This window comes from Glandiceps talaboti, chromosome 8, assembly GCF_964340395.1.
Source record: "Glandiceps talaboti chromosome 8, keGlaTala1.1, whole genome shotgun sequence".
Classification (NCBI taxonomy): Eukaryota; Metazoa; Hemichordata; class Enteropneusta; family Spengelidae; genus Glandiceps; species Glandiceps talaboti.
The window spans coordinates 3,370,964-3,443,052 of NC_135556.1; the positions used below are offsets into that span (position 1 = coordinate 3,370,964).

The window sequence follows — 72,089 nt, forward strand, 5'->3', positions numbered from 1 at the left end:
ATTTTTGGAGTAAGTGCAGCCAAGCTTAACATGCTGAATGAGAAGCCCAGAAATATGTCATGGTTAGACCAATAAAAGCAGAGAAAACACCCACCACCACACCCCCCCACCCCAAATCCCCACACCCTATCCCAACTACACAAACATTCACTCTCTCTACCATATTCCCTACTGACATAAACCCAGCTATCATATCATGCATCAATCAACTATATACCTATCTATGCCTATATACCAGTACCTACTGTATTTGTAGATATACCTCCAATCTAAACCTATCTATGGTTATATATCAATACCAACTGTATTTGTACATATACCTCCAATCTAAACCTATCTATGGCTATATATCAATACCTACTGTATTTGTACATATACCTCCAATCTAAACCTATCTATGACTATATATCAATCCCTACTGTATTTGTACATATACCTCCAATCTAAACCTATCTATGGCTATATATCAATCCCTACTGTATTTGTACATATACCTCCAATCTAAACCTATCTATGCCTATATACCAGTACCTCCTGCATTTGTACATATACCTCCAATCTAAACCTATCTATGGCTATATATCATTACCTCCTGCATTTGTACATATACCTCCAATCTAAACCTATCTGTGGCTATATATCAATACCTACTGTATTTGTACATATACCTCCAATCTAAACCTATCTATGGCTATATATCAATCCTTACTGTATTTGTACATCATATACCTCCAATCTAAACCTATCTATGGCTATATATCAATCCCTACTGTATTTGTACATATACCTCCAATCTAAACCTATCTATGCCATGGCTATATATCAATCCCTACTGTATTTGTACATCATATACCTCCAATCTAAACCTATCTATGGTTATATATCAATACCAACTGTATTTGTACATATACCTCCAATCTAAACCTATCTATGGCTATATATCAATACCTACTGTATTTGTACATATACCTCCAATCTAAACCTATCTATGACTATATATCAATCCCTACTGTATTTGTACATATACCTCCAATCTAAACCTATCTATGGCTATATATCAATCCCTACTGTATTTGTACATATACCTCCAATCTAAACCTATCTATGCCTATATACCAGTACCTCCTGCATTTGTACATATACCTCCAATCTAAACCTATCTATGGCTATATATCATTACCTCCTGCATTTGTACATATACCTCCAATCTAAACCTATCTGTGGCTATATATCAATACCTACTGTATAGTACTACATATCTATGCCTACTGTATAAATTTACTACCTACAAGCTAAACCTTTCTAAGCCATGGTAGCATTTACAACTGTTTACCAAATCTTATGTAAATATGCATTATCATGAGTCTCTATGCATGACTTTTTTGAGCTATACAATTTATACAATTACCTACACAATTCATTCACTAACTCATTCTCTCAAATATCAAACTAAATATACTAATCACTCCACAAGCTAACAAACTCACTCTAACTAGCTAAGCAACTACAGTCTTCCTTGAAGACATAGTACACACTCCAATACTTTATTTCTGTCTGATTTTCTTTAGTTATAATGTTTATAATATCTATACAACACTTTTCCTTTGTCTGTAAAGTGATTTAAATATCTGTGATGTCAGATATGAAAGTAAAGTGATAACTGACCCTGAAGATCAATGTCAAGGTCAAAGGCCAATATCTGAAAAGAAAGTATACACCTCACTATAAAGGAGTACACAGTTCAATGGAGACTATAACTTATCCAGTTAATCAAGATTTATTACCACAAATATGATTGCCATTCAGTGAAAGTGGTATGAATACCAAAATAATAACGCTTATTACTTGTAAACACGAGTCAAAAGAATGTGTCACAAATAGCTTGATTTTCAAAACTAACAAAAAAGGTTTAAGTCCTTCAATAACCCTGGATGTCAAAGTCAAGGTCATTATCTCAAAAGATTATTTACACCTAACAATATAGAGCTAGGCACTTGAATGGAATCTTAAGATACTAGAAATTTTAAGTTATGCAGAAAATTATTATTGTTCACCACGATCGAACATGACTACCATTCAATTAAAAGTTATGTGAGAACCAAATATGCAAAAAATAGCTTGATTGTGATAACTGACCAAGAATTTCAATGTCAAGGTCAAAGGTCACTTTCTTACAAGGTGTTTGCAAGTGATTATATGGGGTTATACCCTTGAATGTGTCTATTCATTGAGGTCTGACTCATGATGATTTTCCCCTATTAGCCGTTCAAGTGTTACAAATCCAACTTGGTGAGCCAGCAGATTACTGATAATGGGCCAATAAAACTGATAACAACTGATATAAAAGTAAGCTTATAAATTAGCTTTGCCTGATATGATTTACTCCTTGGTGTTTTGTAAGGGTGCATTATCAAATTTGTAAATATTTGTATATATATTCCTACACTTCTTAGTGATAAGTAAGTCTAAAAACATGCTCGAACACATCTGATCTGGATAGCTGATTCCAACCTAACTTAGGACAAATTGTCCTACCTTGGCAAAAATGGTTGAAGGGTGGACATATTTGTCATTAAAATACATGTTTCCCTACTGACTTTTTAAGCTTAATAGATAGTGGCATCATTTGAGTGTTTGCAACTGTGTTATCCATGATGAACTTTCAATGAAACATTAAACTTGAGCTTGAAAGGTATGTCAGATTCGAAATATCCAGTATTTATGTTTATCTTTGAATGATGAATAGACCAGTTTTGACCAAAACATACAGGCACAACTGTCTGATATTGTCGTCTACTGGTAATTGTCTACATAATAATGACCTTAGGCAGTAACATCATTTGTCTTAAATATTCAGAATACGAATAAAGATATATGTTGGAAATGTGTCTATGAGATGAAAACTTGTGAAGTTAGTTAGTTAATTAGATAGTTATTTCATTAGCAAGTTAGCTGGTTGGTTAGTTTGTTATAAGGTATATAACAAGCCTTCATCCCAACACACTCCAAACATTTCTCCTTATTCCTGCTGTGATGTTTTGCTGAAAAATATGTCATTATTGGGATGAGCTACATGTAAAGTGGTGTACATATTTGTACTATAGAATCTGAAAATTGTGGCAGGTTTGGTCAAAATGCATTCATACATACACACAAACAATTTGGGTAACATTGAGTAAAGGCCAAATGTCAAGGTCCCATACAGATTTTTCATCATGGGTGTACATGTACACATTCAAATGAGATTTCTATCCAATAAGCTTCAAGCATTAGCAGTAAAACATTATTTCTCTGACAAATATGGCCACTCAAATGGTCATTATTGTGAAGGTAACAAAGCAAAATATTGTGCATATATTGAATTCCATACCAGTGTTGTCATTTTTACCAGGTTTGATTGAAAATGACCTGTGCACGTCATTTGTGTACCCATTATTCTAACATTTTTTTAATAATTGACATTGAACATAAAGGTCAAGGTCAAAGTCTTATTGGAAAGCAGTAATGAAACAGCATGGGTATAACCCCTCAAATGTGGTCTCCCAATGGAACAGAGTAATTATTTTATTAATATGACTATCATTGTCATATTATTGTACAGGTCATGAAATGTGATGTTGAATTGTAGAACATCTCTTCCAGATTTCAATTAAAGTGATCTGCATATGCGGACAACAGTATCTGATTGTGTTGTTTTTTTTGTTTTGTTTTTTGTTCTTGAATTATTATTGAACAAATGGTGGATGTTCACAACAAATATGGCCACCATTTAGTGATACACATAAGCAGCAACAAAATATATGACATGAGTACATGTATGAAATATTGATCACACCTAAATACCACAAAGCATCAAGGCAATATCAGACAGCTTGATTTTCACAATTGACTCTGGCTGAAATTATAAGGTCAAGATCTTTAAAGAGAGCTTAAATCCTGATAACATGGAGTATATATTTGAATAGAGTCACTTATAATGCATAGGTTTTTTGAGTCATAGAATCACCTACCCAAGGTGTTTGCAAGTGATTATATGGGGTTAAACACTTGAATGAGTCTATTCCTTGAGGTTTGAGTTATGTAGCATATTACATTGATTTGTTACGTACTCCAGATATGGCCATGATTTAGTCAATAAAGATAAGAACACTTAAAAAGTAATCGTTGTGTATATTTCCTTCTATATTGTGAACATGATTTCAAGAAATTAGCAACAAATAAAGATGTGTCTCTGATTTTAATAATTGACGTTGAAGGTCAAGGTCAAAGGTCAATGTTGCAAAAGAAATGTTGTATCTCATAATAGGGGGGGGGGGTAGACACTTGAATGGAGTGTCATTTATTACTAACAGTTTTTGAGTTAAGTCATCTTTGTTCCTAGGATTGAAAGAAATTGGATATTGCATGAGTGACAAATGGTACATTACGGATGACGGACAGGGCCCATTCAAATAGTTCCTTTGGGAAACTAAGTAATACACTATATAAATATACTATAAACTGTTGTGGGAACACAAACACACACACACACACATACACACACACACACACACACACACACACACACACACACATCCACATACACACACACACACATCTACGACCCCAACCCCTATACCCCCATACCCCACCCCCACACCCCAACATTTTCTCTACTTCTAATGGCATAGCTGTGACGTATCCCTGGACTTTTCATCTAGCATGAAAGCTTGGCGTCCAACTCCAAAAAGGAATTCATTCAGAGTCTTGCACAAATAGTATCCAATTAAGGGTCACATACATCTGTGTGTTGTATAATGCATCCTAAGTTGTGCTCAAGTTGTCAAGGGGGAACACTGGTACCCCTAAGCTGATGAATATCAGAGAGCAGAACTATTTTCTTCTTAGCCTTAATCATGCAAATATCATAAACATTGGGGCAGAGAGGCTAGATGAAGAATGCTCAATTAAGGTTGTTCACCCAAACCAACCATTTAAATTTTCATCAGCAGATTTGCTCCAACAATGATTCCGGATGACGTCAAATATTACATCAAAAGTCGATGTCAGATTTCTGTAAATTGCAAACAGCTCACTTTAAAATATGACATGTGTAATCTTTCCTGATTGAAACAACACAGGACTTTGCTGATAAAGTTTGTGATCCTGCACTATGGCCAGATGGCATACAAATTCATAAATTATATTGACAATTTCCATGACACTACAGTTTACATCCTACAACTGTAGCACAATATAATCATCATTAGACTCGGTCAAAACACTTTGTGACACTTATTCAACAACATTGGTTGACCAAGGCAGAACTCTCACTACTTTCTAGGATTCACAGGGACTCCAACATTTGTGGAATTTCTGTCATCGATGACAGTTCTGGTTTCACGCAGGATGCCCATATGGTGGTGTTGCTATCATGTGGTGTCATTGGGACACAATGTCACCATAAAGTATCGAGTTGACACTAGGCTATTTGGTGTAGAAATCATCACGTCTTCAGCAAAACTGTTTATTATATGTGTTTATCTTCCAACTTGTTCAAATGACAATTATGACAGTTATTTGTCTTATCTAGCAAAAATCAAAAACATTGTTGATGATTTAGAAACTGCAAATGTTGTTATTATTGGAGATTTCAACTTCAAGTTTGGTACATTATTCGGCAATGAGCTTGACATCTTTTATCATGAAAATAATTTGGATATTTCTGATGTCGAAAAGCTTGACAAAGGTGTTGATAATTTCACTTACATCAGTGAAGCACATGGTAATTGTACATGTTGGTTAGACCATATTGTAAGTACCCATGCAGTACACAATGCCATTTCTGATGTTCACATTCTTTACCATTTTATTTCTTCTGATCATTTTCCTCTTTGGGTTAAAATAGAAACAAGTGGTTTGGTTCAAGCTGAACCTATTCAGCACAATATGTGCAACACCAATTGAACCTCTATTGGAGTAAAGCTTTGCCACATAATTTGTGCACCTATAAGAATCTAACTGGCCATCTATTTCACAATCTTGAAATGCCCAGTGAACGTTTTGTGTGTCATGACCCGAATTGTAAGAATGGTGACCACCTGTATGGCTTACAGACATTTTACACGAATATCATTACATGTCTTAAATCAGCTGCCAACAATCGTATTCTATTTTCAATGTTCAATGAATCTGGTTTCAATGTTGTTCCCGGATGGAATGAGCATATGTGTAACTTTCACAATGCTGCTTGGGATGCTTTAAAAATATGGGTGGTAAATGGCAGACCTAAATCAGGCCAATTGTTTGATCTCATGTGGAAAACCCAATCATGCTAAATCTAAATACGCCCTAAGACCATCGTGTAAAAGAGATGAGGGTAAAACTAGGCTTGAGGCCAATGCAAATAATTTGACACTTGGGGGTTTATGAAAGTTTTGAAATTAAGTGCATATTACGATGGGTGGCCATTCCACTCTTCCAACCAGTGTGGATTGTAGTAGTGGTCATGGTAATATTGCTAAAATGTGGAAAAAGCATTATGAGAGTCTACTTAATTCTGTCAAAAACAGTTACATGTTAAGGCATTTGTTTTGTCCTTGTTTGACAGAGTTGATTTTCATGATGCAATTGTGGTTTATACTGCCAATGAGATTAAAGAGTGTGTAAACAAGCAAATTTGAAAAAAGGAAAAACATGTGGTAATGATGGCATCGCCTCAGAGCACCTGAATTATGCTGGCTCTATTCTTACTGTTATTTTTAGCATGTGTTTTACTAGCTTTTTCATCCATGGTTACTTACCAGAGAGTTTTATGCATGCAGTTATTTGTCCCACAGTGAACGAGTCTAAGGACCTTACATCAGTGGATAATTATAGGCCTATTGCATGCAGTAATTGGTAACGGCCATTTCAAAATTTTTTGAATTGTGTATTTTATCATGTATTGTAACTTGAATTGAAACCAGTGATTTGTAATTTTGATTTAACCCTTTTGACACCGCTCGACTGTAATATCCATGAGATTATGCTAACATAAGCTATTTACAACAGGTTAATGTAACTCATACTTTAAAGACATTGCTGTGGGGCCAGCTATCAGATGTGAGAAAGCTGGGGAGCCATCCACCCATTCTGTTATAGTTGACTGTCGACAGTCGTTTGTGCCTTTTTTGCTACATTTTATCTGAATCTAAAGTTGTTGCCTCGCTCCGATCCAGAGCAATACTATAACCACGTACTGATCAGCCAGAGGCACGAGTGACTGTCATCCGTGAAAGACAAGTCAAAGGACCTTTCATCAGCAGATAATTATAGGCCTATCGCACTGGTAACGGCCATTTTGAAATTGTTAGAATTGTGTATTTTATCACGTATTGTAACTTTAATTGAAACCAGCAATCTACAATTTGGATTTAAAAGTAATCACTCTACAGATATGTGTATTTTTGTACTCAAAGAAAGTATGGATTTTACAAGAGACACCTGTATATTTGTGTTTCATAGATGCTACAAAGGCATTTGATGGGATAAATCATTCAACATTATTGAGAAAATTGATTCATAGGGGCATTCCATCATTTATAGTTCTCATTTGACATTATTGGTATAGCAAACAATTATTTTTTGTATGTTGGGCTTCCGCAGTGTCAAACCCCTTCAATGTTAGTAATGGTGTGCGACAAGGTAGCATTATTTCACCTAAGCTTTTTGCTGTAGCAGTATATGCCGATGATCTTAGTATGAAGCTTCAGTTGGCATGCGCTGGATGTTGCTTAGTAAACACTGTCATAAACCACTTATTCTATGCAGATGATCTAGTTTTGATTTGTCCTTCAGCGAAAGCATTGCATAAATTGCTATTAGGTATTTAGGCATTAGGGAAATGACCACCATATTCTTTCATGTTATCAAAACAGAATGTATGGCTATTTTCCCAAGGTCTTGGAAACCGTGTAGAATTCCCTGCGTATTGTTATATGGCAATACCCCTTTGTTGTGTGCGTGAGCCAATTTGATTGTACCTAACTTTTTCAAAATACAATTTTTCACATGATGGAAAAAATGAACAACTCTCATAACATCTACAATGGCAATTTGACAACTACCTAAAGAAATTTTCACTTAATTATACCAGAAATACATTGTTGAATGCAGGTAATCTGTCATTGGAATGATAGGAGCATCAGAAGTGCAGCAAAGTCTGTTTGATCTCCCAAAGTTTGCAGGAGCAACTGTTGTGTTATGATTGGATTAATGAGCCATTAATCACTTTCAATCAAATCTAATGTTCATGGTATTACATTTGCAATATACACTATCAATTGGTGGTTACTATGGGTGTGGGCTTGTTGCTAGGCATCATATTTGCATACATTTTTAAATTCATTTGCCTATTAATCCATGACTTTGTTATCTTTGTATTATATGTGACCATTTGGCTGTTGCTATGGACATGGTCTTGTTGCTAGGGATGTTTACATACATATGTTTTGAATGTTTCTTCACTTGCCTACCAGATCATGTTATTTTAGCAAAATATAGTCTGGTATTTGGTTGTTGCTAGGGTGTGGTTATTCGTGTCAAAATGTTGAACAAAATGTGCACAATAATTACCCTTCCAGAAACATCTCACCAAATTTCAGTCTGATTGATCAAGTACTTTTTGAGATACACATTTATGTTTTTGACCAAAAGACAGATTTTTAGCCCTTATTTGTATATTAATGATGAAATCATCTTGTTATGAACAAATCTTAATCTACACATCCATAAGAACAGACCAAACTGCATGATAAGCTTTTTGACCAAAATGACATTTTTTTACTCAAATCTTATTCCAATTCTGTGGAATTAGCTTCCTTTTAACATTCATTTGGATATTAATATTGAATCTTTTAATGTAATCTTAAAACTAATCTTTTTTTTAAAGTAATAATAACAAGTGTGATTTTCTTGGAACAAAGATTATGCCATTTATCATTTTGGGGACATCAAGGGTGTTCACATATGTAAAAAACCTTGCCACGGCCTGGTCCCAGTAAACAAATTAATCAGGTGTTAACTTTTGGTCTGCGTTCAGATTGCATATTTGTCGTCATCGAGTCTAGGACAAAAACAGCCCCCTCAGTCACATCAACGCTACTATTGTTAAATATGGCTGACTTCGATAATTGTTTACTTTCCAACTGATTATAACATTACACATTCATGGGACGCTTAGACAATAGTAAAAAGGTCAACATATACTGTAGGTCAACATGAGAGGGCGTCATCTGGGACAAGGTCTGCATTCACACGGAAGTTTTTGCTCTGGGACAAGACCAGACCAGGCCCGGCCAGGCCAGGGCCTGAACCACCTTCTCGTCTGGGACCAAATCTTGTCCGGGCCAGGCCCTGGCTAAACCGTTCACACCTGTTTTTTTGTCCCAGACCAGGACCTGGCCATGGCCTGGCCCTACACAAAATTCGTAGTCTGAACAGGCTATCATAATTTTATGTAATCACCGTTGTTTTAGCTCTGTTTACTTTGTATTGTTTATTTTATCTTTCTAACTAACTTTGTTGTCATGTTATCCATTTTCTACCTTTTTGAGTATTAAAAAGAGCACTGAGACACACACACGGTAGTACACTTTCTTTTAAAGAAATGAATTATCATTTTTATGTTATACATGCATCCGAATGTTGCTGTTGGTGGGGGTTGTGTTACTTGGCATATTTTCATACTTTTTTGCAAAAGTTTATTCATTTGTGTACCCATTCCTGTTGTTACATTTGCTATATACAACACAATTTGGCTGCTGCTATGGGTGTGTTTTGCTCCTAGGTAGACATGTTTAATGTTTTTCTTGACCACTATCCTAACTAGAGACTGAAATCAACATCCCAACCAAATATCAAAATAATGTTGTCTGTGGTTTTTGACTTTAAGTCTCTCAAAGATGGGCAGACAGATAGACAAATAAGACACTTTTGCTTCCAATCAAGGATAATTTTGTATAAGCTATACAAGATTTCAGCCTCTTAAAGAATCATTTCCTGTTACAAGTTGACAATGGACAATGCTCTACAAAATCCATGTGAAAAGATGATGACCATTAATTACAATATGACAAATACTCCACTATTTACAAAGATGAAGACAAGTACAAGTGGGAATTAACGCTATACTGCACGCTGCCTGCATTTTCCATGTGTATACTCTTCATTGTCATCAAAAGAGTATCACACTACTATACCTTTTGATGAAGTGGTCACAATATTTTGTGTGATCATCAGTTTTATGTTCAATTTTACCCTGAAAACACATTTAGTTAGTAGTTTGACATCATAAATATTGAATTTCTAGTAACTGTCAAATGCATGTATTTTCCAACATGGTAGATAATGACATCACAAACTATCGCAAGTTTTAGGAATCCTCAATGGTAAAGTATGGTTAAGTCTCAAGTTTAGAATATACATTCAAGTGAAATAGTACAAATCAAAAGTGTTTGTTGAGTCTTTTACAGTGGCCCACTGTAGATAGGTTAGCAGGATGGATGAAATTGTTTGACACTTTACAGATGAATCACAGTGGGTTGAAATTAGCCATATTTATTTATAAATAGTTGTTTTTGTTTACATGTTTCCTTGGCAAAAAATAGTTTTTTTGGTAGCCCATTTTTGCTCTTTATAGTATCTCTTTCCTACAAGGTGTCATTCAATGAAGTGATGATTTGAAAATCTTGTGTTTATTTTCTAAATCAACTTTAACTTGTTCTTTTGTTGATTTTAATGAACCACCATTACTCTCAGACAACTATAATTCTCTGATTTTAACTGTACTGACTGACTACCTTATTAATTAGTCCGGCAGTTTTTGACTAAGTTTTTCTCACACACACACACACACACACACATACACACACACACACACACACACACATAGCAATGCCTATAGCACTGCTGAACCTTAAATTAATTTTTGTAAAGAAAGAACGTAAACAATAAACAATAAACAAAAACAACTATTGGTAAATTAATATGGCCAATTTCAACCCACTGTGGATATTGAATACCATCCTAATAACAATGACCATAGTGACGTAAGCCAAATAACGCCAAGGTAGGTGTACTGCTTTCAATTGAGCTTCATAAAGGGCTAATTTTCAATCAGTGTCAGGTCAGTGTCTTGAGTCAGACACTTCCCAATTTGTGTCAAACCAACATTCCTTAATATACAACTATTTCAAAAATAAAGTGACCAATTTCTTTCCTGTATATTGATAATACTGTAGTCCAACATTAGGAGATAAAAATCCGAAACACTCTGTAAAATAGTAGTTTCATATGTACCCTATGAGCTGACGTGTTAGCATAAACACATCAGTGCATTTGCTTCAATGCTAATGAAAGTGAGCTAAGAAAATATCACACAAATTTGAATTAGGCATAGCAACAATACAAATGTTGTAAAAATAACTGAGTACAGAGAGAAAGACATGCAGACACACATGCAGCCCGACTGGCTGGCAGACACATACATATACCTGAAGTCATGCTTCTTTGTCTTTTCTTTAATTTCCTCTGACAACTTCCGAGTCCCTTCTTATCCAGCTGTGATTTTGGTCTTACAATCTCATCTTGGAATTCTTGAAGTAAAGCATCCTTTGGATCCTCGTTAATCTTTGGTTTATTCTTCGTGTTTTTGGTACTATAATCAGCATTATATCTATAGAAACAGACGATAAATGATAGCTTGTTGAATTGATATATTTGCATTCAAGATAAATCTAATGATGGGTATTAAGGACTCTAACACTTCACAGGATTTATTAAAAAGCTAGCTAAGAGATAGGATCACTTAGTGTATCATGGCATTGGCAAGTTAATTGTGTGAGTGTGTTACCCAATCAAAGTTATCAAACCTACATCCCTTTAATTCCACTTGAAGTGCTGTAAACAGTTAACGTCTACTGGTACATTTTATGCAATTATACTGAAGTGTTGTCTAGTCCCTATACAGTATTGTTACGATTTATACCTCCACTCACATAGTCTAGTTCCTAAAGTGTATCATTACCATTTACATATCCACTCACAGTATAGTCACAGTCGCTACTCTAGAAGTACTGAGATTCATGAGATGCAATTTAAAATTCATCCACAACCACCCACAGTCACGGTGTCATTAACATCATGTCGTTGTTAATCAATCACCAAATTCAAACCAATATACCACAGTCCCTCATAAAGATAGTGTTTATTGGGGCAGCAATGTAATATCTAACTATGGTATATTTGTCAGCTCAGCAGGCTACTTAGGGGGCCATATGTCATTTAAAAACTGACACACGGCAAACATAATTCCTTCATTTAGAGGGGGAGGGGTAAGGGTTCATTTTATTTTGTGTGCATCGAAATCACTATAAGGATTTACACTTCAAAAATGGAATCAAAAGAGGCAATGCTATTTTTCTTGTCTTGAAAAAATGACAGTCAGAACTTTGTCAGCATTGTATAGAGATGCATAGAAAATATCCACATGGCCAAGTATTCCACCTAGCCAGGGAGTGATGTACAATAAATGAATGACAAAAACAACCACTTGATGGCTGCGAAAACATGGTTTTATTATTCACCAACACCTATAAAGCAGAAGTTCTTGAATTCAAAAGACTTTTTCTCTGTTTGTTGGGTCACATCACAACTATAATTGATGGTATGTGACGAATGCACATGTCAACCAATTTCTTGTGACTGGGAAGATAAGGTTACAGCCCAAGCAAGGCCCTACACTTAATGTAGACATCACCTCATTTACTTGTACCTGCAACTCTCAGTTTTTGAAACCACCGACATAGCTTTACGTTTTAGGATTACCTAATGCCAAATTCTAGATGGGTTAGCTGTTTAGACATGAAGAAATTCATCATACACAAATATATTACAATACTGCACTCCAGTACTATGTAGGTAATGACATGTGATCTTGTCACCGAAAGTCAACAAAGTGGGTAGTGATAAGCTGATCATTCGATCGTAGTGGCAACTTCACGATAATTGATTTGAATTGACTATGTGGAGAGGATGTTGCCAAAATCCACCTACGCGAAGGTTCTAAGTTTGGGGTATAACGTGAAACTAATATTAAATGTAAATCTAGAAATTACCGATGAGATGTCACATGTTTGACATGACCTCTAAACTTGGACTAGATTGTCGTAGATAGCAGGTATTGCGAATGTTTATTTCAGCATTCACAACAAGTTGATCATTCGACTGATGTTGACTCAATCCTATTCTATTAACCTGAAAATCAAAAAGTTTGATTGCCAGAAATAATTATTCAGCAATAGTTTAGTAATTCCAAACAGATTTGTAGAAGTTTTTGAGTGATAGTTGAAACATGCATGACTGTGAAAGCCGTGGCCATCGTCAACGTGTTTACCACTGTGATAGTGCAACAGTCAAAATCAATGTGTATAAATTACGGATATGTCTGAATAAAAAGGAATTGACAGAAACAACTTGAAGGCTAAAGAGCATGAGAACTGGTAAATACAATTACCAGTTGAAGCTATGTTTAGCAGAGACAGCAAATGTTTTATAATTTGAATTGCAATTAGAGTTTGTTGTGTTTATCGATATCATGGTATATGACATAAACATACATGTACTATATGATATATACTATGTAGAACAGGTCATTCATTTTCCCATTTCGCATTAGGACATTTCGTTTTTAGAGGGGGGGGGGGGTTACTAAAACAAAGAAATTACGTTTCTTTACCAGATGTAAACTGAATGTCTTCCGTAAGGGCAAAGTTTTGAGATTGTCGTTCCTACAGACAATTGTTGGAATACAACAGAACAAATGTAATAAGTTATTTTTTCTCATTGATTGCTATTTGCCCATTGCAGTTAGTGATCTCCTGGCCAACCACAACATGTACTGTGACATTTGTTGAGAATGTAAAAAAAAAATAAGCGCATCGTCGTACCACTTTAGACAACATTTCCTGATGAGAAACTATTTTTTTCCTTTTTAGTGGCCTACAAAAATATGCCAATAAATTATTAAAACTAAAAGCTACATCAATAATATTTTCAGGACAAGTGTGCTTTGGTATTGAAAATGCATGTATCAAATTATATTGGATTTGAAGTGTGCATTCTTGAGATATAGCCTAATTACTGAAAACCATTAATTATGTAATCTCTCGTTAATATTCTTGGGATGTTTACCGAAACCTAATCAGTTCTTGTCACTACCCTACAAAACACATGCAATAAATGTCGTTTGAATTGAGCCAGTCGTGTTTTACAAAATGGTGATAAAGTCACACCACTTTAGACATTGCCTGACGAGAAACTATTTTTTTTCTTTTTTGTGACCAATCGAAAATATGCCAATAACTTATTAAAACTAAAAGCTACATTAGTAATATTTTCAGGACCGGTGTGCTTTGGTATCACAAATGTGTGTACCAAGTTATAATGGTATTGCAAATGCATGTATCAAATTATATTGGATTTGAAGTGTGCATTCTTGAGATATAGCCTAATTACTGAAAACCATTAATTATGTAATTTCTCGTTAATATTCTTGGGATGTTTACCAAAACTTAATCAGTTCATGTCACTACCCTACAAAACACATGCAATAAATGTCGTTTGAATTGAGCCAGTCGTGTTTTACAAAATGGTGATAAAATCGCACCACTTTAGACATTGCCTGACGAGAAACTATTTTTTTTCTTTTTTGTGACCAATCGAAAATATGCCAGTAACTTATTAAAATAAAAGCTACATTAATAATATTTTCAGGACAGGTGTGCTTTGGTATCGCAAATGTGTGTACCAAGTTATAATGAATTTGAAGTGTGCATTCTTGAGATATAGCCTAATTGCTGAAAATCATTAATTACGTAAAGTGCTCATTAATATTCTTGGGATGTTTACCAAAACCTAATCAAGTCTTGCCATTACCCTACAGAATACGTCTTCACTATTTCGTCTGAATTGAGCAAACTGTTACGGTGAAAACAATGACACAGATCCTTTAATGTCCATGACGATCGTGTGTACAATGTACCGAAAATATGCCACTATCTTATTAAAACTAAAAGCTACATTAGTAATATTTTCAGGACAGGTGCGCTTTGGTATCGCAAATGTGTGTACCAAGTTATAATGAATTTGATGCGTGCCATTACCCTATGGAATACGTCTTGAAAATTTTCGTTTCATTTGAGCAAGCCGTTATGGAGAAAGCGATGACACAGACAGACAGACACACATACATACAGACACACAGACATCCACCCATAAATATATCTCTTTCTTACGGAAGAAAAAATGACAGCCTCTTATACACTGTTTACATCACTACAGCAGCTGGGGTTCACTGATTGGATGAAGAAGCTTTTGTGATGATTAAGAGACTTTGGCCTTACATGATTTAGTTAAAGACCACATTAGCTTCCAGACTAACTTGAAGTGTACCTCTCTCTCCTCATGCCAGGTGAGAAGCCAACTGATTAATCTTAGAAAACTATCACATACCTCAATGTTGTCAGAGATTCATCATAGTTGTAGCTAGCAGGACCAATATTAGCTACCATCACTTTCTTGGCATTACCACCTAAAGAATCTTGCAAAAGTCTGGTCAATTTGGAATCACGATATGGAATGAGTGTACTCTTGCCATCAACTGGAGCAGAGGTAACATTATCCAACGCTGCCAAAGACAAATTAATTTGCGTTGCTTCTTTCGAACATTCTCCCTGAAAATTAAGATACAATAACCAATGAAAGAATGGGTACACACAACATATCACTGCTTGTGTCATTTGGGATATAAGATGTGAATCAATTATTTTATTTCAATGTATCAATGGTGTAAGGGAAGCTTGGACTAAAAAACTAAGACTTTAAAAGTTTCCCCTTGTCACACTGAGCAGGAAAAATAACTAATAATAGCCACTCCACCAGTAGAGCTCAACAACAGCTTTTACACCGGGCTTGAAGCATCAGATTAGCTGTGTGTGAACACTGCACTTACCCCCCCCCCCCCCCCCCACCAACCATTCCTTCAATAAAATGTACATTATAAAATGTTGACTGGACAAAGGTCATCCCAATATCTTAGATGTTATCAATATTAACAATAAAACAAGATGATGTACAAAATAATAGCAAATGTACACCCACCTCTTGTTTAAATGGTAGTAATTGGAAATTGTTATCAGTATCTGCATTAAATAACTCAACAGCCATATCACCATGCCAGTACCCTCTGTAAAAAAACACATATCAATTTATTAGACATCACTATACATGTGACAGCGGCCTCCAAGTCAATTCTATATAATATGTTTTTCTTTACCATAACAGACCTACCTGGTATACTGAATGGTCAACATTTAGTTAAAGATATACAGAAATGGAAAAAGTTCTGAAACAAGCAAACTTTCAAAATATATATCGGCTAATTGCTATACGATGTATAAACTGTCCTCCCTGGAATTAAAGTATTACATTTTTTATATATCAATACCAATATATTCACTGATAATTGTTAAAATAATTACAATATTATATAAAGCCAAAAATTTATATAACGGCTGAAATCCATAGTGGCAGTGATCAGAGCCATTTAAAATACAAAAAATACCGCCAATGGTGTTGTAGCACAACTGTCAATTTTTAAAAAAAAATGTTTATCCATATGCAAGTCAATGCTAACAATAGGTGTTCATTTGCTGAATGTCTATCCAGTTGCCTATCCAACCATGTTGCTATCTTTGCAATATACGTGATCATTTGGCTCTTGCTATGGGTGTGGTCATGTTGCTAGATATATTTGCATACATTTTTGAATGTTTTTGTTCACTTGTGTATGCATTCCTGATATTATCATTGCAATATAAGTCATCATTTGGCTTTTGCTATATATGGGCGTGGTCTTGTTGCTAGGCATATTTGCATACATTTTTTGAATGTGTATCAATTTGTATATCTTGATAAGAAGTTGATTTTAGCCATAATTGGTACTGTAAAAGGTTGGAACTGTCATCACATTGGGGATGTTGATTTTATGGTGCAGACCCCAAAATTAATTTGATTGAATCATTGGACTGTATTTTCATGTACAGTGACACAAATATGTTTACCAACAGGTGGGTGATCCAATACTTTTCAGGGTGTATGAAGAACCTATTATGCTGATTGAGAGACTTTGGCCTTACATGATTTAGTTAGAGACCACATTAGCTTCCAGACTAACTTGAAGTGTACCTCTCTCTCCTCATGCCAGGTGAGAAGCCAACTGATTAATCTTAGAAAACTATCACATACCTCAATGTTGTCAGAGATTCATCATAGTTGTAGCTAGCAGGACCAATATTAGCTACCATCACTTTCTTGGCATTACCACCTAAAGAATCTTGCAGAAGTCTGGTCAATTTGGAATCAAGATATGGTATATGTGTATTCTTGCCATCAACTAGAGCAGAGGTAACGTTATCCAACGCTGCCAAAGACAAATTAACTTTTGTTGCTTCTTTTGAATGTTCTTCCTGAAAATTAAGATACAATAACCAATGAAAGAATGGGTACACACAACTTATCACTGCTTGTGTCATTTGGGATATAAGATGTGAATCAATTATTTTATTTCAATGTATCAATGGTGTAAGGGAGGCTTGGACTAAAAAACTAAAACGATTGTAGATAATTCTACTTTAAACATGTTTTGTTATAGTTATAATTTGCAGGTATTTACAAGGATTCATTTAAACACAAAATTGTTGAGCATGTATCTCTGAAAAGATAGCAAGACTTAGTCATTAGGAAAAGCACAAAACTCTTTATATATAAAGTTGTTTATTCACTGGACAAACCATTGACAGCTTATTATCAGTATCCAACTGTGATAAGGTCCTAAAATTTTCAAGTACTTTACTGTACACTTCCACAAGTGAAGTACATTGTAAACTTGGAAACCAATACTACTAATCTATCAACATGCAATATCTATGTAAACATTATTGTTGTTTAATTTGTTAAATTGGCTGTAAAAAGGAAGACAAATTTAAAGTGAAAACACAGTACTTACCTCTCTACATTCTAATGTAAGGAATACAGCATGAGAATGAGAACGGTGCTCATTCATGTTAGTTGCACTGAAAAAAATGAACATTCATTTCATATTATTATATTGTCTTTAGATCTCTTTTAACCATAATGGCTAATGCAAAAATTGTTGGATTACAATTACTTTGTGTTATCAGTGGAGCTACAGGGATTTACAGGTACTAAACACGATTATGCTCTTGGTGCAGGACTAACTTTTAATGTAGCTCTGCCTGCCAGACAACTGTTTTTAGCACAACTGAACTAATAAAGTTCAGAAATGCTGTAGGAAATTGGCAAAGTGTCTGTCTGTCTGTCTGTCTGTCTGTCTGTCTGTCTGGATCAATCATTCTTTCAATCAATCAATCAATCATTGAACCAAATGACAAATCAATCAATAAATCGATTGATCAATCAATCGATAAATCTCGATTGATTGATCGCTCGCTGATCCCTGGTGTACAACATGTGAAGACCGGCTATTTGGTGGAATGTGGGTAAAACTATGGGACCAAATTTTTCCCTCAAATTAGGGGATGATCTTCAGAAGTGCTATAGGCATGGCAAAGTGTCTGTTTGTCTGTGTGTGTGTGTGTGTGTGTGTGTGTGTGTGTGTGTGTGTGTGTGTGTAACAGATTTCTTCTTTTTAACTTAATTAATTATTATTTTAAAAAACTTGTTGTTTATCTATTTTTTTATGTTGAATGGTGTTTAGTGTGGTGGTCTTATGTGTGGTTTATGTTCTAGGGGATTTTGCATAGATATCCAATAGGTTTCCATTGACAATTATGCAGGGATTCTTATATTACTCTAATAGATTCTTAATGGCATCCTAAGGGTTTCCAAAAGGGAATCCTATTGGATTTGTATGACTTCTAATAGGAATCCTATTGGATTTGTATGGAATTCCCATAGGAATCCTATTGGATTTGTAAGGAATTCCCATAGGAATCCTATTGGATTTGTATGGAATTCTCGTAGGAATCCTATTGGATTTGTAAGGAATTCCCATAGGAATCCTATTGGATTTGTATGGAATTCCCATAGGAATCCTATTGGATTTGTATGGAATTCTCATAGGAATCCTATTGGATTTGTAAGGAATTCCCATAGGAATCCTATTGGATTTGTATGGAATTCCCATAGGAATCCTGTTGGATTTGTATGGAATTCCCATAGGAATCCTATTGGATTTGTATGGAATTCCCATAGAAATCCTATTGGATTTGTAAGGAATTCCCATAGGAATCCTATTGGATTTGTATGGATTTCCTGTAGGAATCCTATTGGATTTGTATGGAATTCCCATAGGAATCCTATTGGATTTGTATGGATTTCCTGTAGGAATCCTATTGGATTTGTATGGAATTCCCATAGGAATCCTATTGGATTTGTATGGATTTCCTGTAGGAATCCTATTGGATTTGTATGGATTTCCTGTAGGAATCCTATTGGATTTGTATGGAATTCTCATAGGAATCCTATTGGATTTGTATGGATTTCCTGTAGGAATCCTATTGGATTTGTATGGAATTCTCATAGGAATCCTATTGGATTTGTATGGATTTCCTGTAGGAATCCTATTGGATTTGTATGGATTTCCTGTAGGAATCCTATTGGATTTGTATGGAATTCCCATAGGAATCCTATTGAAATTCCCATAGAAATCCTTTAGGATTTAGGATCCTTTGATTAGGATTTAGAATCCTCTAGGATTGTAAGGGAATTCCTATAGGAATCCTATTGGATTTGTATGGAATTCTCATAGGAATCCTATTGGATTTGTATGGATTTCCTGTAGGAATCCTATTGGATTTGTATGGATTTCCTGTAGGAATCCTATTGGATTTGTATGGAATTCCCATAGGAATCCTATTGAAATTCCCATAGAAATCCTTTAGGATTTAGGATCCTTTGATTAGGATTTAGAATCCTCTAGGATTGTAAGGGAATTCCTATAGGAATCCTATTGGATTTATAAGTGATTCCTATAGGAATCCAATAGAAAAGGATTAAAAACACCCTGGGAATCCCATAGAAATTCCTATAGGAATCCTATAGGATTTATTCATATATGATTCCTATAGGACCTTTTCGTGTGTGTGGGTGTGTGTGTGTGGGTGTGTGTGTGTGTGTGTGTGTAAACAAGTTAAAGTCAAAAACTGCTCAACTTATTGCCACAATATTTGGTGGGTGCATTATCTTGGGTATCAATTTCTCAAGGTAATGCACTCACCAAATATTATATGGCAATTTGACTTAAAGTTGTTTACACACACATCCACACAGACAGACAGACACTTACTGAAGCCTATAGCACTAGTGAACTTCATCTGTTCAGCAGTATTTGACTTTAAGTTGTTTACACACATCCACACTGACAGACAGACAGACAATTATTATTAGCCATGCCTCTTGCACTACTGAACCTTATCAGTTCAGTTGTGCTAAACACATACTAATAAACATGTTACAGTAAACTGAACTTATGAACTTAACTTGTAGTATGATTGGTATGTAAACGTAATTTATGCACATGTTTATTATGTACCACAATCCATAGCGCATCTTTACTTGTGCTTCCTTTGTTAAGGAATAAAAGGAGCTACTCATTAAATATACTATCGCCTCGATTCACATATTTTATCCTTGTACTTATACAAGATGGCAACAGGTTATGGGCCCAGATCATTACTATTATTTGACAACTAACAAAAACTACTTCATTAGTTTTTCTAGCCAACACAATGCGAAACAACAAAGACCAAGTTCATGCTTGTAATTCAATGAGAATAACAAGAAGCTTGCTTACCCAACAGCTCTGTTCTGATTACCTACATTCATCACATGTTCAATTTCTGTCACACTTTTTGTATCAAATGAGATGAGATCCTGTAAATAAATGAAAAAAAAACAGTGAGAACAAATAACATTACATAAATCCATCAAATATTAAGTTTGTGATTTTTCAATTAATTTAAGTCTTTTTAAAAAGAATAATGTAATAATACATATAAATATGACTTTATAGCTACATATACTTTGGTTTTACAGCTTTGAACGCCATGATAATAGCAATGTTAAATCTACACTAGCTGAAACAGGAAATGTTTCTTTAAAGATGTTTTGCCGGAAGTAATGACTTTCATACTCGTGACATACACTTTCAACAATATTGAACAAACTATGGGTAACGTAGATGTATACATTTATTATAGTAAAATGACTCCCATCAAACTGATGTTTGGGTCTGTACCTTAAAATCAATCAACAAACATAATCCTGATATCAAACAATAATGTCCCACTTGCAGTTAGTGCAGTTTGCAAGTTGAAAAGTTAAACTATATTACTCACCATAACATAAACACCAACATCTGGTCGATTTATCAATTCTAACCGTTCTTCCTGGACTTTGGAAAGCAAATCACTGATCTTCTCCTGATAGATCTCCAAGTATGATGCTCTCACTAAATACTGTCGATTTTCTGAACGGGATATGTATGTACATATGTAGTCAAAGGAATCTGGAATCAAATCTTGGAGGTCTGGATCACTCCATACACCTGAAACATGATAGCATACATGTAGTTTACAATTACCATTGCTCAGATAATTTTGAGCATTTTGTATTCGCTCTCAATATTATATTAGACAATTAACTATTTTGACAAATACAAGTTAAACTTGAGGAGTTTAACACATAAATTTATTCAATCATTCTGATTAATAGAGTTACCTCTTTACAATTAGTTATTTATTAATAAAAACTGATTGAAGCAAAAACTCACAAAACTAAGTTAAGTACTAGGAATTGGAGCATTACATAGTATACAGACTTTACATAAATGTACATGTACATAGTATTTGCTTTGTGTGAAGAACGTACTACTGTACACTGTACAGCAAGCATTCGTTACTAGGAAAGACACAAGTCAAAACCATTATTGTTTGACGACTGTGCTAGATTACAAATTTTAGTGTGTGATAAGATGCTTTTGATGTCGGATAGTGTAAACAAGTTGCAAGTTCTCAATAATGTGCATTGCAAGATAATGGAAGTCATTAGAAACGCCACTCTACCATGAGCACCGTACAAACATTTCACAAAAATAATTTTAGTCTGCATCTATCTTAACTGAAAGTTCAATTTCCACTGTCGTACAAGTTTAAGTCAAAATATTAGCATATGGATTGATATTCTCCTGAAAGGTCCTGACATTAGCAAAGACGTCCCCATCATCTAATTCAACAACTAATTCTTATGTTTATTAACTTACCTTCCATAGTAAACATCTTGCCCGTACCAATTTGTCCGTATGAAGATATTGTACCGTTAAAGTCCTCTAGTACAGAGCCAACTAGATCACGGAATCTCTCGTCGTACAATCCTCTTTGTATAAAGCTGAAAAATTCATTAAAATAGAGAAATGATTCAGGTATGTACATGTATAACTATCAAATTAAAATGGTGGTACATGTAGCTAAGGGCAAGTTTGTGCATATAATCAACAGTGGTAAAACTAGTTCTGATTAGTGGCTGGCCTCAGTTCAGCAGCTAGTGTGCGGTACCGTCACCGACTATTTTTGTTTTGTAAAAAAAATCTGAACATGCTGAAGCTAACTACAGTTAGACATGTCTTACAGTACAATTTTTTTTTTGGCATGAAGTTCACTACTGTGCTGTGTCCATATGAACCTGTGTTTGGCAGCATGCATGATGCAGTGATTCTCTAGGTAGACACAACGATGGCAACAAATAAACTTGCCTTCTTTATTAGTTAAAACATGATTTTCAAAGCATTTTACATTTGTACATGTTTTCTGTTGTTTCACGTTGACCATGGACACACGTGGGAAAATCTGATAATTGATCGGGAAACTCAGAACTTTTACCGGTTTACTGGCCTTTAAAAACACTGATTATGTTCATGTGGTATATTTGGTACTTAATGCTGTAGGTCACCACAGCTGATAGGTGATGATTCTTTTCTTTACCATGGGGAAGAAGTCACAATGGAAATTGTTGACACCATAAGAGATGAGATGCAACTAACCATTGGTGAATTTTACTATAATTCTATTTTCTGTAAATCATTCATTTATTGTACTGGTATTTTCAGAACTTGTTGGCATTTTTAAAGTGATATTTCATAAATTGTTGTGTAATGAAGCTCATATTTGTCATGTACATGTACATTACTGATTGCTCATATAAATATAAACAGAAACGTTTAGCTCTTCAATGGCAGAGAAACAATTGAATTCATACATAAACCCCTTAGTGATGGTGATTTTATGCCAAAACATTGCACATATTCTGTGATTATCTATTGTATGGAGCACTCATTGTCCCTGAAACTCACAGATTCATAGACAGCAAGGGGTAGTTACTAGATAGTCATGATGTATACAAACATTAATTATAGACATGAGGCACACAAGATGTAGTGTTCCTTCATAGAAACCAAACTTCGTAGTAATTTGTAAATGTTATACTCAACTGCTGGCAAATAGAACTTAAATATATTGCCAGAGTTAAAGTATGGGTCTAATAAATCTCTGTGAACTGTTTTTCCAATACAAAGGATTAGAACTCATTTTATAATGATGTTTGAAGGCTTTAGATGCAAAGTAGTCCCAGGTGAAGTTGTGGTTATGTATCTTCAGTTTGAGCACTGTTGACATAAGAGATTTGTTTGGCCATAAATGGGTAAATGACTGATATGCATATTATCATAAGATTGTTATATTGTCTGAGTATATATGAATTGGTCTAATTCAAACATTAAATGATGGGGTTGCAAACATCATTTTTTTACCAGAGTGGTTTTCCAATGTTAATGTCCATTTCAATCACTCCTTCAGGTCCTGCAGCAATTTCTTCCTGGTTCATTGGTCGACTTCTGACCACCACTTCTTCTGACTGAAAAACAAAATGATCAATATGTTTCTGATTAGAGAAATAAATACCAAGGAAAACTTCATTATTATATGTACTTATAATGTCATTCCCCACTATTTTTCTTTCTTCAGTCAAGGAAAATAATAATGACCTAAGGGGCTTTGTCACTTTGAGTAGCTAGACGGGTAGTGACAACCCTTTGGTCACGAGTATTTTCTGGCTGAATGAAGAAAAAAGAAAAAGATTGGGAATTAATAAAAACCTTATTTTCCTCATGTTCCACCGCTTACATGTTTCTAGACTTTTGATATGTTGTTCAGCATAAAATTCTGTGGAAGATGCACTAAAAATAATTTCTGTTGCAATTATTTTGACTGGACTATAGTTTGGTATGAACTATATGTCTTCTTATCAAAAATAACCTTTCTGTGTTTGTCTTTCACTTTTTCTCTGATACCTGAGACATTCACCAAGTTTAATGCATGTTACCAGATTACATGTGAAACCCCCTTTTGTCTTGCTAAATTTTTGTTTTACGCCATAAACTACCAAGAAGGAAATATATTCCAAGGTGAACACAATATCACTTGGGATTCTTGGAGAATATATTATATGAATGATTGATAAGCTAAATTCGAAACACACACTTGTTTGATGATAATCTACTAAAGGGCTACTTACTAAAGCTAGGACTTTTGTAGTACGGACACAGTGTGTGCAAAGTTATGAGGAAAATTAGATTTTACATCTCCCCCAAGTCATATGGAATCCTGTTTTTCCCAAACAGTATTTACTTGTGTACAAACAATTATCACTTGGTAGAAAGTCAGGATTACATTGAGCATCCTCATTGAGTGACTGTACTGTGAGTAAAATTTTTTCAGCAAATCAGAAGGTTACATTTCCTTGGTATTAAAACGTATTCATTTTTCAAGGCTATCATGTTGTCAGCAATATACTAGACAACATAGCCAGTAGTAAGTGAATTGAATTACTAGTTTCTAATTCTGAAACAATTGGAGTACAGAAAACCTTTTGATGACATTTTTTAATTTCTCTTTTGAAATCAAGGCCATTCATCACATTTCATTATTCAAACCTGTTCAAAAACATTTTCATTAAAATTACCAGTGTGCTCAATGAAGAGACGGGAGTTTGAGTCAGTGCCATTATCAAACTTAACATTTATGTGCAGAATTATGACCAAACAAGTGAATGCATGACATCAAGTGGCCAAGTCATTTTCTAATATACACTGCAATAAAGGAATTAGAAATTATATAAGGGTAATTTCCAAATTTATGGGTATTTCAACAAATTTTAGACATGGGTGTGCCGCCCACACTGAAAACATCGGCCCATGTATAAGGCAAAACGAAAACCCATTGTTAGGGAATTCTTGAGGAAAATCTTCCACTTAGTCACCTTTTTCTGCTGCTGCATGGGAATTTTTCTAAAGCATGAGGTTGTTGCCAAAGTTATAGACCGATGATTCATAAATTGACCCATGTCTAGGGATTCTTTCCTGAAAATGACTCATTTGGACAGCAAACACTGTAGACCTCTCTATATGGGAATAACCCCCTCATTCAGTTTAGTTTGTAGCAGTTTGCGTTTTGGCATCTAGAAGTGTCACAAGTCGATCACTCACAATTGGTTGATGGCAAGAATTCCCAGGGGAGAGGGGGGGGGGGGGGGGTTGAGATATTCGGGCGGATAATGGGTACATATGTACCCTGGTGAACATTACAGAATCGAGCCATTAACTAAGGAAGAGGGGTTTCTTATCTTTCTTATCACTGAACAGTGTTTGTTGGCAATATTTACAAATGTGATAAAGTACTATAGTATAACACATCAATATCTAATAGTCTGTTCACACTAGGACATATCCTCTGCAGAATCAGTGACTTAAATTAACTCTGGAGGTAATTTGCATGTGTGAATGGTTGACTCCGGAGAATCTGTGGATTATTTTACTGTGGAGTTTTTGGTCGATTCAGCTCCGCAGATCCTCCGGAGGAAAGGATTAGCTTGTACTAAGTTGTAGGTGTGAACGCTTTATGCCGGTGTAAGCACCCTCAATCGGTGTATTTCAGTCATTGCACTAATTTCCCGGACAGCAAACTATCGATGTTTGCCAGCTAATCAGTGCACAAATAGTGCCTTTTGGTCCTATTGTCAATAAAATGTATCCATTTGAGCATATATTTGCTATGCTGGCTAATTTTTGCTATGCTGGCTGATGTTTGAGGGCGTCCTTTCAGAACTTTATATGTATATATTGCATTCAATTTGTGAGAGTCCAAACTATAATAAAAGTAATTTCAAAATTACATGTCAGGAGAACAAAAAAGTGAAGGGGTTTAATATTATAATATAATGACAATAAAAAAAATATTAGGATGAAGTTTGTATGTCCCTGGTGGAACCTCTTGGCATATGAATTCAGAGCCATGTATACATGTAAACACACCCTGTCTCGTGTTGACGACCTACAGCACACCAAATATAAAATGTCACTGAAATGAACAAAATGGAACATTCTAATTCCCAATTATTGAATTCTAATCGAAAATGATCTGAAATTTTCATACTCCGAGACCACTGATCATGGATGGGCGGAAATGCCCGTGTTTGTCTAGGTGTATGCACTCCAAAATTTATGGATGCCAAAGTCACTTTTTCTTTTTGATTTGTTTCTTTTAAGAAAAATACGACAGTCTGATTTTCCATGGCCACGTCAGTATCGAATGCTAGGTCCACCTTTGATGTATCATGTGTCGTCACAGTACAGTCTATGATTACTCAGTGTTGTATAGCAAAGTGGCTAGCTAGCCTCACAAATTTTCAATTTTGAGTTTTTACTGGATTGAGATACTTGACCATCTCAGCTTTCATGTGAGTGGTGTCATTCATCAATGTTAGGGTTAATAATTAGTACTAATTTGCATATATGCACATAGGAATACCAGTAGTATCATGTTGAGTGGTTGGAATTGTGTATGCATGTGTATTAAATAAGCCAAGAAACACAAAGAACAATTGCCACTAAGCAAACATTTAAGGCATTGGTATGACTATCAAAAGGTGGTTGTTGCCATGGCACCGATCTTTTAGTGATTCTTGTCAATGATCTAATACTACACATTTATAGAGGTGAGTTAGTTTGAAAACAACTTATAACACATTTATAAGTAATACTCATTAAAATATACATTAACTTTATTATGTACAATGCTGTGATTTACAAATATACATATGATTAAAAGTTGTTGTTGCCATGGTTATATCCATTACAATATTACCTAATTCTAAAGATTGCTCTAGGTTATGTACTTTCCACTGTAGATAAAAATTCATCAAACATCAACATTCTGATATAATATCAAGTATACATGACTGGCCTTCACTGAGGTAAAATAAAATTTAATGCTACCATAGCAACATTCTTTTTTTTGCCATGACAACAGAATAGCTACACCTTGTGCTGCTGTTGGATATTTAAGTGCAACTAACTATTAACTCTCTACATTGGTCACCGGGTCAGGAGAGAGGGGTTAAGAAAGTGAAAATGGCAAATCAATCATAACCACATATATTGCTATTTAAAACAAACTCATGTTTTCAAAAATATGCTATGTTCAGTCACATGATCTTATCAAATATTCAGAATGTCACCAGAGTTAAAAGTCACTATACATTTTTTATTTCCTCACTAAACAATTAAACATGTACATTGTACACTCTAATGTTTATTGTTGATATTCTCAAAGTCTCAGTGTCACTCTAACAATATAATGTCTACTATAGTACTATCCAGGTTGATGTAATAACTTGGGAACCAATGTCTACTATCCAGGTTGATGTAGTAACTTGGGAACCAATGTCTACTATCAAGGTTGGTGTAGTAACTTGGAGACCAATATCTATAATCAAGGTTAATGTAGTAACTTGGGAACCAATATCTACTATCAAGGTTAATGTAGTAACTTGGGAACCAATGTCTACTATCACAGTTGATGTAGTAACTTGGGAACCAATATGTACTACACTGTATCACAGTTGATGTAGTAACTTGGGAACCAATGTCTACTATCAAGGTTGGTGTAGTAACTTGGGAACCAATGTCTACTATCAAGGTTAATGTAGTAACTTGGGAACCAATGTCTACTATCACAGTTGATGTAGTAACTTGGGAACCAATGTCTACTATCAAGGTTAATGTAGTAACTTGGGAACCAATGTCTACTATCACAGTTGATGTAGTAACTTGGGAACCAATGTCTACTATCAAGGTTTAATGTAGTAACTTGGGAACCAATGTCTACTATCACAGTTGATGTAACTTGGGAACCAATATGTACTACACTGTATCACAGTTGATGTAGTAACTTGGGAACCAATATCTACTATCAAGGTTAAAGTAGCAACTTGGGAACCAATATCTACTATCAAGGTTAATGTAGCAACTTGGGAACCAATGTCTACTATCACAGTTGATGTAGTAACTTGGGAACCAATGTCTACTATCACAGTTGATGTAGTAACTTGGGAACCAATATCTACTATCAAGGTTAATGTAGTAACTTGGGAACCAATGTCTACTATCACAGTTGATGTAACTTGGGAACCAATATCTACTATCAAGGTTAATGTAGTAACTTGGGAACCAATGTCTACTATCAAGGTTAATGTAGTAACTTGGGAACCAATGTCTACTATCACAGTTGATGTAGTAACTTGGGAACCAATATGTACTACACTGTATCACAGTTGATGTAGTAACTTGGGAACCAATATCTACTATCAAGGTTAATGTAGCAACTTGGGAACCAATGTCTACTATCACAGTTGATGTAGTAACTTGGGAACCAATATCTACTACCAAGGTTGAGTAGTAACTTGGGAACCAATGTCTACTATCAAAGTTGATGTAGTAACTTGGGAACCAATATCTACTACCAAGGTTGAGTAGTAACTTGGGAACCAATGTCTACTATCAAGGGTAATGTAGCAGCTTGGGAACCAATGTCTACTATCAAGGTTAATGTAGTAACTTGGGAACCAATATCTACTACCAAGGTTGAGTAGTAACTTGGGAACCAATGTCTACTATCAAGGGTAATGTAGCAGCTTGGGAACCAATGTCTACTATTAAGGTTAATGTAGCAACTTGGGAACCAATGTCTACTATCAAGGTTGATGTAGTAACTTGGGAACCAATATCTACTATCAAGGTTGATGTAGTAACTTGGGAACCAATGTCTACTATCAAGGTTGATGTAGTAACTTGGGAACCAATGTCTACTATCACAGTTGATGTAGTAACTTGGGAACCAATGTCTACTATCACAGTTGATGTAGTAACTTGGGAACCAATATCTACTATCACAGTTGATGTAGTAACTTGGGAACCAATGTCTACTATCAAGGTTGGTGTAGTAACTTGGAGACCAATATCTATAATCAAGGTTAATGTAGTAACTTGGGAACCAATATCTACTATCAAGGTTAATGTAGTAACTTGGGAACCAATGTCTACTATCACAGTTGATGTAGTAACTTGGGAACCAATATGTACTACACTGTATCACAGTTGATGTAGTAACTTGGGAACCAATGTCTACTATCAAGGTTGGTGTAGTAACTTGGGAACCAATGTCTACTATCAAGGTTAATGTAGTAACTTGGGAACCAATGTCTACTATCACAGTTGATGTAGTAACTTGGGAACCAATGTCTACTATCAAGGTTAATGTAGTAACTTGGGAACCAATGTCTACTATCACAGTTGATGTAGTAACTTGGGAACCAATGTCTACTATCAAGGTTTAATGTAGTAACTTGGGAACCAATGTCTACTATCACAGTTGATGTAACTTGGGAACCAATATGTACTACACTGTATCACAGTTGATGTAGTAACTTGGGAACCAATGTCTACTATCAAGGTTGGTGTAGTAACTTGGGAACCAATGTCTACTATCAAGGTTAATGTAGTAACTTGGGAACCAATGTCTACTATCAAGGTTAATGTAGTAACTTGGGAACCAATGTCTACTATCAAGGTTGGTGTAGTAACTTGGGAACCAATGTCTACTATCAAGGTTAATGTAGTAACTTGGGAACCAATGTCTACTATCACAGTTGATGTAGTAACTTGGGAACCAATGTCTACTATCAAGGTTTAATGTAGTAACTTGGGAACCAATGTCTACTATCACAGTTGATGTAACTTGGGAACCAATATGTACTACACTGTATCACAGTTGATGTAGTAACTTGGGAACCAATATCTACTATCAAGGTTAAAGTAGCAACTTGGGAACCAATATCTACTATCAAGGTTAATGTAGCAACTTGGGAACCAATGTCTACTATCACAGTTGATGTAGTAACTTGGGAACCAATGTCTACTATCACAGTTGATGTAGTAACTTGGGAACCAATATCTACTATCAAGGTTAATGTAGTAACTTGGGAACCAATGTCTACTATCACAGTTGATGTAACTTGGGAACCAATATCTACTATCAAGGTTAATGTAGTAACTTGGGAACCAATGTCTACTATCAAGGTTAATGTAGTAACTTGGGAACCAATGTCTACTATCACAGTTGATGTAGTAACTTGGGAACCAATATGTACTACACTGTATCACAGTTGATGTAGTAACTTGGGAACCAATATCTACTATCAAGGTTAATGTAGCAACTTGGGAACCAATGTCTACTATCACAGTTGATGTAGTAACTTGGGAACCAATATCTACTACCAAGGTTGAGTAGTAACTTGGGAACCAATGTCTACTATCAAAGTTGATGTAGTAACTTGGGAACCAATATCTACTACCAAGGTTGAGTAGTAACTTGGGAACCAATGTCTACTATCAAGGGTAATGTAGCAGCTTGGGAACCAATGTCTACTATCAAGGTTAATGTAGTAACTTGGGAACCAATATCTACTACCAAGGTTGAGTAGTAACTTGGGAACCAATGTCTACTATCAAGGGTAATGTAGCAGCTTGGGAACCAATGTCTACTATTAAGGTTAATGTAGCAACTTGGGAACCAATGTCTACTATCAAGGTTGATGTAGTAACTTGGGAACCAATATCTACTATCAAGGTTGATGTAGTAACTTGGGAACCAATGTCTACTATCAAGGTTGATGTAGTAACTTGGGAACCAATGTCTACTATCACAGTTGATGTAGTAACTTGGGAACCAATGTCTACTATCACAGTTGATGTAGTAACTTGGGAACCAATATCTACTATCACAGTTGATGTAGTAACTTGGGAACCAATGTCTACTATCAAGGTTGGTGTAGTAACTTGGAGACCAATATCTATAATCAAGGTTAATGTAGTAACTTGGGAACCAATATCTACTATCAAGGTTAATGTAGTAACTTGGGAACCAATGTCTACTATCACAGTTGATGTAGTAACTTGGGAACCAATATGTACTACACTGTATCACAGTTGATGTAGTAACTTGGGAACCAATGTCTACTATCAAGGTTGGTGTAGTAACTTGGGAACCAATGTCTACTATCAAGGTTAATGTAGTAACTTGGGAACCAATGTCTACTATCACAGTTGATGTAGTAACTTGGGAACCAATGTCTACTATCAAGGTTAATGTAGTAACTTGGGAACCAATGTCTACTATCACAGTTGATGTAGTAACTTGGGAACCAATGTCTACTATCAAGGTTTAATGTAGTAACTTGGGAACCAATGTCTACTATCACAGTTGATGTAACTTGGGAACCAATATGTACTACACTGTATCACAGTTGATGTAGTAACTTGGGAACCAATATCTACTATCAAGGTTAAAGTAGCAACTTGGGAACCAATATCTACTATCAAGGTTAATGTAGCAACTTGGGAACCAATGTCTACTATCACAGTTGATGTAGTAACTTGGGAACCAATGTCTACTATCACAGTTGATGTAGTAACTTGGGAACCAATATCTACTATCAAGGTTAATGTAGTAACTTGGGAACCAATGTCTACTATCACAGTTGATGTAACTTGGGAACCAATATCTACTATCAAGGTTAATGTAGTAACTTGGGAACCAATGTCTACTATCAAGGTTAATGTAGTAACTTGGGAACCAATGTCTACTATCACAGTTGATGTAGTAACTTGGGAACCAATATGTACTACACTGTATCACAGTTGATGTAGTAACTTGGGAACCAATATCTACTATCAAGGTTAATGTAGCAACTTGGGAACCAATGTCTACTATCACAGTTGATGTAGTAACTTGGGAACCAATATCTACTACCAAGGTTGAGTAGTAACTTGGGAACCAATGTCTACTATCAAAGTTGATGTAGTAACTTGGGAACCAATATCTACTACCAAGGTTGAGTAGTAACTTGGGAACCAATGTCTACTATCAAGGGTAATGTAGCAGCTTGGGAACCAATGTCTACTATCAAGGTTAATGTAGTAACTTGGGAACCAATATCTACTACCAAGGTTGAGTAGTAACTTGGGAACCAATGTCTACTATCAAGGGTAATGTAGCAGCTTGGGAACCAATGTCTACTATTAAGGTTAATGTAGCAACTTGGGAACCAATGTCTACTATCAAGGTTGATGTAGTAACTTGGGAACCAATATCTACTATCAAGGTTGATGTAGTAACTTGGGAACCAATGTCTACTATCAAGGTTGATGTAGTAACTTGGGAACCAATGTCTACTATCACAGTTGATGTAGTAACTTGGGAACCAATGTCTACTATCACAGTTGATGTAGTAACTTGGGAACCAATATCTACTATCACAGTTGATGTAGTAACTTGGGAACCAATATCTACTATCACAGTGTTGCAGCCAGCCTTTTCTAAGAGTGGGACATAGTGTCCCGAAACTTTTAGTTTTCTGGGTCATCATACAATTTTTGGGGGACATAAAAAAAACCGCCAATAGCGTTATAGCACAACTGTACACTTTTTCAAAATATTTACCCATATGCTGATCCATGGTAGATATTTGCTGAATGATTATGCAGTTGCCTATTCAACCCTGTTGTTATCTATGCAATATACATGATCATTTGGCTATTGCTATAGGTGTGGTCATGTTGCTAAACATATTTGCATACAATTTTAGTGTGGGTCATCTATGACCCGTCCCTTCCAAAATTGTGGGTCAGGTCCAAAAATTGTATGTTAGGACAATTTTTTAACATAGATATTAACAGTAAGGTACTGGTCCAACAGACCAGACAAGCTAAAATGTGTGTGGTCCGCCCCAAAGAATCATTAGTCCCGGGCCCGGGACCAGTGGATTTGTTCACCCCTGCTATTAAATATTGTTGGAGTCTGACACTACATCTTTCTATTCATTACAGTTCACAAAGTCTGTTTTTTTAAACTGTGTTTCTATCATTTCTAATCGTTACATTAAAAATAAAGACAATAAAGTTTCAATTTGACTAAAATGTTTCAAAATACACTTGTTTCCTGTCTTCATCATTTTGATCTGTACTGTGTACAGCTGTATGGAGAACCAAAGCTGCAGTATACATGTACATGCTGATTTTGTTAACTACAATGACCAAAACAAAGACTGTCATTGGATACATGGAGAGCAATGACTGGCCTTCACAACACGATTCAATTCAATATTACAATTATCATGTGTACTTTATGAGTTACACATGTATTATCCTATATCCTGTATGTATAATTATCCTATAAATATATGATAACATGAATTAATTGATACTCATTCAAGACTGATTGACTGTGGATGCTACCTCCTGTATTAAAAGTATCAATATCGGACATTCTATATTTCTGTTTTATAAGAACAAAGAAACCATCAACAGTGCATCTGGTGTGTCTACTCATCATGAAATTCAATTGACCAAAAATCACTATCCCATTTTAGACCATTAATTTGCAGGTTTTTTGCATAAAGTTTAGACAAAATGCATTTTCCTTAGGGGCAACATTTTGGGGCAATTAATGGGTCAATTAATCAATTAATCACAATTTGGCAAAGGACAAAGCATAAAAACTGATAGTTCCCTTCCTGCTGGTGATGTTAATAGAGGTCACATCAACTTGAGGTCAAAGATTAATCAAAATCAATAATCTAAGTATACCTTTCAGTAATTAGTCTTCTATTGATACGATATGTTGTAATATGTTGTTTTTTCCATTTATGTCACATTGTCCACTGTAACAGTTAATTATTTACATGGAGACATTTGAATCAACTTAATTTCTAATTACCTTTTTCAGTTTGAGTTCTGTCATTTCTATCCATTCTGGATGTACTACTGTAAAGAAATGGAACATTCAACATTATATACATGATAACACTTATAAATCATAATAACCATACGTTTGTGTGTCACTCAAATTATCTATGACCACAGGAAATTCAGTTAGGTGGCAATATTTTTCTGGCTACCTCTTCACAAATTTCAGGAAGTTTCTTAAAAAAGAACACCAATGGCATTGTATCACAACTTAATTTTTTAACCAAAAACCACATTTTTTTGCCAAAATCACACACAATCACCAAATATGGGGTCCTATGTTTTTTTTTACTTTAAGGAGGCTCACTATTAATTACCAAATAACACTACAGGTTCTCCCAAAATTGTACAGGTGTAATCAAAGACTTGAAAAATCAAAACATGACAAAAATATTCAGTGTCCCACACTAATTTTGGAGTAGAACGCCCTCTAGTGACAGTATTTTTATGTATTCCATGCATACGATTTGCATACCTATCGAAATGAGTTTGTAGGCAATTTTAAATGTACTAAATTTCAAAACATAGTATTTCAGCACATGATGTGAATATGTATTAATACATTAATATAAAGCCGTAATAATGTTGTTAATAAAGAAGTGGAAATAAATGAAAGCAAGATATTTCAACTTTATGATTTTGCTAGCTGCAATAATTTTAATTCTGTTTTTATCTACAATACTTTTCCATTTTTTTAGATAGCCGTTTGCATAAATCCGTTCAGGTTTTATGATCAAACATGTTTGAAAATAGCCACATTCAAACAAGTAACATCAACAAAAAACAGAGATAAGTACCATCTATTCACAATGGGTGGGCGCAACCATGCAGACTCATATTGTAAACAGTGAGCAGGAAATTCAAACAACCCGACTCATAGTACACGTATGAAAATGTAATTAGTTTATAGCAAACTTGACTGCCTTGAATACTCATTCAAATGTAATTCATCATTTATACAGAAAAAAATACATGATGTTGTAGTACTGTCCTAGAACTTTTAAGTTTCATCACATGAAATGATCGAAACTTAAAAGACACAAAATGTTTAACAAGTTGTACCATAAAATATTTCGGCTGACAAAAGTCAATGTTGACGACATACACGTTAGAGGGAACAACGCTATGAGATCGAGATAGCATTCCTTATAATTATATGCAAAACCATATGTGGAAAATAGGGAACACACTTTGAAATTTCGAAAATTCGATGGGCGAGCGATATAAAAAGTAGTTTGAAGCCATCACTGGGTTGCTACAATGTTGTATTGACTATGTTGAGTGGACGTTAGTCAATCTCTTGCCGAGTATCTGCTAGACCTCGGATGTTCTTCCGATACAATACGACACATGCACGACGTACGACCGAACATTGCTATCGAGGATGGAACTGCGAACTTTGTTCGCTTATACTTATAGTATCGAAAGAAAGCTCGAACGTCTACCGTAGCAGCAAGAATATTTCTTGCCAGAGTTTACATCAATCCTACGTGAAAAAGCGAACAGCTTATTTGTCTGCGGCCTGGCTTTCAGTCGGAACTGTTCATGAATTAAACCCCACCCTCCTCGGGCATTCGCGACATACATCATGTACATTGTGTATGTTGTGTTGTCAACACCGTCGCTTACACAACAGATTGATTCTTATGCACTTGACCTCAGACCACTATAGTGGTATAGACTTGACACACGGCTTATTATGGTCAACAAGATAGTTTAGGCTACACGTTCAACGTGTACGCGAACGCGCAACTCACTCACGTTCACGTTCGCGTACCAGCTGTGACCTAATTTTGCTTCGGTTCGCCGTTTACGTATATTATACTAGATTACATGGTTAGCCTAAGTATTACATTAATGTTTTGGTTATATGACATAAACAGCGCAATGACAATAACCGTATGGTTCGACATTATGACAAGACAGATATATTTACTTCAATAATCTTGTATGTTCACAATGAAATCACCCTGTAGTATACTATAAGTACCTTGACGATTGTAGCGACAGTCATCATCATACATCGTGATTTCTGTGCAAAATCAGTTACGTAAAGGCAGCCACAGATTCACAGATTTAAATATTTTATCAAGGAAAACAAAATTACTGAGGTGTATAATATGTTGTGAAGGGTCAACCTTGCTAAAAAAAATTATTATATTAGTGATGATTTTACCAAAAAAAATTAAAAGAAATTTCACCTTGTTTACTTACGTGTAAACAGCCGTCGTCGGCCACGTTCGAAACGCCCGCGAAACTAGTCAATAGAGAAGTAGGTAAAAATTGCGACGTAGTAGCACAAAATCTCCTACGCCACGCCACACGTGCGCGTACACGTTAAACGTGTAGCCGAAACTCTGAGGAGAATTCGTGGAGAATACTTGACCCCGCCGAGGTCGTAAATTTCGGTCCGGTTTTTCGCCCGTTTGTAGTTTCGCCCAAAATTTACAAAATTTTGCAAAAGAGATGGATTCTTGTGTACTTTTAAATGGCTATAGTTAGAAATAGACAAGGTCTACTCAAGATTTGCGGTAGAAAGTGGGTGATCCGCCCCGGAATCGAAGGTGACCTCCATTGACAAGTGATGTGACGTGACAATGCAAACAGGCGAGTTTCTCACAACTTGCTCAACTACTACTGTAATTTAAATCACCGTGCACACCCAATTTCATCATTGACCCTACACGAAAGGGTATATGATTTCGCACATGTTTGAGATATTTCGAAAAATCACAGTATTCCTATCAATAATTCCAAAATCGATTCTACTAGCACGGAGGGAGAAATATCAGTCGAAATGTTCGCTTTTATAGTATCCAATATGATGAATTATTGTGAAAGTTACGGCGAGTTGATGCCCCAAACTACGCGTATGGCTGGTGACCACTGAGCCGGCCACCGTACGTTCACAAGCGTACACAATGGAGGCTCACTGCGTAATGAGCTTTCGCAGTTATTTTTACCCATCATGCTCTGCACCCCTTCCAGCCTCCTCCTACACGAAAGGGTATATGATTTCGCACATGTTTGAGATATTTTCAAGTAACATGCAAATACGATATCACCCTGCAATCGGGTGTAATAGTGACACCAGAATGAAAGCAACTCGGGTAAGCAGGTCGTATTTTTGAGTGCAGTGTCCCAAGTACAGCTCCTCAACTTTATTCAGACTAGCTGACTAAAACGTTAGATGTCTACCTTCCAAAATACAAACATTTGCTCAAAAAAAATTAAATAAATAAATAGATAAATAAATAAATACAACTACAACTACAACTACAACAAGACTTCGGCCTTTGTATTATAAAGTTATATATTGCCACACATTGTGCGAGTCTCTCAGTTTCGCATATTTTAATCCGACATGGTTTTGCTCGTCTGGCAACATACATGTAGCAAAATGTGCTCAGGCTACGCAAATTGTGGTAATGTATGATGAGTATTTTTGATCATATAAGCATTGCGAAATATTATATAACTAGCAAGGTAGATGTAATATATGAGTGCTTTCCGTAATATGAGTGCTTTCTGAACATATTAAATCTCTGACATAAAATAGGCCTTGGAGGTCTCAATTGTTTATCATACAAATTTGTAATACATGACGTTGTTGTACATCAATTTTTTTAACAATTAGTTTGTAAGATGTAAGCTAAATTATTTCTTTAGCTATCATCAGGGGGTAGGAAAGGGGTTTACGTTAAATTACATTCAGGTCTTTTTCTCACAAGCAAGACACATTATAGAAGGCAACACAGAGATGGTTTAATACGAGACAAAATGTAACATGAAGAACGGAAGAAAGTCCAGATTTGGCACAGCAAATCGACTAGCGATAGCGACGAATCTGAAAATAAACAGAAAAATGTCTTGATAAGAGTGAAAAGGACAGAATTTTAAGGATACAAGAGGAAATGCTGACAATTGGATTAGTGTTACGTGTATCGATCAATGCACGACACGAGAGTGTCAATAAACACGTCCGGCCAGCAAGTGTAGGACAGCCGTCAATGGCCAAGCCACTTTGCGTGTTATTATATGCACGCACAATGGGTCGCCATCTTGAAAACATCGAAATTCAACATAAAGTAGTGACAATTTACGCACATTATAAATTGGGGTATTGGGAAGATCCCTGCAGAACCATGAAATTCATGACGGTAATTAATAGAAAAGTGACAAAAGCATACATAGAAACATAATTTTGTGTTAAAACGACCGAGGTGAAAACCCCGGAAATGTAGATATCGATAACATTGACTTGTCGAGTACCAAAGTTTGTGTTCGTTTCAGATACACTAAACATACTGGAAACACGATTTCCATGTTGCATGACACTTGTAATGGTCATTTTAAAAAACAGTGATAGTTTGAACGAAAGACTAATGACGCAAATGGTAATAAAACGGTAATAAAAGCATCGGGTACTCACCGAGGTCATTAGCGTCAGATCGTATGCTCTATCGCGAAACGGTCACATGGGTGTCACGTGAGACCCCTTCCAGCCTCCTCTGGCCTTACACACAGTTTGGCAGCGAGACTAGTAGTAGTACTAATAGTAGTCTATCTGCTAGATCTCGGATGTTCTTCCGATAGAATACGACACACGCCCGAACATCGCTATCAAGGATGGAACATCCGAGCAAGCCCTCACTGCGAACTTCGCTTATAGTATCGAAAGAAAGCCCGAACGTCTAGCAGCAAGACTACGAGACTAGGTACATTGTCGCATTTGACTGCAGTGAAATACCTCGCTAATCTCAACATGTCAACAGTGATTTTGTTCCTGTATGCTTACTGATAACATAAGATTGTGCAAGACGCACTGTAGCACATACCATTTCTTTTTAGGGATGGTCTTTGAATTTTGAATTGTTACATCTTAATTTTGGTGAAAATGAAAGTGAGTGGTGTATATATTTGAATGTAGATTATGCAGTCTATCACAACATAATGGACATGAAATAGCATGAATACTCAGATACAGGTATATTTGTGTTATCTGTTTGACACAGCACACGGCCAAAATGGAATGAGCGATGGAAGGAGAGATCATGACTTGTATGTCAGAGTTGTATGTATAGCATTTACACTACAGGAGGTATTGTCTACCCTTGCGATGGGAAAGACAAGGCAAAGTCACTGATTTATGTCGTACAAGCAGTTGAGTTTGAAATTATGATGAAAACTAGAAACTATCGCATATCGTGTATTTTTTTCCTCCAAATTATCATATAATTTTAGAGCATAAACTAGTAAACATGAACTATTTTCAGACGGATGACTTCGTTTTGTAAAAGGGGTGCTACTTGTGTGAGTGCTGGGTGACACAGTCAGTAAATCATTCCCATTACATGCGATAGTTTCTAGGTTTCATTATTATAATATATTATAATCAGTAAACAGAGTCATTCGATGAGGGATCCCATGGTGAAAAGTCACTGGCACTAATTGTATATCGTCTTTGCCTCACACTTGTCTCATTCTTTACTGCCACTGTGACAAGCGAGCAAAACAAACACAAAAACGATCTATTTTCACTAGTCTATCTGCTAGACCTCGGATGTTCTTCCGATAGAATACGACACACGCCCGAACATCGCTATCGAGGATGTTCAGGTAAGCCCTCACTGCGAACTTCGTTCGCTTATAGTATCGAAAGAAAGCCCGAACGTCTGGCAGCAAGACTATATTTTCACAAGCCACAAGTACGGCTATCGAACATGTTTGACCATAAAACCTGAACCCCATTTGGAGAAGGGAAGATAGCCACATTTAAACAAGTAACATCAACAAAAATGTATGTCAACTCAACGATTTGAATGATTGACTGATTTCACATTGTATTGATGTGAGCATGAGATTGGTTCATTAATTTGTCTCCACCTTTGTTTCATTATGTAAAGATCCAATGATGTCATATATACTTACAAGTGTTTTGTAATGAAAATTATTGGTGTCAATATGCAAACCGTCATAGCATACGCGTACTTTGTTTGTATCTTGGTTAAAACGTGATTCCAATCATTCTTGCAAGCCAGAGCAATTATTTCTGCCGATGCAACGTTTTGGACAGTGCCGTAAAGAGGCCTGTGGTTTACAATGATGACGTCCCTGGTCTGTACGTTTTCCCCATTTGCTTCAATATCCACAATGATGAGTTAACCTAAATACTCTCTTGTTTTAATACATGTACGTATAGATGAATACCATCTTTCCAATGAATTGATACATGTATTCATCCTGATCAAGTTGTACAGACATATAAATTGTATACAGTATTTTGTCAATCTGTTTGTCACTGTGCACGCGTTCGGAAAACGAAGGGACGTCTTACTACGTATGCAAGTACATGTAGGACTACACTATCAGGTTGAACACATGTACAGGATTCATTGTGGACAATAACGAAGGGGGGGGGGGCAATGAGTGGTTTGAATTTGGCACTCAGACTTATCATGCTTATAGTATATACTTATTTCTGTGACTGTGCCCACCCATGGTAGTGCACTAGTTCAAGACGGTACTTATCTCACTTGTTGTTGATGTTACTTGATTACTAGTAAATGCTGCCTTTATCAAACATGTTTGATCATAAAACCTGAACGCATTTATACCTGTACATATCATGTGTATATTATTATGTGTATATCGTTTTTTTGTGTGACACAACATTGTTCGTTTTACTGTTTATTTTCTTACAGGGTTTGCAAAGTTCTATTAACAACCCTGGCCAATCTAAAATCTTTCAACAATTACTACTATGGTTTGCTCATTAAAAAAATAGTCAATTCCCTCGCTTTAATATCAAAATTCACTACTGGTATTCAAGTACGCAAATAAATTCATTTTCTGTTCAAAATGGGAACAAATACTCCAAACCACTATAGTGGAGTGCTACTCTGCAGCCTATTGAAAAATGTTGTTTTTGTACATTATGTGAAGTGCTAGTCAGCATGTCAGCCAAATTTGAAAAGTTATCTGAAACATCGAAAATAGAGTACTATTTCCACTTGAAAATAACAGAAAAGCATATTGCATTTACACACACAGACACTTTTCCATGCCTATAGCACTAATGAACATAAGAAGTTCAGTTGTTCTAATTCTAAAAGTGAGTTAAATATTGCGCAGCATGATACTTACCTTTCTCCTTCTTTTTTCTTAGTTTCATTAAAAACTTTATTATTTTCATTATCAACATATCTGTGTAGAAATAAATAAATGACAATATTTATACACATGTACTACTATTGCAGCAAATTCAAACATTCAAACACTGAATTAGTGAATCTCAGAAAATGTTTAATTTAGCTTCTTTCAGTGAATAAATTAGCCATTATGTTAGGGCTTTAAAATGATGAAATCTAGTGATGTAGGATAGTTTAGTTCTGGAGGAGAAATGCTAAATAAAAGATGCACGTGGGCATGGAAAAGCTACTGAGATTTTCGATGTCATCAGGCCACAATGCCGGGTACAAGAAATTTTATGTTGAGACCTAAGTCAGCTTCTCCTGACATCATTTTCATACAATATGACGATTGATATTGCAAGTCAATATCATGGTGGTAAAAGGACCAAGAAACAATTTTTATGCACTGTTGTCACCTCTAATTAGACTAATTTGTCTTTCAGGATAAAATAAACTTTTTGAATGACATCACACGTACGACATAGTCACTCTCAGGGTCAATCAAACTTGCCAAAATTTGATAACATGCATGTAGCATGCGTTTGCTCACAGTGACATCCACGCACGCGGACATCCCAGTGGTGGCAGTCACGGACGAAGCGGGTACTCATGCTTGTTTGAAATTTAACGGAAAAGGAGGTGTTATTTAGGAGTCCTTTTTCAGATCAGCCTCCAATCCGAGAATAGGGGTAGGATGCCATTTCGAAATGAAAAATAGGGGCTATATTCAAACTGAGGGAATTTGTACCTCAAAATATACTTATTTTACTTGCAAGACTTTCATTCAGTCACATATCTTGTGTGGATTGGAAGCTTGGGGTAACACCTTTCAATGTTACTTAAATTGTATACTGTTGTCTCAAAAAATGGCTGTACGTGCAATTTCACATAGCCAGTTTAGAAGTCATTCTGCGCCATTTTTCAATATGTTAGAAATTCTGGATATGTATAAATAACATAAGTTCGTAGTGAGTATTTTTGTTTATGATTTGTTACACGACAATTTACCACATTCTATTTCTGATTACTGCAAGGTGTTAAAAAAAATACTGCAAGGTGTTAGATTATGACCACAATACACGACAAACAGCCCAAGATAATTTATGTGTACCTTCTGTTAAAACACGTGGAAAACAATCGATGACTTACACAGGTGCGACCATATGGAATGCAATAAACACGACACCTAAAAAGAAACTACGAGACGCCATTTTATTACATCACTGCGGAAAGACTTATTTAAAGAGTATGTTGTATAACATTGTATATATAGATTGTTTTCTTTTGCTTTGCTTTCTGCAAAGATAGTGTATTTGAGAGCGGGATGGGGTGGGGGCATAAGGGAGAACTATAATTATTAGACTCTAATTTACATCCAAGACGTCGACCATCATCTATTCCTTCCAGGGGTCAGACCCGACGAGCCCAGCTATTTTCTGACTCCTGTTATCCGAGTTCATTCTTTTACCTTTTGATATAATTGTGATGTTAATTTATAATGTGCCAACATGAGTATTGGTGGCTCACTTCTGTAACTAAGAGAATGGGACGGTGTGGAGGGAGCCGGGTCTACCGCCGTATCAGATTTTAATCAGATTCAGTGGGCTGCAGTGTAGGCTACAGGGTACACGCATGATGTACTACAGTATAAAGAAAGACTGAGGTTTCAAGTGTTTGCATTGATATTTTCATTGAATCTGAAGTTAAATACATACAAGGGGGAAATAAATATTGAAATACACATCATCTGTAAGCTTTATTACAAAAATATGTAGTATGATCGTCCTCTCACTTCTCACCCTTCAACTTCACATGCATAATATTATTATGTTGTTTACGCGTGCGCAAGCAATATAAATGTATTGCATATTTATTTGTATCACATACAGAACAGTACTATTTTTTTCATTTTCTTTGTTCTTGTTTTTAGATTAATAAATATCCATAATCTTAGCTTTATTATGTCCATTGTTAAACATCGGAACGAAAAAAATCACAAAAGAGAAGAAATAACCCTCAAAATCGCAGCAAACTCTACAATTGTAGCTCTGGATAAGAGGTTTCTCCCTCCGGTGAGAAGACGTGTCGAAATACCGTGTACGCCTATACATCCTGAGCTAGGATTATTGCAGCTCGCCTTGTCACATCGAGTTTACTTTCAAGGGTCAAATTACTCTCTCTCTCTCTCTCTCTCTCTACCGAAAACATTTGGACGTTGTCCTTTTCTTACGACAGCCATTTAAAAAACAAGATTCCATCTATTTTGTAAATTTTGAGCGAAAAACCGGCCGAAATTTACTACATAAGCGTCAGATAATCGCCGAAAAATCATTATTCCTATCATTAATTCCAAAATTGATAAATGTATCACGGAGAAAATGTCAGTCGAGATTTTCGCGTTTATTGTATCTAAACTTGACTTGTGAAAGTTACGGCGAGTTGAAAGGACCCAAAAACACGGCTGGTAAACACTTTCGTTTGTGTTATTTATTTAAATTTCTTCCTATCAGATGTACAGCCATTATAGATTGGAATAACAGTTTATATTGTGATGTCAGTATATCCGCACATGTATTTCTCGGGAGACTCCACAATTTTTACTAATTTTTTTCTCGAATACGTAAATGTTTAGAGCCAGCAGTAAAAAACGGGCTGGGGTCGGGTAAACCCCAGACCACTAAAAAATAGTGGTCTGACAGAAAAAACAACAACATTTCTTTGGCCTTATCGTGATGAGATTCATGAATATGCAAATATATGTTAATGCAATATTTTCCGAATACCTCTGACAGATGGTTTACCTTCCGAACACTAAAGCTTACTGCAGGCATGACGCATTCGAAGTCGCTATTCACATTTGCAAAACGAATTCTAAATGAACATACCTAATATTCACGTCAATTTTGGTCAGTGTTGTGGTGAAAAAGAGCTAACGGTGATCAAATGAACTAGATATGATGTCATTGTTCCTAATTTTAGGGCATGTTGCATAAATTGTGACAGTGAAACCGTGAGTTATACTTCCATGGTGAAACAAAGTGTCGCCAACACGAATAATTTTTTTGGTAAAAACATGAAAAAGCAAGTTTTTTTTCGCATTTGGTGACTTGGCGAATGTATAGAGTAGTATGAAAAACCCCGTACACGTCTATTTTTTTATATGTAAAAGTTATTTTATCACAAGCAGTAAAAGTTACCTTGTCGTTCTACAGCTCGGCTCCTTTTCTGGCGCGAATGTCTTTCGAAGGTGCTAATGTTGTCACGTGATTACCAATACTCTACAAAAGTTAATTTATTTACATATTAATGGAGTTGACACTGAGCACTCACGTTGATGGATGGATGTGAGTGAGTGTGTGTGTGTGTGTGTGTGTGTGTGTGTGTATGTATGTATGTATGTATGTATGTATGTATGTATGTATGTATGTATGTATACTAGTCATATTTTCTCTAATTTTTTTAATGTATGTATGCATTTTAATGTTAGTGCTGCTCTTAACATGCTTAGTGAGCCCCTGATACAAAAGGGATGCAACAAATAAATAAATAAATGAATAGACATACATGTATCTGATACACTGTGATCGTTAGTAATGAAGTGCACAGATACAGGATAGTTCCGATTTGTTTCTTGTTAGGCTAAATAAAACAAGTTGTTTGGTTCCGGTTACCTCGACCCTAAACTTTGTTTTTTACGCATTCGAGAAAAATGATGATAAAATCACGAAAATCGTGAAGTCTCACAAGAAATATTGGGTGCGAAAACTGATATCAACTTAAAAATACAATATAAAACACTTCTTCCAATCTGTAATGGCTGTACATCTGATAGGAAGAAATAACCTACTCCGATCCACCTATTTTTAAATTGAATGCAATCGGAACCACACATTTTTTTACGCCTTATACGGAGATGTTCCAGAAAGCGATCGCGAAGACACTGGGTTATGGCTTTGACAATGTTTGTGACAATAAAATTATTGTTTTCAAATATCTGGGCAACAGACTTTTGTTGAATTTGCAGTAATTAATTCCGATTGTGACGTCAGGGACAAGTGCACGAGGTCGAAGATTTTTTATCGCTGAACTGATGGAATGTCAATACCTTCAAACAATTAAAATTTGCATTGAACATGTATTGTGAGTTGAGGTGTACATCGTAACGTCTACGATATACCGTATACGAATAGGAACAGACTAGGATTTTCACTACTCGTCTTTGCCTTGTAGTGACAAGGCAGGAACATCTCAGCAGGGACTAATCGTCAATTGATGATATTGTACATGCCATGGCATTAGAACAATGATACATCATTATGTCAAAAATAATTACTATATTATTGTCTGTTAGATTCAACGTTGAACTATGTATCATACGTTAATATTAATATTTTTGTTTGCACGGATTGTGTAAGTTTTCAGGGATGTGAATTTGTTGGTCAATATTGTTGTACCCATATACATATACAATGTACATGTAGTTTCAATTCTGATTCACGATCGATATTGTAGTCCTTACGGTGACGGTGTGGAAACCAGTACATGCACACTGAGTGATGATCGGGTTTGCTAGCAATGTCATGAAGTATTTACATTTGATATAATTATCACAATTACGTCGTTGATGCATTTTTTCAATATTCACATATCGCTATTGTGATGTCCTATTTTGCCCATAGTGCCTCCGTATTCTGTTGGTGAATCGCCACCATCGTATGCGATTGCCGTTGGTGGCGCTGAGCCACACTATACAGCTGACAACGTCGGAGTTTCGATTCCACCTGCATAGTCACAGAGGGTTCACTATAGGTCTGATGGTACGATAGATGCAGGGCCTGATAGATGTGAGTTGAAATCATTTGTCCTCAAACTCCAAAAATTGAACAATTTGAATTATGCGTTACTTAGATGACGATGACGATGATGATGATGATGATGATGATGATGATGATGATGATGACGACGACGACGACACGATAATGATAGCGGTAGTGGTGGTGATTTGAAAAAATAAAATGACATTTGCTTCTATCTATAAAGCAAATCAATCTCTCTCTCTCTCTCTCTCTCTCTCTCTCTCTCTCTCTCTCTCTCTCTCTCTCTCTCTCTCTCTCTCTCTCTCTCTCTCTCTCTCTCTACCATCTACCATCACTCGAAGTCTGCTCATGTCATGGCACTATTAAAGTGTTCTTATGCCAAACATTTTTGAAAGATAACTTCTTGATTTTTTTGTAACATTTGGGCACACAATATTCAGACTAACAATGCCAACGATATCATTGATGTCAAAATATTAGTGCAAAAGATGGTTGTATTTACAAAAATCTTTCTAAGTCAGTCTCCATTTTTAATCGTACCTGCCTATATCATTTCTTCTCCTGTAGGCATTATCATATCGTGGTCGGGGCAGTACATCAGCGACAGCTAACAGTCTGACAACTGTATCTATTCTGATTTCACTTGTGACTTTGATTATCGGCATTGTAGTTATTATCATTGTGGTCAAAGCTGGAAAACAATACAGCCATAACTACCACCAAGACCATGACGAAAACTCAACAGAAGCGGAACTCGATTTAGTTCGATAACAGAAGGCCTAATAAAATAGCTTTACAGTGTATTTGGTGTTTTCCCCATACTATGATTCTGGATGCAAGGCTACTGATAGTCCTTACTACTTGCAAAAGACACGTGGCTGTGTAATCACCCAAAGGCGGCTGAGAAGGGTATCGATATCAACAAACCGTTTCAGACGAGTCTTTAAGTAACAGTTGTTTAATTTAAAATTGTACTTATCATGTAATGTATCATGTTTTAAAGAAAAAAACCCATAAAATTCAAATCGAAAATTTTGAAAAGAATAACGACACTTTGTTATGATTATTGGAAGTGAAGCTGACACAAAAACATTTTTCTTGGTTGTAACTACTTGAAATTGTCGAAAGATCGTTTTGAGATTGTGCACAAGTGAAAACCTACCCACCTATTTTGGGCCTTCCTCATTCAGATGTTGTGCTCTATATGTTGATAAAATTTGCAAAAATGTGGTAAAGAAATAAAATACTTATTATTTAAAACGAACCAATAAAATGGAAACGAAACATTTTCTCCTGGGCTTGAATGTATATTGACTCTAGATGTATTCAAGGGGAACAAGTTTTATATGTGTTGCATTTCTTTTTACTGAAGGAACATAGAAAAGTTATTTTTACCAACTCTGCATTGGTGGACCTCTATTGATTGAATGTAGTTATATAACAAAACTGACTGCTGTAAAATGTAGCTATATACAGTTATGTTGTTAAATGCGGCTTAAAGGAGGGTTGTTATACACTTGGGTGATGCATAGAAGGAAGTAGGTGAAACTTCAGGAGATGGGGGGGGGGGGTAATTTTACAAATCAGTTCTCGATGGAGGGCCATAGTTGAGGAAAAAATGGGGAGGGTCACATTTTACTTTCACTCCATGTATTATACAATTTTTCATTAGTTTGTGAAGTGTGTTCGTTACTTGGTCGCATGATGAGAGATGCAAGTCTCACAGGAGTCAAGGGTGGACAGTGTGAGCAGATATTTAGGGTAGTGTGGTAGAATGTACCTACAATGTCGCCATCAGTAGTACGCCGATTTTGTCTTTGAGACGTTTTCATCAACTTTGCCAATTTGATCAAAGTACGGGAATTAGTTGATGCAGTAACTCCCTATTCACTGCCACAGTAGTGTTGGTGGTGTTGGTAGGGAGAAACAACCAATGCCTTTAAAAATCACCAATGTGGTGGCAGTGGGGTTAAGTCCTTATCAATGTGGTGGCAGCGGTGGGATCGAGTCCTTACCATTGACTTTGGGACTCGTGTGATACTTCACGTCTGACAGCATTTCAACCCATTTTTAAAAATGTATTTGAGCTCGGGTCCTATTTTACAGAGAAAGAAAATTTAGGGAGGTCACTCCTATTAGGAAATGGAATGAGGGAAGTCACATTTTACACAAAAGACTGGGTTTGGTATGAGGGAAGAGTTACATTTTACACAAAAGACTGGGTTTGTTATGAGGGAAGAGTTACATTTTACACAACAGACTGGGCTTGGTATGAGGGAAGAGTTACATTTTACACAAAAGACTGGGCTTGGTATGAGGGAAGAGTTACATTTTACACAACAGACTGGGCTTGGTATGAGGGAAGAGTTACATTTTACACAAAAGACTGGGCTTGGTATGAGGGAAGAGTTACATTTTACACAAAAGACTGGGCTTGGTATGAGGGAAGAGTTACATTTTACACAAAAGACTGGGCTTGGTATGAGGGAAGAGTTACATTTTACACAAAAGACTGGGCTTGGTATGAGGGAAGAGTCACTAAGAACAGCCTTTGGCTCAACAATTTATCAAGTTTAAATAAAGTCAAACAAACAAACAACAAACAGTCCTGGCACATGTTTCTCTGAAAATGACAAAATACACTTGTAGTCCATCAAAGGTGTTGGATACTCTTGAACTTTGAGGGACTGTTGAAGTTTGCCAACAAGGCTTGGGAAATCTGCAAAATACCCAAAAAGAGAATAATACATTGACCCCCCCCCCCTCAATTTAATATAGTTCATGGACATTGACTAGCTAACTGAAAGATGAAAGACACAGTTTGGCAACTAGGGACACTATTTTTTCAAAATTCAAGAAGTTGCAGTACATTTTTGAAACTCAATAGTATTCAAGGCAAGATGTTTTTTATACATTTTGATATGTAATTTTCACAAACTGTTTTATGTTCTTTTGCATGATAAGTAGTTGATTTAATTGTGATGACAACATCTACCAGGATATAGAACATTACAATGTCTACCAGGATATAGAACATTACAATGTCTACCACGATATAGAACATTACAATGTCTACCATCATATAGAACATTAGAATGTCTACCATCATATAGAACCTTACAATGTCTACCATCATATAGAACATTGCAATGTCTACCACGATATAGAACATTACAATGTCTACCATCATATAGAACCTTACAATGTCTACCATCATATAGAACATTACAATGTCAACCATCATATAGAACATTACAATGTCTACCATCATATAGAACATTACAATGTCAACCATCATATAGAACATTACAATGTCAACCATCATATAGAACATTACAATGTCTACCATCATATAGAACATTACAATGTCTACCATCATATAGAACATTACAATGTCTACCATCATATAGAACATTACAATGTCAACCATCATATAGAACATTACAATGTCAACCATCATATAGAACATTACAATGTCAACCATCATTGTAAGGTTCTATATGATGGTAGACTACTGTAATTCCCTACTGTATGGCTTACCAACTGCACAACTCAGTCTGTTACAGAGAGCCCAGAATAGTGCCACTTGACTCATCACCTGCACCAAGAAGCATGATCATATCACACCAATACTCCAACAACTACACTGGCTTCCAGTCACTTACAGAATACAATTCAGAATCCTGCTGATCACATATAAAGCGCTACATGGAAAGACCCCACAATACATTTCTGACCTCATTCAGCAAAGTAACCCAGGCAGATCACTCCGTTCAAGCAACAAACAACTACTCCACATACCCAAGACCAGACTCAAATCATATGGAGACCGGTCATTCTCACACTCATCTCCCACATTATGGAATCATCTCCCCCTTGACATTCACACCGCACCTACTGTTGATATCTTCAAAGCCAAACTCAAAACTTATCTATTCCAAAGAGCATTCATGTGAACTGGGAGCGCCATTGGGCATCTTTTGATGGATATTAGGCGCTTTATAAATTTGTGTTTATTAACATTACAATGACTACCATATCATATAGAACATTACAATGTCTACCACGATATAGAACATTACAATGTCTACCATCATATAGATCATTACAATGTCTACCACGATATAGAACATTACGATGTCTACCATCATATAGAAAATAACTCCATAGTCCATTGTATCTCAGTGTTCTATTAATACAGATATAAATAACTCCATAATCCATTGTATCTCAGTGTTTTATAAATACAGATATAAATAACTCCATAGTCCATTGTATCTCAGTGTACTATTAATACAGATATAAATAACTCCATAGTCCATTGTATCTCAGTGTTTTATTAATACAGATATAAATAACTCCATAGTCCATTGTATCTCAGTGTTCTATTAATACAGATATAAATAACACCATAATCCATTGTATCTCAGTGTTTTATTAATACAGATATAAATAACTCCATAGTCCATTGTATCTCAGTGTTCTATTAATACAGATATAAATAACTCCATAGTCCATTGTATCTAAGTGTACTATTAATACAGATATAAATAACTCCATAGTCCATTGTATCTCAGTGTTCTATTAATACAGATATAAATAACTCCATAATCCATTGTATCTCAGTGTTTTATTAATACAGATATAAATAACTCCATAGTCCATTGTATCTCAGTGTTTTATTAATACAGATATAAATAACTCCATAATCCATTGTATCTCAGTGTTCTATTAATACAGATATAAATAACTCCATAATCCATTGTATCTCAGTGTACTATTAATACAGATATAAATAACTCCATAGTCCATTGTATCTCAGTGTTCTATTAATACAGATATAAATAACTCCATAATCCATTGTATCTCAGTGTACTATTAATACAGATATAAATAACTCCATAATCCATTGTATCTCACTGTTCTATTAATACAGATATAAATAACTCCATAATCCATTGTATCTCAGTGTTCTATTAATACAGATATAAATAACTCCATAATCCATTGTATCTCAGTGTTCTATTAATACAGATATAAATAACTCCATAGTCCATTGTATCTCAGTGTTCTATTAATACAGATATAAATAACTCCATAATCCATTGTATCTCAGTGTACTATTAATACAGATATAAATAACTCCATAGTCCATTGTATCTCAGTGTTTTATTAATACAGATATAAATAACTCCATAATCCATTGTATCTCAGTGTTTTATTAATACAGATATAAATAACTCCATAGTCCATTGTATCTCAGTGTACTATTAATACAGATATAAATAACTCCATAATCCATTGTATCTCAGTGTTCTATTAATACAGATATAAATAACTCCATAATCCATTGTATCTCAGTGTTCTATTAATACAGATATAAATAACTCCATAGTCCATTGTATCTCAGTGTACTATTAATACAGATATAAATAACTCCATAATCCATTGTATCTCAGTGTTCTATTAATACAGATATAAATAACTCCATAGTCCATTGTATCTCAGTGTACTATTAATACAGATATAAATAACTCCATAATCCATTGTATCTCAGTGTTTTATTAATACAGATATAAATAACTCCATAGTCCATTGTATCTCAGTGTACTATTAATACAGATATAAATAACTCCATAATCCATTGTATCTCAGTGTTTTATTAATACAGATATAAATAACTCCATAGTCCATTGTATCTCAGTGTACTATTAATACAGATATAAATAACTCCATAGTCCATTGTATCTCAGTGTTCTATTAATACAGATATAAATAACTCCATAATCCATTGTATCTCAGTGTACTATTAATACAGATATAAATAACTCCATAATCCATTGTATCTCAGTGTACTATTAATACAGATATAAATAACTCCATAATCCATTGTATCTCAGTGTACTATTAATACAGATATAAATAACTCCATAGTCCATTGTATCTCAGTGTTCTATTAATACAGATATAAATAACTCCATAGTCCATTGTATCTCAGTGTACTATTAATACAGATATAAATAACTCCATAATCCATTGTATCTCAGTGTACTATTAATACAGATATAAATAACTCCATAATCCATTGTATCTCAGTGTTCTATTAATACAGATATAAATAACTCCATAGTCCATTGTATCTCAGTGTACTATTAATACAGATATAAATAACTCCATAATCCATTGTATCTCAGTGTACTATTAATACAGATATAAATAACTCCATAATCCATTGTATCTCAGTGTTCTATTAATACAGATATAAATAACTCCATAATCCATTGTATCTCAGTGTTCTATTAATACAGATATAAATAACTCCATAGTCCATTGTATCTCAGTGTTCTATTAATACAGATATAAATAACTCCATAATCCATTGTATCTCAGTGTTTTATTAATACAGATATAAATAACTCCATAGTCCATTGTATCTCAGTGTTCTATTAATACAGATATAAATAACTCCATAATCCATTGTATCTCAGTGTTCTATTAATACAGATATAAATAACTCCATAATCCATTGTATCTCAGTGTACTATTAATACAGATATAAATAACTCCATAGTCCATTGTATCTCAGTGTTTTATTAATACAGATATAAATAACTCCATAATCCATTGTATCTCAGTGTTTTATTAATACAGATATAAATAACTCCATAGTCCATTGTATCTCAGTGTACTATTAATACAGATATAAATAACTCCATAATCCATTGTATCTCAGTGTTCTATTAATACAGATATAAATAACTCCATAATCCATTGTATCTCAGTGTTCTATTAATACAGATATAAATAACTCCATAGTCCATTGTATCTCAGTGTTCTATTAATACAGATATAAATAACTCCATAATCCATTGTATCTCAGTGTTCTATTAATACAGATATAAATAACTCCATAGTCCATTGTATCTCAGTGTTCTATTAATACAGATATAAATAACTCCATAATCCATTGTATCTCAGTGTTCTATTAATACAGATATAAATAACTCCATAATCCATTGTATCTCAGTGTACTATTAATACAGATATAAATAACTCCATAGTCCATTGTATCTCAGTGTTTTATTAATACAGATATAAATAACTCCATAGTCCATTGTATCTCAGTGTTCTATTAATACAGATATAAATAACTCCATAGTCCATTGTATCTAAGTGTACTATTAATACAGATATAAATAACTCCATAGTCCATTGTATCTAAGTGTAATTGATAATCCTTTTTAGGATGTTTACACAGTATAGAAGTAGAAGTAGCATTCAACAAGCAAAGACAATAGACAGTTTCAAATCTGCCCTCTCCAGCATTGATATCACCGATCTCATAGATCGTGCTCACCTGAACACGGGTGAGATCTAAAGGACGCCGCCAGCGTTACGTCTGTGTGATGATAATCCTTTTTAGGATGTTTACACAGTATAGAAGTAGAAGTACTATTAATACAGATATAAATAACTCCATAATCCATTGTATCTCAGTGTTCTATTAATACAGATATAAATAACTCCATAATCCATTGTATCTCAGTGTTCTATTAATACAGATATAAATAACTCCATAGTCCATTGTATCTCAGTGTTTTATTAATACAGATATAAATAACTCCATAATCCATTGTATCTCAGTGTTCTATTAATACAGATATAAATAACTCCATAATCCATTGTATCTCAGTGTACTATTAATACAGATATAAATAACTCCATAGTCCATTGTATCTCAGTGTTTTATTAATACAGATATAAATAACTCCATAGTCCATTGTATCTCAGTGTACTATTAATACAGATATAAATAACTCCATAATCCATTGTATCTCAGTGTTCTATTAATACAGATATAAATAACTCCATAGTCCATTGTATCTCAGTGTACTATTAATACAGATATAAATAACTCCATAATCCATTGTATCTAAGTGTACTATTAATACAGATATAAATAACTCCATAGTCCATTGTATCTCAGTGTTTTATTAATACAGATATAAATAACTCCATAGTCCATTGTATCTCAGTGTTCTATTAATACAGATATAAATAACTCCATAGTCCATTGTATCTCAGTGTTCTATTAATACAGATATAAATAACTCCATAGTCCATTGTATCTCAGTGTTCTATTAATACAGATATAAATAACTCCATAGTCCATTGTATCTCAGTGTACTATTAATGCAGATATAAATAACTCCATAGTCCATTGTATCTCAGTGTTCTATTAATACAGATATAAATAACTCCATAGTCCATTGTATCTCAGTGTTCTATTAATACAGATATAAATAACTCCATAGTCCATTGTATCTCAGTGTTCTATTAATACAGATATAAATAACTCCATAGTCCATTGTATCTCAGTGTACTATTAATACAGATATAAATAACTCCATAGTCCATTGTATCTCAGTGTTCTATTAATGCAGATATAAATAACTCCATAGTCCATTGTATCTCAGTGTTTTATTAATACAGATATAAATAACTCCATAGTCCATTGTATCTCAGTGTTTTATAAATACAGATATAAATAACTCCATAATCCATTGTATCTCAGTGTACTATTAATACAGATATAAATAACTCCATAGTCCATTGTATCTCAGTGTTCTATTAATGCAGATATAAATAACTCCATAGTCCATTGTATCTCAGTGTTTTATTAATACAGATATAAATAACTCCATAGTCCATTGTATCTCACTGTTCTATTAATACAGATATAAATAACTCCATAGTCCATTGTATCTCAGTGTTTTATTAATACAGATATAAATAACTCCATAGTCCATTGTATCTCAGTGTTTTATTAATACAGATATAAATAACTCCATAGTCCATTGTATCTCAGTGTACTATTAATACAGATATAAATAACTCCATAATCCATTGTATCTCAGTGTTTTATAAATACAGATATAAATAACTCCATAATCCATTGTATCTCAGTGTTCTATTAATACAGATATAAATAACTCCATAGTCCATTGTATCTCAGTGTTTTATTAATACAGATATAAATAACTCCATAGTCCATTGTATCTCAGTGTTCTATTAATACAGATATAAATAACTCCATAGTCCATTGTATCTCAGTGTACTATTAATACAGATATAAATAACTCCATAGTCCATTGTATCTCAGTGTTCTATTAATACAGATATAAATAACTCCATAGTCCATTGTATCTCAGTGTTCTATTAATACAGATATAAATAACTCCATAGTCCATTGTATCTCAGTGTACTATTAATACAGATATAAATAACTCCATAGTCCATTGTATCTCAGTGTACTATTAATACAGATATAAATAACTCCATAGTCCATTGTATCTCAGTGTTCTATTAATACAGATATTAAACTCCATAGTCCATTGTATCTCAGTGTTCTATTAATACAGATATAAATAACTCCATAATCCATTGTATCTCAGTGTTCTATTAATACAGATATAAATAACTCCATAATCCATTGTATCTAAGTGTACTATTAATACAGATATAAATAACTCCATAGTCCATTGTATCTCAGTGTACTATTAATACAGATATAAATAACTCCATAGTCCATTGTATCTAAGTGTACTATTAATACAGATATAAATAACTCCATAATCCATTGTATCTCAGTGTTCTATTAATACAGATATAAATAACTCCATAGTCCATTGTATCTCAGTGTTCTATTAATACAGATATAAATAACTCCATAGTCCATTGTATCTCAGTGTTCTATTAATACAGATATAAATAACTCCATAGTCCATTGTATCTCAGTGTTCTATTAATACAGATATAAATAACTCCATAGTCCATTGTATCTCAGTGTACTATTAATACAGATATAAATAACTCCATAGTCCATTGTATCTCAGTGTTCTATTAATACAGATATAAATAACTCCATAGTCCATTGTATCTCAGTGTTCTATTAATACAGATATAAATAACTCCATAGTCCATTGTATCTCAGTGTTCTATTAATACAGATATAAATAACTCCATAGTCCATTGTATCTCAGTGTACTATTAATACAGATATAAATAACTCCATAGTCCATTGTATCTCAGTGTTCTATTAATACAGATATAAATAACTCCATAGTCCATTGTATCTCAGTGTTCTATTAATACAGATATAAATAACTCCATAATCCATTGTATCTCAGTGTACTATTAATACAGATATAAATAACTCCATAGTCCATTGTATCTCAGTGTTCTATTAATACAGATATAAATAACTCCATAGTCCATTGTATCTCAGTGTACTATTAATACAGATATAAATAACTCCATAGTCCATTGTATCTCAGTGTTCTATTAATACAGAATAGTTCCCCCACCCTTACTATAGTCTTCACGAATCATGAGTCACTTTTCGTCATCATTTGCAATTTTATTTACGTTTCATGTACTTTTCACAGAAAGATGTCCACAAATGCTTCCGTGAATGCCATCAATCCATATGAAACTTCAATGTTTTGTAATGTTCATTGGAAAAGACAGAGCCCAAAGAACAGTATCATCAATTTATTACTTATTGAAAGTACGATATTGAATAATAATATACCGGTAATTGATTCTTGACTCAGATAACTGTAGCCATCATATATCTATTTCTAATGCCACTCATATTCCTTGGTATTTTTTAAACTTAATTTAATTTAGGCCTAAGAAATAATTTGTTTGGTTACCTGACCCCACCTAGCTTTTTACTGCCTACCCTAAACTATTTTTACGTATACGTGAGAAAGATAATTATACATAATACATAAAATTGCAAAAATTGTGAAGTCTCCTGAGAAATAGTAGATGCGGAAACTGACATCAACTTAAAAAGACAATATAAAACTGTTCTTCTAATCTGTAGTGGCTGTACATCTGATAGGAAGAAATAAATAACACAGAGACCATTTGGAAAACAAAGGAAAATTTGAACTAGACACTCACACATGAAATAAAAAATATAATAAAATAAAATAAAAAATCTACCTACCCCACCTATTCTAAAATCAAGCTTAATCATAACCATACAATTTTTTATTAGATACAGATGTCACCTCAAAACCATCACCTGGCATTATAGAAACCAACATGGTATGACTAAAATACAATACAATACAATACAATACAATACAATACAATGCAATGCAATGCAATGCAATGCAATGCAATGCAATACAATACAATACAATACAATACAATACAATACAATACAATACAATACGATAAAGTAAAGTAAAAAAGAAAAATTTATTTTAAAATTTATGTATTTACCAAAGATAAAAAAGAGTAATTTCACAATGTGAAAATCAACACAGCATATTGGTTATACAGATATATTGCAACAAAAATAAAGTTTTTGTCTGTCTGTGGTATAATCTCTCAGCAGTGGTAAATTGTTGTAATTTCGGTTATTTCAGTGGTCATGTTTATAAATGTAGACGTATAATTACAACATATTATCAACACCTATAATGGTTAATCATGTCTGTATTACATTGCTCAATGTACTTTCAACAGACTGGTGTATTTACTATAATGATATAGGCATGTTTTCTAGTCAACAGTTTGAATTATGCTTTATATCACGCTACAAGTTAGACTTAATTAATAAGTGATCAAATATTACAAAGAACATACTTCCAGCCTGTAATGGCTTAATATTATGATCAATCACAAACTATAGACAGTCCTACTAAATAAATACTACCAAATATATTGTATTGGCCCTGGACAGTCACAAACTATAGACAGTCATAATAAATAAATACTACCAAATATATTGTATTGGCGTTGGACAGTCACAAACTATAGACAGTCATAATAAATAAATACTACCAAATATATTGTATTTGCCTTGGACAGTCACAAACTATAGACAGTCCTACTAAATAAATACTACCAAATATATTATATTGGCCTTGGACAGTCACAAACTATAGACAGTCATACTAAATAAATACTACCAAATATATTATATTGGCCTTGGACAGTCACAAACTATAGACAGCCATACTAAATAAATACTACCAAATATATTATATTGGCCTTGGACAGTCACAAACTATAGACAGTCATACTAAATAAATATGCTACCAAATATATTGTATTTGCCTTGGACAGTCACAAACTATAGACAGTCATAGTAAATAAATACTACCAAATATATTGTATTGGCCTTGGACAGTCACAAACTATAGACAGTCCTACTAAATAAATACTACCAAATATATTGTATTTGCCTTGGACAGCCACAAACTATAGACAGTCATACTAAATAAATACTACCAAATATATTGTATTTGCCTTGGGCAGTCACAAACTATAGACAGTCATAGTAAATAAATACTACTAAATATATTGTATTGGCCTTGGACAGTCACAATCTATAGACAGTCATACTAAATAAATACTACCAAATATATTGTATTTGCCTTGGGCAGTCACAAACTATAGACAGTCCTACTAAATAAATACTACCAAATATATTGTATTGGCCTTGGACAGTCACAAACTATAGACAGTCATACTAAATAAATACTACCAAATATATTGTATTGGACTTGGGCAGTCACAAACTATAGACAGTCATACTAAATAAATACTACCAAATATATTGTATTGGCCTTGGACAGTCACAAACTATAGACAGTCATAGTAAATAAATACTACCAAATATATTGTATTGGCCTTGGACAGTCACAAACTATAGACAGTCATACTAAATAAATACTACCAAATATATTGTATTGGCCTTGGACAGTCACAAACTATAGACAGTCATAGTAAATAAATACTACCAAATATATTGTATTTGCTTTGGACAGTCACAAACTATAGACAGTCCTACTAAATAAATATTACCAAATATATTGTATTGGCCTTGGACAGTCACAAACTATAGACAGTCATACTAAATAAATACTACCAAATATATTGTATTGGCCTTGGGCAGTCACAAACTATAGACAGTCCTACTAAATAAATACTACCAAATATATTGTATTTGCCTTGGGCAGTCACATGCTATAGACAGTCCTACTAAATAAATACTACCAAATATATTGTATTGGCCTTGGACAATCACAAACTATAGACAGTCATAGTAAATAAATACTACCAAATATATTGTATTGGCCTTGGACAGTCGCAAACTATAGACAGTCATAGTAAATAAATACTACCAAATATATTGTATTTGCCTTGGGCAGTCACAAACTATAGACAGTCATAGTAAATAAATACTACCAAATATATTGTATTTGCCTTGGACAGTCACAAACTATAGACAGTCCTACTAAATAAATACTACCAAATATATTGTATTTGCCTTGGACAGTCACAAACTATAGACAGTCATATTAAATAAATTCTACCAAATATATTGTATTGGCCTTGGGCAGTCACAAACTATAGATAGTCATAGTAAATAAATACTACCAAATATATTGTATTTGCCTTGGACAGTCACAAACTATAGACAGTCCTACTAAATAAATGCTACCAAATATATTGTATTTGCCTTAGGCAGTCACAAACTATAGACAGTCCTACTAAATAAATACTACCAAATATATTGTATTGGCCTTGGACAGTCACAAACTATAGACAGTCATACTAAATAAATACTACCAAATATATTATATTGGCCTTGGACAGTCACAAACTATAGACAGTCATACTAAATAAATGCTACCAAATATATTGTATTGGCCTTGGGCAGTCACAAACTATAGACAGTCATAGTAAATAAATACTACCAAATATATTGTATTGGCCTTGGACAGTCACAAACTATAGACAGTCCTACTAAATAAATGCTACCAAATATATTGTATTGGCCTTGGGCAGTCACAAACTATAGAGAGCATAGTAAATAAATACTACCAAATATATTGTATTGGCCTTGGACAGTCACAAACTATAGACAGTCCTACTAAATAAATACTACCAAATATATTGTATTGGCCTTGGACAGTCACAAACTATAGACAGTCATACTAAATAAATGCTACCAAATATATTGTATTGGCCTTGGACAGTCAGAAAAAATATAGACAGTCATACTAAATAAATACTACCAAATATATTGTATTTGCCTTGGACAGTCACAAACTATAGACAGTCCTACTAAATAAATGCTACCAAATATATTGTATTTGCCTTGGGCAGTCACAAACTATAGACAGTCATACTAAATAAATACTACCAAATATATTGTATTGGCCTTGGGCAGTCACAAACTATAGACAGTTCTACTAAATCAATACTACCAAATATATTATATTGGCCTTGGACAGTCACAAACTATAGACAGTCCTACTAAATAAATACTACCAAATATATTATATTGGCCTTGGACAGTCACAATCTATAGACAGTCATAGTAAATAAATACTACCAAATATATTGTATTGGCCTTGGACAGTCACAAACTACAGACAGTCATAGTAAATAAATACTACCAAATATATTGTATTGGCCTTGGACAGTCACAAACTATAGACAGTCATACTAAATAAATACTACCAAATATATTGTATTGGCCTTGGGCAGTCACAAACTATAGACAGTCCTACTAAATAAATACTACCAAATATATTGTATTTGCCTTGGACAGTCACAAACTATAGACAGTCATATTAAATAAATTCTACCAAATATATTGTATTGGCCTTGGGCAGTCACAAACTATAGATAGTCATAGTAAATAAATACTACCAAATATATTGTATTTGCCTTGGACAGTCACAAACTATAGACAGTCCTACTAAATAAATGCTACCAAATATATTGTATTTGCCTTAGGCAGTCAGAAACTATAGACAGTCCTACTAAATAAATACTACCAAATATATTGTATTGGCCTTGGACAGTCACAAACTATAGACAGTCATACTAAATAAATACTACCAAATATATTATATTGGCCTTGGACAGTCACAAACTATAGACAGTCATACTAAATAAATGCTACCAAATATATTGTATTGGCCTTGGGCAGTCACAAACTATAGACAGTCATAGTAAATAAATACTACCAAATATATTGTATTGGCCTTGGACAGTCACAAACTATAGACAGTCCTACTAAATAAATGCTACCAAATATATTGTATTGGCCTTGGGCAGTCACAAACTATAGAGAGCATAGTAAATAAATACTACCAAATATATTGTATTGGCCTTGGACAGTCACAAACTATAGACAGTCCTACTAAATAAATACTACCAAATATATTGTATTGGCCTTGGACAGTCACAAACTATAGACAGTCATACTAAATAAATGCTACCAAATATATTGTATTGGCCTTGGACAGTCAGAAAAAATATAGACAGTCATACTAAATAAATACTACCAAATATATTGTATTTGCCTTGGACAGTCACAAACTATAGACAGTCCTACTAAATAAATGCTACCAAATATATTGTATTTGCCTTGGACAGTCACAAACTATAGACAGTCATACTAAATAAATGCTACCAAATATATTGTATTGGCCTTGGGCAGTCACAAACTATAGACAGTTCTACTAAATCAATACTACCAAATATATTATATTGGCCTTGGGCAGTCACAAACTATAGACAGTCCTACTAAATAAATACTACCAAATATATTATATTGGCCTTGGACAGTCACAATCTATAGACAGTCATAGTAAATAAATACTACCAAATATATTGTATTGGCCTTGGACAGTCACAAACTACAGACAGTCATAGTAAATAAATACTACCAAATATATTGTATTGGCCTTGGACAGTCACAAACTATAGACAGTCATACTAAATAAATACTACCAAATATATTGTATTGGCCTTGGGCAGTCACAAACTATAGACAGTCCTACTAAATAAATACTACCAAATATATTGTATTTGCCTTGGGCAGTCACAAACTATAGACAGTTCTACTAAATAAATACTACCAAATATATTGTATTTGCCTTGGACAGTCACAAACTATAGACAGTCATACTAAATAAACGCTACCAAATCCATTGTATTGGCCTTGGACAGCCACAAACTATAGACAGTCATACTAAATAAATGCTACCAAATATATCGTATTGGCCTTGGACAGCCACAAACTATAGACAGTCATACTAAATAAATACTACCAAATATATTATATTGGCCTTGGACAGTCACAAACTATAGACAGTCCTACTAAATAAATGCTACCAAATATATTGTATTGGCTTTGGACAGTCACAAACTATAGACAGTCCTACTAAATAAATACTACCAAATATATTGTATTTGCCTTGGACAGTCACAAACTATAGACAGTCCTACTAAATAAATACTACCAAATATATTGTATTGGCCTTTGGCAGTCACATACTATAGACAGTCATAGTAAATAAATACTACCAAATATATTGTATTGGCCTTGGACAGTCACAAACTATAGACAGTCATAGTAAATAAATACTACCAAATATATTGTATTGGCCTTGGGCAGTTACAAACTATAGACAGTCATAATAAATAAATACTACCAAATATATTGTATTGGCCTTGGACAGTCACAAACTATAGACAGTCCTACTAAATAAATACTACAAAATATATTGTATTGGCCTTGGACAGTCACAAACTATAGACAGTCATACTAAATAAATACTACCAAATATATTGTATTGGCCTTGGGCAGTCACAAACTATAGACAGTCCTACTAAATAAATACTACCAAATATATTGTATTTGCCTTGGGCAGTCACAAACTATAGACAGTTCTACTAAATAAATACTACCAAATATATTGTATTTGCCTTGGACAGTCACAAACTATAGACAGTCATACTAAATAAACGCTACCAAATCCATTGTATTGGCCTTGGACAGCCACAAACTATAGACAGTCATACTAAATAAATGCTACCAAATATATTGTATTGGCCTTGGACAGCCACAAACTATAGACAGTCATACTAAATAAATACTACCAAATATATTATATTGGCCTTGGACAGTCACAAACTATAGACAGTCCTACTAAATAAATGCTACCAAATATATTGTATTGGCTTTGGACAGTCACAAACTATAGACAGTCCTACTAAATAAATACTACCAAATATATTGTATTTGCCTTGGACAGTCACAAACTATAGACAGTCCTACTAAATAAATACTACCAAATATATTGTATTGGCCTTTGGCAGTCACATACTATAGACAGTCATAGTAAATAAATACTACCAAATATATTGTATTGGCCTTGGACAGTCACAAACTATAGACAGTCATAGTAAATAAATACTACCAAATATATTGTATTGGCCTTGGGCAGTTACAAACTATAGACAGTCATAATAAATAAATACTACCAAATATATTGTATTGGCCTTGGACAGTCACAAACTATAGACAGTCCTACTAAATAAATACTACAAAATATATTGTATTGGCCTTGGACAGTCACAAACTATAGACAGTCCTACTAAATAAATACTACCAAATATATTGTATTGGCCTTGGACAGTCACAAACTATAGACAGTCCTACTAAATAAATACTACCAAATATATTGTATTGGCCTTGGGCAGTCACAAACTATAGACAGTCCTACTAAATAAATACTACCAAATATATTGTATTTGCCTTGGGCAGTCACAAACTATAGACAGTCCTACTAAATAAATACTACCAAATATATTGTATTGGCCTTGGGCAGTCACAAACTATAGACAGTCCTACTAAATAAATACTACCAAATATATTGTATTTGCCTTGGGCAGTCACATACTATAGACAGTCCTACTAAATAAATACTACCAAATATATTGTATTGGCCTTGGACAGTCACAAACTATAGACAGTCATAGTAAATAAATACTACCAAATATATTGTATTGGCCTTGGACAGTCGCAAACTATAGACAGTCATAGTAAATAAATACTACCAAATATATTGTATTGGCCTTGGGCAGTCACAAACTATAGACAGTTCTACTAAATCAATACTACCAAATATATTATATTGGCCTTGGGCAGTCACAAACTATAGACAGTCCTACTAAATAAATACTACCAAATATATTATATTGGCCTTGGACAGTCACAATCTATAGACAGTCATAGTAAATAAATACTACCAAATATATTGTATTGGCCTTGGACAGTCACAAACTACAGACAGTCATAGTAAATAAATACTACCAAATATATTGTATTGGCCTTGGACAGTCACAAACTATAGACAGTCATACTAAATAAATACTACCAAATATATTGTATTGGCCTTGGGCAGTCACAAACTATAGACAGTCCTACTAAATAAATACTACCAAATATATTGTATTTGCCTTGGGCAGTCACAAACTATAGACAGTTCTACTAAATAAATACTACCAAATATATTGTATTTGCCTTGGACAGTCACAAACTATAGACAGTCATACTAAATAAACGCTACCAAATCCATTGTATTGGCCTTGGACAGCCACAAACTATAGACAGTCATACTAAATAAATGCTACCAAATATATCGTATTGGCCTTGGACAGCCACAAACTATAGACAGTCATACTAAATAAATACTACCAAATATATTATATTGGCCTTGGACAGTCACAAACTATAGACAGTCCTACTAAATAAATGCTACCAAATATATTGTATTGGCTTTGGACAGTCACAAACTATAGACAGTCCTACTAAATAAATACTACCAAATATATTGTATTTGCCTTGGACAGTCACAAACTATAGACAGTCCTACTAAATAAATACTACCAAATATATTGTATTGGCCTTTGGCAGTCACATACTATAGACAGTCATAGTAAATAAATACTACCAAATATATTGTATTTGCCTTGGACAGTCACAAACTATAGACAGTCATAGTAAATAAATACTACCAAATATATTGTATTGGCCTTGGGCAGTTACAAACTATAGACAGTCATAATAAATAAATACTACCAAATATATTGTATTGGCCTTGGACAGTCACAAACTATAGACAGTCCTACTAAATAAATACTACAAAATATATTGTATTGGCCTTGGACAGTCACAAACTATAGACAGTCATACTAAATAAATACTACCAAATATATTGTATTGGCCTTGGACAGTCACAAACTATAGACAGTCCTACTAAATAAATACTACCAAATATATTGTATTTGCCTTGGGCAGTCACAAACTATAGACAGTTCTACTAAATAAATACTACCAAATATATTGTATTTGCCTTGGACAGTCACAAACTATAGACAGTCATACTAAATAAACGCTACCAAATCCATTGTATTGGCCTTGGACAGCCACAAACTATAGACAGTCATACTAAATAAATGCTACCAAATATATTGTATTGGCCTTGGACAGCCACAAACTATAGACAGTCATACTAAATAAATACTACCAAATATATTATATTGGCCTTGGACAGTCACAAACTATAGACAGTCCTACTAAATAAATGCTACCAAATATATTGTATTGGCTTTGGACAGTCACAAACTATAGACAGTCCTACTAAATAAATACTACCAAATATATTGTATTTGCCTTGGACAGTCACAAACTATAGACAGTCCTACTAAATAAATACTACCAAATATATTGTATTGGCCTTTGGCAGTCACATACTATAGACAGTCATAGTAAATAAATACTACCAAATATATTGTATTGGCCTTGGACAGTCACAAACTATAGACAGTCATAGTAAATAAATACTACCAAATATATTGTATTGGCCTTGGGCAGTTACAAACTATAGATAGTCATAATAAATAAATACTACCAAATATATTGTATTGGCCTTGGACAGTCACAAACTATAGACAGTCCTACTAAATAAATACTACAAAATATATTGTATTGGCCTTGGACAGTCACAAACTATAGACAGTCCTACTAAATAAATACTACCAAATATATTGTATTGGCCTTGGACAGTCACAAACTATAGACAGTCCTACTAAATAAATACTACCAAATATATTGTATTGGCCTTGGGCAGTCACAAACTATAGACAGTCCTACTAAATAAATACTACCAAATATATTGTATTTGCCTTGGGCAGTCACAAACTATAGACAGTCCTACTAAATAAATACTACCAAATATATTGTATTGGCCTTGGGCAGTCACAAACTATAGACAGTCCTACTAAATAAATACTACCAAATATATTGTATTTGCCTTGGGCAGTCACATACTATAGACAGTCCTACTAAATAAATACTACCAAATATATTGTATTGGCCTTGGACAGTCACAAACTATAGACAGTCATAGTAAATAAATACTACCAAATATATTGTATTGGCCTTGGACAGTCGCAAACTATAGACAGTCATAGTAAATAAATACTACCAAATATATTGTATTTGCCTTGGGCAGTCACAAACTATAGACAGTCATAGTAAATAAATACTACCAAATATATTGTATTTGCCTTGGACAGTCACAAACTATAGACAGTCCTACTAAATAAATACTACCAAATATATTGTATTTGCCTTGGACAGTCACAAACTATAGACAGTCATATTAAATAAATTCTACCAAATATATTGTATTGGCCTTGGGCAGACACAAACTATAGACAGTCATAGTAAATAAATACTACCAAATATATTGTATTTGCCTTGGACAGTCACAAACTATAGACAGTCCTACTAAATAAATGCTACCAAATATATTGTATTTGCCTTAGGCAGTCACAAACTATAGACAGTCCTACTAAATAAATACTACCAAATATATTGTATTGGCCTTGGACAGTCACAAACTATAGACAGTCATACTAAATAAATACTACCAAATATATTATATTCGCCTTGGACAGTCACAAACTATAGACAGTCATACTAAATAAATGCTACCAAATATATTGTATTGGCCTTGGGCAGTCACAAACTATAGACAGTCATAGTAAATAAATACTACCAAATATATTGTATTGGCCTTGGACAGTCACAAACTATAGACAGTCCTACTAAATAAATGCTACCAAATATATTGTATTGGCCTTGGGCAGTCACAAACTATAGAGAGTCATAGTAAATAAATACTACCAAATATGTTGTATTGGCCTTGGACAGTCACAAACTATAGACAGTCCTACTAAATAAATACTACCAAATATATTGTATTGGCCTTGGACAGTCACAAACTATAGACAGTCATACTAAATAAATGCTACCAAATATATTGTATTGGCCTTGGACAGTCAGAAAAAATATAGACAGTCATACTAAATAAATACTACCAAATATATTGTATTTGCCTTGGACAGTCACAAACTATAGACAGTCCTACTAAATAAATGCTACCAAATATATTGTATTGGCCTTGGACAGTCACAAACTATAGACAGTCATACTAAATAAATGCTACCAAATATATTGTATTGGCCTTGGGCAGTCACAAACTATAGACAGTTCTACTAAATCAATACTACCAAATATATTATATTTGCCTTGGACAGTCACAAACTATAGACAGTCATACTAAATAAATGCTTCCAAATATATTGTATTGGCCTTGGACAGTCACAAACTATAGACAGTCATACTAAATAAATGCTACCAAATATATTGTATTGGCCTTGGACAGTCACAAACTACAGACAGTCATAGTAAATAAATACTACCAAATATATTGTATTTGCCTTGGACAGTCACAAAATATAGACAGTCATACTAAATAAATACTACCAAATATATTGTATTGGCCTTGGACAGTCAGAAAAAATATAGACAGTCATAGTAAATGAATACTACCAAATATATTGTATTTCCCTTGGACAGTCACAAACTATAGACAGTCCTACTAAATAAATGCTACCAAATATATTGCATTTGCCTTGGACAGTCACAAACTATAGACAGTCATACTAAATAAATGCTTCCAAATATATTGTATTGGCCTTGGACAGTCACAAACTATAGACAGTCCTACTAAATAAATACTACCAAATATATTGTATTTGCCTTGGGCAGTCACAAACTATAGACAGTCATACTAAATAAATGCTACCAAATATATTGTATTGGCCTTGGGCAGTCACAAACTATAGAGAGTCATAGTAAATAAATACTACCAAATATATTGTATTGGCCTTGGACAGTCACAAACTATAGACAGTCCTACTAAATAAATACTACCAAATATATTGTATTGGCCTTGGACAGTCACAAACTATAGAGAGTCATACTAAATAAATACTACCAAATATATTGTATTGGCCATGGACAGTCAGAAAAAATATAGACAGTCATACTAAATAAGTACTACCAAATATATTGTATTGGCCTTGGGCAGTCACAAACTATAGACAGTTATACTAAATAAATGATACCAAATATATTGTATTGGCCTTGGGCAGTCACAAACTATAGAGAGTCATAGTAAATAAATAATACCAAATATATTGTATTCGCCTTGGACAGTCACAAACTATAGACAGTCCTACTAAATAAATACTACCAAATATATTGTATTGGCCTTGGACAGTCACAAACTATAGACAGTCATAGTAAATAAATACTACCAAATATATTGTATTGGCCTTGGACAGTTACAAACTATAGACAGTCCTACTAAATAAATACTACCAAATATATTGTATTTGCCTTGGGCAGTCACAAACTATAGACAGTCATAGTATATAAATACTACCAAATATATTGTATTGGCCTTGGACAGTTACAAACTTTAGACAGTCCTACTAAATAAATACTACCAAATATATTGTATTTGCCTTGGGCAGTCACAAACTATAGACAGTCATAGTATATAAATACTACCAAATATATTGTATTGGCCTTGGACAGTTACAAACTATAGAGAGTCATACTAAATAAATATTACCAAATATATTGTATTGGCCATGGACAGTCAGAAAAAATATAGACAGTCATACTAAATAAATACTACCAAATATATTGTATTGGCCTTGGGCAGTCACAAACTATAGACAGTCATACTAAATAAATATTACCAAATATATTGTATTGGCCTTGGGCAGTCACAAACTATAGACAGTCATACTAAATAAATGATACCAAATATATTGTATTGGCCTTGGGCAGTCACAAACTATAGAGAGTCATAGTAAATAAATACTACCAAATATATTGTATTGGCCTTGGACAGTCACAAACTATAGACAGTCCTACTAAATAAATACTACCAAATATATTGTATTGGCCTTGGACAGTCACAAACTATAGACAGCCCTACTAAATAAATGCTACCAAATATATTGTATTGGCCTTGGACAGTCACAAACTATAGACAGTCCTACTAAATAAATACTACCAAATATATTATATTGGCCTTGGGCAGTCACAAACTATAGACAGTCATAGTAAATAAATACTACCAAATATATTGTATTTGCCTTGGACAGTCACAAACTATAGACAGTCCTACTAAATAAATACTACCAAATATATTGTATTGGCCTTGGACAGTCACAAACTATAGACAGTCCTACTAAATAAATGCTACCAAATATATTGTATTGGCCTTGGACAGTCACAAACTATAGACAGTCCTACTAAATAAATACTACCAAATATATTGTATTTGCCTTGGACAGTCACAAACTATAGACAGTCCTACTAAATAAATACTACCAAATATATTGTATTGGCCTTTGGCAGTCACATACTATAGACAGTCATAGTAAATAAATACTACCAAATATATTGTATTGGCCTTGGACAGTCACAAACTATAGACAGTCATAGTAAATAAATACTACCAAATATATTGTATTGGCCTTGGGCAGTCACAAACTATAGACAGTCATAATAAATAAATACTACCAAATATATTGTATTGGCCTTGGACAGTCACAAACTATAGACAGTCCTACTAAATAAATACTACAAAATATATTGTATTGGCCTTGGACAGTCACAAACTATAGACAGTCCTACTAAATAAATACTACCAAATATATTGTATTGGCCTTGGACAGTCACAAACTATAGACAGTCCTACTAAATAAATACTACCAAATATATTGTATTGGCCTTGGGCAGTCACAAACTATAGACAGTCCTACTAAATAAATACTACCAAATATATTGTATTTGCCTTGGGCAGTCACAAACTATAGACAGTCCTACTAAATAAATACTACCAAATATATTGTATTGGCCTTGGGCAGTCACAAACTATAGACAGTCCTACTAAATAAATACTACCAAATATATTGTATTTGCCTTGGGCAGTCACATACTATAGACAGTCCTACTAAATAAATACTACCAAATATATTGTATTGGCCTTGGACAGTCATAAACTATAGACAGTCATAGTAAATAAATACTACCAAATATATTGTATTGGCCTTGGACAGTCGCAAACTATAGACAGTCATAGTAAATAAATACTACCAAATATATTGTATTTGCCTTGGGCAGTCACAAACTATAGACAGTCATAGTAAATAAATACTACCAAATATATTGTATTTGCCTTGGACAGTCACAAACTATAGACAGTCCTACTAAATAAATACTACCAAATATATTGTATTTGCCTTGGACAGTCACATACTATAGACAGTCATATTAAATAAATTCTACCAACTATATTGTATTGGCCTTGGGCAGTCACAAACTATAGACAGTCATAGTAAATAAATACTACCAAATATATTGTATTTGCCTTGGACAGTCACAAACTATAGACAGTCCTACTAAATAAATGCTACCAAATATATTGTATTTGCCTTAGGCAGTCACAAACTATAGACAGTCCTACTAAATAAATACTACCAAATATATTGTATTGGCCTTGGACAGTCACAAACTATAGACAGTCATACTAAATAAATACTACCAAATATATTATATTGGCCTTGGACAGTCACAAACTATAGACAGTCATACTAAATAAATGCTACCAAATATATTGTATTGGCCTTGGGCAGTCACAAACTATAGACAGTCATAGTAAATAAATACTACCAAATATATTGTATTGGCCTTGGACAGTCACAAACTATAGACAGTCCTACTAAATAAATGCTACCAAATATATTGTATTGGCCTTGGGCAGTCACAAACTATAGAGAGTCATAGTAAATAAATACTACCAAATATATTGTATTGGCCTTGGACAGTCACAAACTATTGACAGTCCTACTAAATAAATACTACCAAATATATTGTATTGGCCTTGGACAGTCACAAACTATAGACAGTCATACTAAATAAATGCTACCAAATATATTGTATTGGCCTTGGACAGTCAGAAAAAATATAGACAGTCATACTAAATAAATACTACCAAATATATTGTATTGGCCTTGGACAGTCACAAACTATAGACAGTCATACTAAATAAATACTACCAAATATATTGTATTGGCCTTGGACAGTCACAAACTATAGACAGTCATACTAAATAAATGCTACCAAATATATTGTATTGGCCTTGGGCAGTCACAAACTATAGACAGTCATAGTAAATAAATACTACCAAATATATTGTATTGGCCTTGGACAGTCACAAACTATAGACAGTCATACTAAATAAATGCTACCAAATATATTGTATTGGCCTTGGGCAGTCACAAACTATAGAGAGTCATAGTAAATAAATACTACCAAATATATTGTATTGGCCTTGGACAGTCACAAACTATAGACAGTCCTACTAAATAAATACTACCAAATATATTGTATTGGCCTTGGACAGTCACAAACTATAGACAGTCATACTAAATAAATGCTAC

At 34.2% G+C, this 72,089-nt stretch overlaps 1 protein-coding gene across 1 annotated transcript; it reads right to left on the reverse strand.

Moving 5' to 3' along the window:
• Positions 1 to 9,272: 9,272 nt before the first annotated feature.
• LOC144438709 (kinesin-like protein KIF3B) lies at positions 9,273 to 34,307 on the reverse strand. Its single transcript, XM_078127855.1, has 11 exons — positions 34,284 to 34,307; positions 23,924 to 24,027; positions 22,382 to 22,506; positions 21,459 to 21,667; positions 20,915 to 20,994; positions 18,086 to 18,152; positions 17,326 to 17,546; positions 16,180 to 16,264; positions 15,532 to 15,752; positions 11,514 to 11,695; positions 9,273 to 9,436 (listed from the first exon to the last, which is right to left on the reverse strand). Exons 1-11 carry the CDS (start codon positions 34,305 to 34,307, stop codon positions 9,273 to 9,275), a joined length of 1,482 nt encoding a protein of 493 aa, XP_077983981.1.
• Between the last annotated feature and the right edge of the window lie 37,782 nt (positions 34,308 to 72,089).

What these genes read in the sequence shown, in the direction of transcription:
- LOC144438709 (XM_078127855.1), bottom strand. Translation starts at nt 34,307, where the DNA reads ATGACAGAACTCAAACTGAAAAAG. An exon ending in TTACATTAGAATGTAGAGAG is followed by an intron (nt 17,547 to 18,085) that starts GTAAGTACTGTG and finishes CTTAATTTTCAG; the next exon opens with GAAGAACATTCAAAAGAAGC. An exon ending in ACAAAGAAGCATGACTTCAG is followed by an intron (nt 9,437 to 11,513) that starts GTATATGTATGT and finishes AATTTTGTGTAG; the next exon opens with GGCCAGGCCATGGCCAGGTC.